General features: G+C 43.2%; 2 protein-coding genes across 2 annotated transcripts; both read right to left on the reverse strand.

Annotated features, from left to right (window-relative positions):
- Window positions 1–22,691: 22,691 nt before the first annotated feature.
- Window positions 22,692–27,977, reverse strand: tpbga (trophoblast glycoprotein a). Its single transcript, XM_061741582.1, has 2 exons — window positions 27,700–27,977; window positions 22,692–23,478 (listed from the first exon to the last, which is right to left on the reverse strand). Exons 1-2 carry the CDS (start codon window positions 27,975–27,977, stop codon window positions 22,692–22,694), a joined length of 1,065 nt encoding a protein of 354 aa, XP_061597566.1.
- A 9,331-nt stretch (window positions 27,978–37,308) lies between these two features.
- Window positions 37,309–48,452, reverse strand: tmem222b (transmembrane protein 222b). The gene is made up of 6 exons (XM_061741220.1): window positions 48,322–48,452; window positions 44,419–44,503; window positions 43,082–43,113; window positions 42,886–42,982; window positions 42,664–42,794; window positions 37,309–37,414 (listed from the first exon to the last, which is right to left on the reverse strand). Exons 1-6 carry the CDS (start codon window positions 48,438–48,440, stop codon window positions 37,327–37,329), a joined length of 552 nt encoding a protein of 183 aa, XP_061597204.1. The 5' UTR covers window positions 48,441–48,452; the 3' UTR covers window positions 37,309–37,326.
- Between the last annotated feature and the right edge of the window lie 23,637 nt (window positions 48,453–72,089).

The following is a 72,089-nucleotide window of genomic DNA, read 5'->3' on the forward strand; positions in this document are numbered from 1 at the left end:
GGTTTAAATCATATCTGACAGGTTCCAGTTTGTTCATGTACATGAGGTTTCTTCAGAACAGTCAAGGGTCTGTTATGGTGTTCCGCAGGGTTCAGTGCTAGGGCCAATCTTGTTCAGTTTATACATGCAGCCGTTGGGAAGTATAATCCAGAATCACGGCATACACTTTCATTGTTATGCTGATGATACGCAGCTCTACTTGTCTATGAAGCCGGATGAAACAGAACCGTTAGTTAAACTTCAGGCATGTCTTAGGGACATCAAGGACTGGATGTCCAGAAATTTCTTTCTTCTAAATTCAGATAAAACGGAGATTATCATTCTTGGTCCAGAGCATCTTAGGAAGGGATTAGATGGTGTTGCGATGGCTTCCAGTGCAACTGTGAGAAACCTTGGTGTTTTCGATCAGGATTTGTCATTTAAACCAGTGATTCTTAACCATAGGGCCGCGGCCCACACTTGGGCCGCGAGCGCCATCTAGTGGGCCGCCAAAAAAAATTCAGTTTTGTACGTGTGGGCCGCGAGGGCCGCGGGACTGCATAGCAACTCCCAACCAAATGAGGAGAAGAAGACACTCAGCTAGCTGTACGTGTAATAGTAAGAGAAATGGTGTGTATTTACAGAGAAAATCCTTCATTTTGCACAGAGTAGGTTTAGATCCGCCAGGATCAGGGATCGATTACTTGGGTCTGCGCCCAGAGCGAGCGAGCACGAAGTGCTCATTTATCCCGGCGCGTCCCCGCGGCCGGGGAGGTCGGCTGAGGCTGCCGCTCGGGCGGTGGGCTCCGTCGTTACTGCTGAAGGATGGTAGATGTAGATGCGTGGGCTGTCGTGTCTGCTGGACTGGACTGTTCGGGCTTTCGAAAAAGCATCGGAAAGTTACTGCTGCAGCGCGACCAGAGAGCTGCGGTGCGGGCTGTGCCCGTCGCAGCTGATCAGGCTCGGATGAACCCGACACACTGAGTCCTGACAACTTATTAATGTAAATAACTTAAAGTAAAATCAAACTAAGTTTTGTCCTCGCTGTATTTTTAAATATGCAACCCGGAATGGACAAATTCATCCTGTTCAGTCTTCCCACTGGGACAAAACCAGTGTCTCATACGTTCAGAGACCGTGGCGTTCAAAGTGCGAAAGTGAAACGCCACTGAAACAAAACAAAGTTTTTCATCAAACATATCCACTCAAGTCTGAATTGAAGTCACAGAAAAATAAACTGACCATCTTAAAACATCCTGCCATGCATGTTTGGGTCCAGATACAGCTGTGAAGCAGCTTTCTCCACAATGAACATAATTAAAACTAAATATCGTTTCAGGCTCATCAATGAGCACCTCCACATGCATATGAGAACCTGACACCATCCAGCCCAGATTTAAAGTCCTGGCAGGAGAAATTAGAGCTCAGTTCTCTCACTGAACAACAGAAAGTGGAGGCATAAGATTATAAGAGGAAGAAAAACTGCAAAACTGTTAAATTGTTAAGATGTGTTTATATTAATTTAGTATAAAAATGTGTTGAGACAATTAACAAAGAAAAGGGGAAATTCAAACTGCTGGTAGAGAAATAAAATAAGATAGCATTTGAAAAATAAAATAAAATCTACTTTATTTTTAAGAGAAAAAAATATGTTTAATTCAAGCATGTTAATTGGCAAATATGTACTTTTTTTAATATAACAGTCAGATGCAGATGTTGATACAACTATTGCTATACAGTGTTAATATTTAATGGGCCCCGGGCCACTCTGTACTGAAAAAATTGGGCCCCAAGGTCAGAAAGGTTAAGAACCCCTGATTTAAACCATACGTTAATCAGGTTTGTAAAATAGCATTTTTCCATCTCTGTAATATTGCAAAGATTAGGAAAATCCTCTCGCAGAGTGATGCAGAAAAACTAGTTCATGCGTTTGTATCTTCTAGACTAGATTACTGTAATGTTATTAGCAGGATGTCCAAGTACCGGTAATTTGCTAAATAGGCTCCTGCTGATCCAAAATGCAGTAGCCCGAGTGCTGACAGGAATTAGCAGGAGAGACCACGTTTTTCCAGTGTTAGCGTCGCTCCATTGGCTACCCGTAAAATTCAGAATCCAATTTAAAATTGTATTACTTGCGTATAAAGCCCCAAACCGCTTAGTTCTGCATTATTTGCAAGACCTGGTAGTGCCTTATGTTCCTGGCAGAGCTCTCCGTTCTCGGAGTGCAGGTTTACTCATAGTTCCTAGAGTATCTAAATGTAGATTTGGAGGGCGGGCGTTCTGCTATCAGGCACCACTACTATGGAACCAACTTCCAATCTGGGTTAAGAAGGCTGACACCACCTCCACCTTTAAAACTAAACTTTAAACCTTTCTGTTTAGTAAAGCCTAAAGTTAGTGTTAGTAAACCTCTAGCTGGTGTAAACTCTAGTGTGTTAGAGTCAGTAGTCATAGTTGCAGCTATAGAACAAGACTATAATAGTTAGTCTCAAATATAGCTTCGTGGTAGATATGCTGCTATAGGCCTATGCTGCAGGGGGGCACCAACATGATCCACTGGGCGGTGCCTCTCACCCTTCTTCTCTCTTCTCCATTTCCATTTATTAATTATTAAGTATCTCATAGCTATCATTTTTGTCCATCTTTCCTGTAGTTTCTTGTGCTGGCCCCCCTTTTCTTTTTTCTCTTTTGTACATGGTGCAGCATCCTCTGCTGGTGGCGAATAGCATCTCTGAATGCACAACACCGGAACCTGCAGCGTGGGATTGAGAGGGGCAGGGTAACAGCCCGGTCAGGCGGGGGAGAGGTTTGTCCATCAAGGCCTCCCTGGCCCTGCCCCTTCTCAACCTTTCCCCGACCCTTCACCCCAACCTGGGACTTGATTGGGCCGGAGCTGCGTGCTGGCCTGCGGTCCCCACCCCTGGTCATCCCGTTGCTGCTTCCACCTGCCTGCTGTGTTGTTGTTGAAGTTGTTTATTTCTAGTAGGATAAGCCCCTTGAGTTGTAACAACTCGTTTACGAGGGGGTCCTACACAAAAAACATCAAGACATAACACAACTCACCACAATACAGTGAAAGGAGACAAGACAATACAATACAATACAGACAGGGAAACAAAACAAAAACAAACAATCAAACAAAACAAAAAAAAAACAAAAAAAAAACAAGACAGACATATACAAAAATCACTTCGACAAGATTGCAACCAGAGTTTGAACAAATATTAGATAAGAAAAAATAAAAAATATTAAAAAATATTTTAAAAAAAAATATGAAAAAAAAATATGGTGACAGAGTTAATGAAAGCAGGAGCAGGGTGTTTCAAAGTAGGTGGATAGGACTTGATTAAAACAGATTAATGATTGCGATGATCTGATAACTACAGGTAGATGGTTCCAGTCGTTTGGGCCTTTGAACATGAATGCTTTTGTACCCACTGATTTCCTATTGTGAGGCACTGCAAAGTAAGGATAAATAGATTGCCTGGTTTGATAATTAGATGTAAGTTGTAAAAAATACTGTTTTAAATAAGGCGGGTAATCATAATAAATACATTTAAATATAAATTGAAACCAGTGTGTCTGTCGTCGAGTATGAAGAGAGGGGAAGTGAAGAGACTGGTACATTGAACAATGGTGAGTATGATAAGGACAGTCCAGTATAAATCTGCAGATTCTATTGTACACTTTGTTAAGAGGAGCTAAAACACATTTAGAAGAGGAAAAGTAAACATCACAATAATCAAATATCGGAAGGATCAGTTGCACAACCAGTCTCTTTCTAACACGATTTGTGAAACATTTTCTGGATCTATGTAACATGTTCATCCGACAATTCACTTTCCGTACAATACTTTCAATATGTGATTTAAATGACAAGGTGGGATCCATCCATACACCAAGATATTTAAATTTATCCACCTTCTGCAGAAATGTGCCATCTTTACAGAATATAGACAGTGAATTGATATAGATTTCAATTTCAAGTTGGAACCAAAGATCATAGTGACAGATTTATTTTTGTTAAGAAGTAATTTGTTGCACGAGAGCCAGTCTTCAAGTCTATTAAAGTCAGATTGAAGAATGGCCTGCACTTCCAGTGGGTCAGATTTTGATGTATAGATGACCGTGTCATCAGCATACAGTTGTACGGAAGAATTATTGAAGATGGATGGTAAATCATTAACATATATAGAAAACAGAAAGGGTCCCAAGGTGGAACCTTGTGGCACTCCTCTTTCCTGGATCAGACAATCAGAAAATTTGCCATCTAAAACAACACATTGTTTTCTATTGTGAAGAAACGCACTAAACCACAGAATTGCATTTTTAGATAGACCTATATTGTACAGTTTATCTAATAACAAATACCGGTCAACAAAATCAAACGCTTTGGTTAGGTCAATAAATATTGCACCAGTGACTTCACCATTGCCTGCAGCAGTGAAGATGTCATTTGTTATTTTCAGCAATGCAGTGGTTGTTGAATGATTGGATCTGAAGCCAGATTGAGCAGGTGATAGAATATTATTAATCTTGAGATAATCTGTGAGTTGAGAATGGACCAGTTTTTCAAAGATTTTTGCAATTGAACAAATAATAGATATGGGTCTATAATTATTACAGTCAAGAATATCACCAGCTTTGTGGAGCGGTGTGATTCGTGCCAGTTTCCAGATGATAGGTAATTCATTTGATGAAAATGAAAGATTGAACAGATCCGCGAGCGGATACATAAGAACATTGGCAGCTAATTTAATATATCTATTTTCTAGTCCATCAAGTCCAGCGCTACTATTACCATTGGATTCTTTAATAGCATTCAGTACTTCGGTCGGCATGATTTTTCTGAATGAAAAAGATGAACTGACAGGAGGTGAAGTGCTGCCAAACCATTCATTGGTTTTAGAGACAGGAAGAAGAGTAGAACAGACAGAAGAAAAATGCTGATTAAATGCTTGGGCAACGGATAAAGCATCATGCAAAATATTACCATCAATTCTTAGTTTGTTACTTATATGCTTTTCTTTATCATTTGTAATTGATTTCATCTTCCGCCAGAATTGTTTTGGATTTTTGAATTCAGAGTTCAAACATTCATTATAATAATTAGACTTGGCATTACGAGTTTTAATTTTACTCTGATTTCTAAGTTGTCTGTACAGTTCCCAGTCAGCATTATTTCTCGATTTCCGATAAACCGACCATGCTTTGTCTCTCTGCCTGAAGAGACTAATAAGTTCTGGGGTAATCCAGGGAAGATGTTGACCTCTGACCTTGATCATCTTCCACGGAGCATGTTTATCCAGCACTTCGTTATATTCAGTGAAAAAATAGTCCCAGGCATCCTGAACGTTGGGTATCAACTGAAAACGGTCCCAATTTATATTAATTAAATCGTTACAAAATAATTCTGGATCCATTTTCCTGTGTTGCCTGATCTTGATCAGCTTTGGTGGTGATTTGGGGAGCTTAATTTTCCATATACAGTAAATGATCGAGTGATCGCTAAAGCAGTCTGACATAACTCCAGATTTAATAATCCTGTCAGGATGTGAGACCAATATCCAGTCCAGTAGAGAATTTGTTTTTTTGGTGACCCGTGTTGGTTCATTTATTAGCTGGGTAAGATTTATGCCAATGAATTTCCTTTTAATTGCTGTGCTGTTGAAGTCCCCGACCCCCCAGTCTGGCCCTCGGCAGGAGGGTCCCCCCTTATGAGCCTGGTCCTGCTCAAGGTTTCTTCCCTCCTAAAGGGGTTTTTTTCCTTGCCACTGTTTGGCTTTAGGCTTTTCTCCCACTATGGGAGTTTTTACCTGCCATTGTTTATGTAATAACTGCTCGGGGGTTTATGTTTATGTTCTGGATCTCTGGAAAGCGTCTGGAGACAACTTTTGTTGTATTAGACACTATATAAATAAAATTGAATTGAATAATAGTCTTAATTTTGGCCCGATCCTGCTCCTTTTGCCCAATAGAGCACGAAGGGCAGTGCTCATTTTAATCAGCATAATTAAGCTGAAAAAGGTCAAGTAAAGGGAAGAGAATGTAAACAAGGAATGCATGAAGGCAAAATAGGACAAAAATGCAGACAAGGAAAACACATTACTCAGAAGTACCAGTGCAGCTGAAACCTGAAGACTTTGAGCAACCTGGAGGTTGACAGGAACGCATCACTGGGAACCGAGGTCCATGGCAACTCTGGGATGTTTCAGGTCATCCGAGCCTCCAACTGTAGACCAAATCTTTCCATCTTGGTAGAGTAACTGAAGGTTTTACCTCCCAGGCTTCAGAGAAACTAGGAACCACCAGTAAACTCAGTTGTTGGGCCACAGCTGTGTTGAACATGGGAAGACTTAATTTCAACTTTAAGGCCCAACTCTGAGCCCAGCCTTCATTTCTTAATGTTGACCGCCTGGTTTGAAACAAAAGGAACCTCCAAAATAACTCAAGGCCCCAGCAGGCTTTGCATTTATGGCCCTTGATGAATAGACCCCAAATCGTATCAGAGCTATGAAGGCCACGGCTCTTATTTTAGCATGAAGAGCTACTAGCTATGGGCCAGCCTTCTCCATTATCGTGCCTGAAGAAACGTCTGGTTGCCTTGGCAACCACAGTCTCTGCAACTAGTGACCCGCCAACATTCAGAGCCCCAGATGAGCCGAACGAGGGACCCTTGCATTCCCGACGTGAACGCCGGCGGACCTGGAGCTGAAGGAGGCCCAGCTGCAGTACCCACAATGCACCACTCATCCACACGGAGAGCAGATGAGACCCGCGCTATTTACCAGCAGCTCATCTGCGGAGTGTAACCATCCAGCTGTTCACCAAGGAGAACCAGGAGGTGTTTTTTTGCATGAGGTTTTTATGTAGAAAACAGACTAGTCTTTGAACTACTTAATTTTTAGTATGTAAAAGAAATTCATTTGCAAGTAAAGTGAACTTAATTTTGGTAAATAAACTTATGTTGACTGTACTTGCAAAATGTATTACAAAAAATTAAGTAGTTTATACAAAGTCTAGTCTTTCTTGATTTACATAATCTCATGCAAAAAGTAGATCAAGCACAATATTTGTATCAGTGCAGAAGTATTTAAAAACACAACAACCAAGGTGGAATTCCATTGATAAAGTTTAATTCTTTCCTTTGAAAAACACCAATAAGGAGATCTGCTGCACCTGTTGATGGACAGGTCAGGAACCAGATCCAGCCCGCTACACCCGGCTCCACCTGGACCCAGCAGAACCAGCACGCTGGGTCTTGAGGGTCTGGTACTGCACCCTCCTCTCCGGTGGGGGGGTGGGGTTCTGCTGGGGCCTCCGGTTCTGAACCGCCGGATCCTGGACCGGTCCCTTCAGCCTCCTGATGGACGAGCCGCCGAACCAGGCCGGGATCTCGTGGACGGTGGCCGGAGCGAAGCCCCGGGCAGAACCTCCTCCTCTGGAGACAGGGCGGTGGCGGGCTCCCTGGACCGGGTTCCCCTGGACCGGGCTCCTGCTGCGGGGGGTCAGGCCCGTGGAGCCCGGCTTGTAGCCTCCTGGGAGCCACTGGTTTCCAGCCGGTCTCCCGGGTCCAGTCTGGGACGACTGACCCGAGGCTTTAGGCGGTCCGGACCGACCCCGCGACACCTTCCTGGCCGGCCCGCGGGCGTACGTTTGCATCCAGGTGTAGCTGGCAGGCGGTGCCGGACCAACCGGGCTGAACAGGGTGGAGGAAGCAGCACGGGTCGGCGGTGCCGCCGCTGCAGGAACAGGACCGGAGGACCAGGCCTTTCTGCTGGGTGGGTTCCTGCTGGTACTGGGTCGACCCTGCTGAGCCGGCCAGGTTCTGCTGAGGTTCTGGTTCCTCCCTGAAGCTCCGGCCACAGCAGCAGAGACACCAAGAGACTTTGGGCCCGGCGGAGCAGGAACCTTCCCTGGACGACCCGGGGGCCAGTCCGGTCTGGACCCGAAGCTGCTCTGCACTAGTCTCACCGAGGTCCGGGCCGGCTGTGGACCCGCCGGTCCTGGACCAGAACCATGGGGGCCAGAACCACGGGGACCGGCAGGGTTGAAGCTGCTACTCTGGACTGAACGGGGAGACGTGAAGACCCGTCTGGCTCGGTTCTGGGTGTGGAGACCCAGTTCTCCTGCTGGGCCCTGGTGCTGCAGGAAGCCAGCATGCTGGTGGTTCTGGAGACCCGGTTCTGCAGGAACATGAACACAGGTCAATGCAGAAGGTGACTGGACCTCATAGAGGATCTGACCCCCACTTACCTTGTGGACCCCGGGAACTCCAGACATGCTCTGCTTGGAGGAAACAGCCCAGCAGGATCCTGCAGGACAGAGCAATCAACACTGATTAAAATTAAAAAAAAAAGTTATTTTTGCATGAGATTATTATGTAGATCAAGAAAGACTAGTCTTTGTATAAACTACTTAATTTTTTGTATGTAAATATTACATTTTGAAAGTACAGTCAACTTAAGGTGACCTATTATGGCATCTAATACCTATTTTAAACAGGCCTTGAATGTCTTAAAAACAAGCTTTTGATTGTTTTTGCTAAATAAATTAGAAATTCAGCCTCTAAACCATGTCTTTATCTTCCCATTCTCTAACCTCATTATCTATGCGGGATTCTGAGTGGGCGGGGCTATGATAATGAGGCTCTGTGCTGATTGGCTGCCTGAATGACGCGATACACCGCTATGGAAAAATGGTGGAAGCTCCGGCCGGCGGAGTTAGTTGTGGGCGTGGTTTCACACATCGCTCCCATTGAGACGTAACGACAGGAGCAGAATCTGAACGGCTCGTAGAAGTCACATCAGACTGGACGGCTCATCCGGGCGGCTGTACAGACACTGCAGAATTTGGTTTCTTTCCTCCTTCTCTGAGTTGGCAGGCTGAGGGGAGACCACTTTATATATGTTAAAGCAAGAGAAAACTTGTTTTTCATAATAGGTCCCCTTTAAGTGTTAAGTTTACTTTATCAAAATTAAGTTGACTTTACTTGCAAGTGAATTTTGGACATACTAAAAATTTAGTTTATACAAAGACTAGTCTTTCTTGATCTACATAAAAATCTCATGTGAAAAGGTCGCCTTAATTTTTTTTAAGTAGATCAAGCAAGATATTTTTTACTGTGGTATTCTACTTAAATAAAGCATGTTTCATCTAAACGTTGGTTAATCTGCCCAATAGATTAAAATTGCTAAAAAGTAAATACAACAAGATCATTGCTTGTTTGTGTGTAAATGAAAAGATTGTCTGGGTTTACATAAATACTGCTTGTTAAGGAAGAAAATGCACAATTTCTTGTTTTTTGAACAAATGCAGATTAAGTTAAAAACTAGATGTATTCATGTAAAGCAACAAACTTCATTTTTAATTGTTAAAGTTAATGCAGAACCGGTTTAAACCACGTACCCGAGTCCGAGTCCACAAGTCATCTCAAAGCAGCAGTAGCCCAACAACCCCAGAACCTCCTGCTCTGCATGTCGGGTCACCGGACTGGGCTTTTATTCCAACCTGCAGCCAATCACTGATCAGTGAACTGATGAGCTGCAGGTGCGGAGGCTGAGTCCAGCTGACGGATGTGTTGAGGCCAAAATTAATCTTGGTTAGTCTAAATATACTTTATTTACTTAATCCTTTATTTGAAAGAAGGTGTATATGAATTGGCTTGTGGGGGGATGGTGTTGTTTGTGTTGTATGGACAGATAAGTTTGTTTGTTGCCTTGTCTTCGTGCCCCCTCCTTTCTGATGTCAGAGCTTCTGCAGTGATTTGATTAGTGATTAATGACACCTGCTGCAGCTGAAGGGAGGAGAGTGGCAAGCAGGACAGTTTTTTGACCGCAAAGGGCAGGTCGCAGAAGATATAATAAGATGCTTTTTGTCTTTTTATGGATGCTTCTTGTAACAGTATAATCTGCTGAAGTGGTACACTATTATTAAATTGCATCAACTTGGAGATGAAGCTGGATCCGCGTCTGTCTTTTGTTTTTGACTGTGTTGACCTGCTCAATAGCGGCTCACAAAAGTTGGAAAGAGAAGCCGCAACAGGATGATAGAATCTTCCCTCTAAAGAGCCGGGTGGAAATGTAACAGAGTAGTTCTGTGAGGAGGATCGTATTAATCTAACCCAGGGGTCTGCAACCGGCGGCTCATCGTAGCGGCTCCCTTTGGCTTTGAAAAACAACCCGAACATAAATAAATCATTTATGTTTAGTTGTGGAAAGGGGGTGGGATTAAATAAGTTTATACTTCCTCACACTCCTTTTCGAACATTTAACTTGAAATATGTGTTTTGATGTTGTTTTTTTTCTTCTGTATTAGTTTTCTTGGCTTTTTTCTTGTTTTTTTCTTTACTTGTTCGAAATAAATGGAAAAAAAGAAGATATTTCTGAATTCATTTTTCATTCATATTATTAGTTTATTTTGTTGGGCAGTTATCTTGAAGTTTGAGTTGATGTCAACGAAAACATACGTCAGTCACATAACGTCGTCAGCCATATTCATCTGCCTTCATCGCCAGCTCACCTTCGTGCTTACCTACAGTATGTGGTGAGAAGATATCAAACAACAAGAAATGTATTTGATTAGATTTTTTGATTTGAAGATTTTATTTCGAACATGCATGATAAAAAAGCGTACTAAAAGTGAAAAAACAGATGACAAATGTATATATATGTATATATGTGTATATATATATATATATATATATATATATATATATATATATATATATATATATATATATATATATATATATATATATATATATATATATACATATATATATGTACAGCACTTCATATAGTTCACTGATCCACCAACATGCTCGAAACGGAGTAGGAATGAATATATGTATATATGTATATATGTAACGTTGAAAGACACTTCCAAAACAAGACCTCTGCATTTGCTGAAAAATACACAACCGAACCGGAACTGCTACGAAAAGCTGAAGAGAGAAAATAATCTTTCAAGACGTGGATTACATCCCAACAGTCGACTAGCGCTGCTGGTTCTGTGGGGCTCTGGAGGTCGGAACGAAGGGGAATATATGAAAGATTTGTTCATAAAAATATCAGAGGCAGAGCATCTATTCTTTTATTCATCTATTATTTCATATTTATTTTTAAAGCTGCAGCAAAATTCTTTATTTATATTAAAGTTGGGGTAGTTTTTATTTTACTTTTACACAAATATAGATTTAAATAGGCCTACAGTTCATTTTATCTACGTTTAATTTATTTCAAAGTACGCCTACAAATGCACTTCTGTTATATTTAGTGGTTGTAAAAGCTAAAATAAATAAAAGATGAAAACTTTTAAAAACTTATTTTTTGTGGCTCCCTACAATTTAGTTTTTTGTAGAAGTGGGGGCAAAATGGCTCTTTTGATAGTAAAGGTTGCAGAACCCTGATCTAACTGGGCCGTAATGATGCTCCTTCAGATGCTGATGCGGTCCAGCCTGTACGCTGCCGTGACGACGCCGTGGGTCTGATTCTGATTCTGGCAGCAGACCCGTCAGCGCCAGCGCTGACCCTGCAGGGGATGATCCCAAACAGGAAGTGTGGTGTTTGTTTGTGAGCCTGGTGTCAGCTGGGGTTGTTGTGCAACACTCCACATGAAAATGACCCAATGCTGTCAGTGGAGGAGACGCCGCCAAGGACAAGCACCTGGAGGTCTGACAGGTGTGACTCCCACTGCTGCTGGTCACCGGTGCTGGATGAGGACAGTTCCCTGATGGTTCCTTGACGGTTCCCTGATGGTTTCCTGACAGTTCCCTGATGGTTTCCAGCTGCCGGAGGCGACACGAGGCTCCATGTTGATGTTTGGTCGCTGCAGCACACCTGACTTGAATGTGGTGAACAGAGAAGTTTGACTTTGAGCTTAGTGAGTTTTGGACAATAAGTCATTATACGAAAACGTGCCATTTTGTGTCCCTTGAACAAAATTGCTCTGTAAATCTGAATAAACAATTTAAAATAAATAAATAAATCATAATTTAGTTTACATGATATGTCCTGTAACATAAAAACAAATTAATATTTGTTTTGTTTTGTTTTTAAAGATTTTTAAACACTTTTTGTGCAAAGCATCTTGCAAAAACTGTAAAAATGACCTGTCCCTGAGTATGATTTTTACACTTTCACCAGCTATTGAGGCCAAAAAAGTCAAACTTTTATATAAAAACTTAAACTTATATAAAGCCTGAAGTGTCATTTCATTACTCATGAATGAGTTTTATTCTTAATATGTTGATGGTGAAAAGACAAGAAAGTGTCCTCTTCTTTTAATGAATTTTCTTTGAGTTTTGCAATGTCTGACAGAGAGGGACGAGCTCGTTGTGTCAGTCCTGTTACCACAAAAACATATGTTAAAAAGTAATTTGTTTGAACTTTTAAATGTGCATATATAACAACATTTAAGCCTCTCAGAAATGCACACCATGTGGTGTCATGACCTTTACCACATGGCTAGTAATGGCTGCCAACAACATTTTTCGTCAACCCTGTTACCATCAACCCTGTTACCATTCTAGGGTAACAGGGTTGACAAAAGTATATGCTGTTGTGTGTACATGAAAATATACTTCTCTTACAAATAGTATTTACATAATAAGCACATTTTAATATGCACATCCAAGCAAAAAGGTCCCCCGGCAATCTGGCAACATCTTGAGCCAGTACTGGACTATGTACAAGCCCATCATCCATCTGTGTCTGTGGTCCACTTCCTCAGTGATGGCCCGTGTACTCAGTACAGACAGAAGGGTAATTTCTTCCTGTTCAGTACTGAATTGAGCAAGAGAGGCTTTCAGAGTGGCACCTGGAATTTCTTCGAAGCGAGCCATGGCAAGGGAGCCCCTGATGGTGTTGGGGGAGTGTTAAAAAGACTGGCAGATCAGCTTGTGAGTCAAGGACGTGACATCCCTGATGCCGCCACACTATACCGAGCGCTACTGACAACTAGCACGACAGTGAAGCTCTTTTATGTGGAAACCCAGAACATAGTGGATGCATACTGTAACATGCCAGCAAACATCGCATCGGTCCCAGGGACAATTCAATTCAATTCAATTCAATTTTATTTATATAGCGTCTAATACAACAGAGTTGTCTCTAGACGCTTTCCAGAGACCCATACCCAGAACATGACCCCCGAGCAATTATTACATAAACAATGGCAGGTAAAAACTCCCCTAGTGGGAGAAAAACCTTAAGCCAAACAGTGGCAAGGAAAAACTCCCCTTTAGGAGGGAAGAAACCTTGAGCAGGACCAGGCTCATAAGGGGGGACCCTCCTGCCGAGGGCCAGACAGGGGGGTCAGGGACGGCAGCAGCACAGCAGGCAGGTGGAAGCAGCAACGGGATGACCAGGGGTGGGGACCGCAGGCCAGCATGCAGCTCCCGAAGCTCCGGCCCAATCATCAAGTCCCAGGTTGGGGTGCAGGGTACAATGCGAATACACCAGGTGGTCACCAACAGAAAAGGCCACTTGATCTCCAGGGACGTCAGCTGTCTGTGTGCCACATTGAAGAACCTGTCCTGCAAATGTTTCAACACTCACCACTTCATCTTCCCTCCACTGCCAGAGGGCCCTCAAATTATCCAGGCTGAGGAACCTCAGGCAACCTCAAGCAACCTAGTCAGACCTACACCAACCCAGTCAGACCTACACCAACCCAGTCAGACCTACACCAACCCAGTCAGACCTACACCAACCCAGTCAGACCTACACCAACCCAGTCAGACCTACACCAACCCAGTCAGACCTACACCAACCCAGTCAGACCTACACCAACCCAGTCAGAGGAGCACCTGACAGAGGAAATTCAGGAACCCCAGGAGATCAACTGGAATGATGATGAGATTATCGGAGAATGGTGTGTCCTGACATATGACAAGCAGCTCTACCCAGGAATTATCATGGCAATAGATGAAGGCTATGCCCAAGTGAAGTGCATGCACCATGTTCGCCAGAATAGATATTTCTGGCCAGCCCGTGAGGACAGTATCTGGTACATGTTCCATGACATTCTAAGAACTGATTCCTGCTCCTGTTACAGTGACAGCACGGCACGTAGAAATACGGAAAGACATCTGGTCAAAACGTGTTGGGTAGGCAGACAGGAATGTTACGTGAAGTGATAATTAGCATTATGGTTTGCACTCTATACACTGGAGCAAAATAGAAATATTAAGTTACACAGGTGAGAAAGTTCTGAAAATGTCATATCCATCTGGGAGTTTTTTTGCAGTTCTAGATTGCTCAGAGTTTTTGTGTGGGCAAACTATTGTCAGATTGATGTAATTGTCATTCTGCCAAAATTGTTGACCAGGATGGTTGTTCAGCTGTCGCTCGTCACAGAGGTTTACTGCTGTTATTAACTAGGGCAGTGTTTTTCAACCCAGTCCTACAAGGCACACCTACCAGGAAGTATTTGTTCCAGCTCTACTCCTGTACACCTGATCCAGCTAATGGCTTGATGCTGATTGGTTGAGCAGGAGAAATAGAGCTACCTGGACACAGGTGTGTGGAGTTCAGGTGTGCAGGAGTAGAGCTGGAACAAATACTTCCTGGCAGGTGTGCCTTGTAGGACTGGGTTGAAAAACACTGAACTATGGTACCACTGATTGCGTTTGAGGGGGCACAGCAGATAAAGAGACTGTTGTTTATTCTGTTAAGGCCAAACTTGTTCAATAGATCACTTAATTGTGATGTCATTTCAATATCCTTCATGTTTTGAATAAAACACATTTACATTCGCAGTATCATCATCATCATCATTTTTTCCATCATCTTCTATGCTAAAACCTCTCAATAAATCTCTCCAAAATATTCTGATTAATCATGTTGAACTAAAGGTTTATGAATGTCCTATTATAACTCCATTACACCTAAAACTGTAACTTAAACAAGCAGTATAACCAATATGGTAAATGTTGTCAACCCTGTTACTGAAGTGTCAGTCCTGTTACTTGTATAATATTCTAATATAATTTAAAAAAGGAAAAGACAAATATAAAATTAACTCATTTTATATGTTAAGTAAAAGAGACTAATGATCCACTCACAGAAATTGAGGCGTTGTTATTTCTTTCCATAACTTTTTCTTAAACCAGAAGATGTTGTGAAAGTGTCAATTGTAAATGAGGATATTCATCAGTGGAAAAAAGTAAACTCCTCAATATTCTCAACTTTGCAAACACACTTAGTGTAACAAGGGGGGGTTTATCTTTCATAGTATATCAGATTTGTTCTAAATATGGATTTAAAACCTTTTCAAACAGTAATTTATATGTCAGTAACAGGGTTGACGAAACATACATGCATGTTGATTATAAGTGAAAAAAATAAAAAAAGTAAGATAGCCTGAGATGGCACGGCACATTTTTCTGAGAGGTAAGGATCTACTTTATCAAACAAGGGGCTTAAAGACTTTTAAAACAGTATTTTGAAAATCAAACATTAAAAATGAGAAATGGCACGTTTTCGTATAATGATATGGCATCCCCCCTGAAATGAAAACGGTCCAAATCATCCCCCCTGTAAAACTGCCATCCCCCCTTTCCATCCCTTATGTCATTTCATCAATGAATCTGGTTTTACTGCTATTTCAACATTTAGAGTCATCACCAGAAAAATAACACCAGAAAAATGTGACAATTTTCACCTGTTTCAGGTAGATTTTCACTTAAAATAAGGAGGAAAATCTGCCAGTGGGACAAGATTTATCTTATCATTACAAGCAAAAAAATCTTGTTCCACTGGCAGATTTTTCTACTTATTTCAAGTGAAAATCTACTTGAAACAGGCGAAAATTGTTGTTTTTTCCAGTGATGAGTCTTGTTTTAAGTGTAATGAGATTTTTTTTACTAAAATGAGACATTTTAACTAGAAATAAGACAAATATTCTTGTTAAGATTTTGAGTTTTTGCAGTGATCCATTTTACTTATCCTGTGAAGGACAGAGTCATATTGATAAGTTCAGAGAACTGTTTTTTATTGTTGTTTTGATGTATTTGATGTAAGCCCAGTGGATATTTAAATCTTACAGAAGGCTGCATTTAACTGCTGCTATGTCATTCCTGCAGTATTTCTGCAGGTGTTTTGGTCACTGCTATTATTTGTAATATATTATATTATTTGTAATCAGCACAAATTATCTGTCCCCATATGATCAAATCCACCATCCCCCCTGATTTTTTTTTACAACTCGAGTACTGTATATATATATATATATATATGTCCACCGAGCGTCGCAGCGCGAGGCGGCCAGGTCCATCATGACGTCACATGACCACAGAACCATCAAATGTATTCTATTCTATTCTATTTTTATTATGAATAAACCCGGAGCGGCGGGGACCAGCAGGACAACGTCTGTCCCTGATTATCAGACGAGGAGCTCGGAGCCGGACCTTCCTCAAGTCCAGCAGAGACACCAACCGTCTGATACCTGGCTGGAGTCTGGTCAGTCCTGCTCCGTCCTCCAGGTCCAGGTCCAGGTCCAGGTCCAGGTCCAGGTCCCAGTTCCTCCTCACGGCCCGGGCCTCAGAGCCCCCCCCCCGCTCACATGTCACCACCAGATGAGCGGCATGGTTTCGATCACAGACACCATTTCCTGTCAGAGGAAACGGCGGCGAGGATTCTTCCCTCTGAATTCTTTCCATCACACATCAACCTTCACTTGACCTCCTCTGGGAGGATTCCTGACGACTGCAGCGCTGAAACATCCCTGACAAACACGGCGTAGAGGTTACATTATCATTTAATTTAATTAAATTTGTTATTTAAGCGTACTCTTAAATGAAATACTTTTTGAAAACGCGAAGTTATGGATAAGCCCTGAATGCAGGCATTGTGATGTAGCATTGTCAAATTGGTTTAATTCACTGTACAAATTGTTACAGATTACTTTTGTAATACTGTATTTGAGCCGGTGTTCTGCCAATTTCTGCTACCTGCCGAGAACTGCTACTTTGTGGTTCTGCGCATGCGCACAGTCGATTTTCAAAGTTTGATTGCCACGCTAAATTGATAATATGGGATGTTGAGAATTTGATCCTTCAAAAATACACGACCCATGACATGAATTGCATTACACTTTGTGAACATTATACGATAAAGAGAAAAAAACAAACAATTCTATCGCTTTATTTGATATTCATTCAGTCATTTAACTTTATTTAACCAGGCAGGTCATTAATAACACATTCTTATTTACAATGACGGCCTGGAAAGCGACAAGGACCACTTGGGGGGAAAGGAAGTGGACTAGGGAGTAAAACACAGTAAAATTGTAGCTCTACAAAGGTAGAAAACCATTAGGGAAGCATTTTTTGGCAAGGCAGCAGAAATTGGCAGAACACCGGTCTTTGTACGTTTTGACCGTATATAGAAACGTAATTCTTGCCGTTGTAAGAATGAGATGTACCTGCTGTACTCTACTGCCCTTACTTTTTAACAACTTGTGCTTTTTATTATTTTACCTCTTTTCTTATTATTTTATTTCATTTTATTTGTTATTTACCGTTTAATTGTGTCTTGCCGTTTTTAATGTTGATGTAAAGCGCTTTCAATTACCTTGTGTTGAATTGTGCTATACAAATAAACTTGCCTTGCCTTGCCTAAATACCCGGCAGCCGTCCTCCGGGGGGGGGGTTCCTCTTCCAGAAGAACCTCAGGGGAGGCACCGCTCCTCCTGCTCAGACCCAGACCTGCATGTTGGAGGAGTCAGATCCAGGTGTTAGACCTGCCCGGTGTGATGCAGGAGAGGGCAAACACGGATCCACCAATGATTTATGTGCAGACTTCCCCCGGACGGAGAGCAGAGCACCCCCCTACGGCCCCTCAGCCTGTTATTCTTCTAGCTCGGTCTCTCGTCTGTTAAGTTTCCAGCAAAAGCTGCTTCAACAAACTTCAACTGAGACGTTCAGGACTGTTTCCAGCCAGAAATGATCGTTGAAGTGTTTCTGTTTCAGTTCCAGTTTACTTTAATGGCATTCAGCCATTATGGCCCTTCATTATGGAACAGCCTGCCAGAGAACCTCAGGGCCGCATAGAATGTTGATATTTTTAAAAGGAGGCTCAAGACACACCTTTTTAGTTAGGCTTTTATCTGATCTCATTTACCTAGTCTTTTTAGCTATTTATTGTGTCTACTTCTTTAGCTTTTTTATTATCTTTAAAACTTTAATCCATTTGAGTGACTTTGTATTTTATGTTATTTATTATTCATCTTAAGTTTTGTATAGATTTCTCTAAAATTTTACACTTTTAGGCATTTTTTACTTTCTTTTAATCTTTTAGTTTTTAGCTCCAGTGTTTCCTCAGGGGGGTCGTCCACACTGGGAGGTGTGCCTGCTCCGCCCATGGGGGTGTCGTCATGGGGATCCCTCAGGCCTGGGTAGCTGGGGGGGGGGGGCTCCACCTTCTATGTGGGGTCTGCCCCGGTCTGTCCGGGTTGGGGGGGTCTCTGTGGCGATGCTTCTGGTGGTCGTGGTCGGTGGAGCCTCTCAGTGTGGACGGCCACCCATAGGTAGTGTTTTCCTCACCTGGATCGTTAGTGCTAAGCCATGTCACCAGTCCACTTACTGTGTGTGTGTGTGTGTGTGGGTGTGTGTGTGCACATGTGTATGAGTGTGAGTGAGTGTGTGTGTATGCGTGGGGGGCGGGGTCGTATGGGATGTTTTAAATTGTGTTTTTTTATTGTTATTTTATTCTGCATGTAAAGCACCATGTGTTGCATTTATATTGTATGATTTGGTGCTATATAAATAAATAAAGTTTAAGTTTAAGTTTAATTGAAAATCCCAGAAAATTAAAAAAAAAACTAAACAATTTTACTCCTGAAGTGGTTAATAAATACCTCACAGGAGGTAGTTGTTGTCTGTCCATATTTATTAAAATCAGCAGGTGAAGAGAGAACAGCAGAGGACCCAGACCTGATCTCTGGGGGACTCCACAGGTCCAGGAACATCATCCATCCATCCATCCATCCATCCATCCATCCATCCATCCATCCATCCATCCATCCATCCATCCATCCATCCATCCATCCATCCATCCATCCATCCATCCATCCATCCATCATCCATCCATCCCTCCATCCCTTTTTAAGGGTAAATGTGCCCTTAAAAACAGACATTTACAAGAATCAAGGTGTAAAAGATCCTTATCCTAAAACCCATCTGAGACAGAATATAACTGATATAAAATCAGTTCACAGTTTGATTAATACAAATTAAAAACCTATTTTCGAGGCGTCTGAGGTTGGATGGTTCCCAGTTCCCAGTACTAGTGGAGCTGAAGTCTCTTGGACCCGGAGTCTCCAGCAGTTGGTGGATCCTCCGGAGGAATCCACCCTGGCCTCCGAGCCGCTGCTCTCCCCCCGACCAATCAGAGGGCTCCGCTCCCTGCGGGGGGCGGGGCCTCCTCCTGCTCAGGCATCTGGTCCAGGATGGAGGTGATGGAGGTAATAACTCCCAGAGGGGGGACCTACCTGCCGAGAGTTAACACCCCCACATTCCTCCGGCAACTCTCTGTTCTGTTTTCTACGTGTTTGTTGTTGTCGTTTTGTCCTGAGGACAGTTCCCCTCCATCTACACGTCTTTCTTTAGGCGGTTACCGTGACAACCACATGTTCAAGTTGACCGGAGTTGCCCTGAAACACCAAACAATCACACGTAAATGAAGAGGAGACATATCTGAGGTGATTCCTGAAGTTTGGATGAAACATTTATTTTAGTCAAACATCCACAAACAACAACAACAACAACAAGAGCTTATTTTTCAGCCACAAACAGCTGCGTTTACAGCAGCTGGTTTTAGTGTCATTGGTTCTGCTGAAGCAGATCAATGAACGGCTTTATTACGGCTTTATTAGTCTCATCTAAACACCTTCACGCTGCCTGGTTCTCCCTCCAGGGTCTTTCATAACCCTTTTCCACCAAACCGGTTCCAGGTTCTGGTTCTGGTTCTGGTTCTGGGCCAGTGCTGAGTTTGGAACCGGGCTTTCTGTTTCCACTGACAAAGAACTGGCTCTGGGCCAGAAGAACTGGTTCCAAGGTAGCACCAACTCTTTGCTGGTCTAGAGCAGGGGTTGGCAACCCGCGGCTCTAGAGCCACATGCGGCTCTTTAGCGCCGCCCTAACATTTCAACTTTTTTCTCGACATTTCAACTTTTTTCTCAACATTTCGACTTTTTTTTCCCTTTTTTTCTTATTTTTTCCTTTTTTTTATTTTTTTCTCTTTTATTCTTCCTTTTTTCTTTTTTTCTTCCTTTTTCCTTTTTTAATCTCGACATTTTGACTTTTTTCTCAGAAATTTTGAATTTTTTCTCAACATTTCAACTTTTTTCTCAACATTTCGACTATTTTCTCGAGATTGTACTTCAACATTAATCTCGAGTGCATAATGAAAAAAAAATCTTCCCCCAGTTATAACTAGATACATGCAGCATGTGTTGCCTTCATTCTAAGGCTTATACAAGACTTTTCATTTTTTACGGCTCCAGACATATTTGTTTTTTGCATTTTTGTCCAATATGGCTCTTTCAACATTTTGGGTTGCCGACCCCTGGTCTAGAAGAAAGAACCGCTTACGTAAGCACAGGGGGAGTTATTAATACCAACGGCAACAGCAAGACTGGGAGACGGAGACATTTTCAAACAAGAATTAATCTGGATGCAGCAAAGCATCATGGGTCTGAGGAGGAGACGACCTGTCTTTTAGAGATGAGTCCACGGAGGAGCTACGTGGACCAAGTCCTATTAGAGCAAATACCTGGTTGTTGCTGCAACTTTCATGCAAACGCAGCAACGTAATGACGTGGCTCCCCTTAGCACCGAGCTGTGGAAAAACAAACCGGTTCTCAGATGGTGAACCAGAACTAGAACCAGCCCTGGAACCGGTTTGGTGGAAAAATTATGTTATTTCTGACATAGCGACATTGCAGCACCGCGGGACGTAGCGGTACGTAGTGGGCGTAACAGGACATAGCGGGACGTAACGGTACCGCTGGATTCGTAAACGGAAACTTTAGATTTCCTTTATTTGGTTGTAAACGTGTGTAAACAACTGGATGTTGTTTTTATTCATCTGTAGGACTGCCACCTCCCACCCCAGAGGGAGAGACAGATTTTTACCTCTTTTTTTCATTTATTCTTTTACTTATTAATAGTATTCTCTTTTATTTATTACTGTAATAGCTCCTCCGAACAGAAACAGCTGACGAGTAGTGAACTAAATGGAATGGAATGGTGTTTATGAACCTCATCTTTAAACTTTATACAACTGAACTTTTCCTGGATTTCAGTAAATTATTTCAGGAACGACTGAAGTTTTTCTTTCTTCAGTGGAAGAAAAGAAAGTTAGATTAGTGTGTATGTGAGTGTAAGTGTGCATGCGTGTGTTGGTATGTGTGTGTGTGTGTGTGTGTGTGTGTGTGTGTGTGTATGCATGTGTGTGTGTGTGTGGTCCACCTCCTGGTCCAAGTCCTAGTCCGGGTCTCGGTGCGGAGCCCCCCAGAACCGAGCTGCTCAGAACCAGAACCAGAACCGAGCTGGACCCGTGACCCCTGAACCTCACATGCAATAATAATAATGACTTGGATTTATATAGCGCCCTTCAAGGCACCCAGAGCGCTTTACAGAGATCATTATTCATTCATACACATTCTCACTGGTGGTGGTAGCTACATTTTGTAGCCACAGCTGCCCTGGGGCAGACTGACGGAAGCGTGGCTGTCATATCGCGCCAAACGGCCCCTCCGACCACCACCAACATTCATACACACTCAAACACATTCACACGGGGCAAGGTGGGTAAGGTGTCTTGCCCAAGGACACTACGACAGCAAACTGGGACAGAGCGGGATTCGAACCGCCGACCTTTCGATCATTGAACGACCCGCTCTACCACCCGAGCTACTGCCGCCCCAATGCAGTAACTTTTTGTGGTTTTAACGGGCGCCTGGTTTCCCAGCATGCTACGGGGCGTCTGCAGAAACATTCCTCAGTCATGGAGAGAACAGAAACACTTTAATGAACAGAAGAACAGAACATCACATGCAGCGATCGTTGATCTGAGCCACGAGCCGCTCCGGGAATCGAACCACCACACTTAGCTGCTCTAGGGACTCGAACCGTCTGGATCCTCGTCCTGGAGTCCTGCTACTCGCCGGCGTGACGTCCCTCCGTGGGACGAGGGTCACATGACCTCCTCAGTCCAGGTCCCAGTCTGGGACAACACCAGTCCACATCAGTCCACATTAAACTAGTCCTGCTTGTAGAACGGCTTCCACCAGGACGGGTCTATGGGGGGGGTCTCTGCGGCTGGTTCTCATCAGTTTGACAATAAAACTCGAGGAGTTGAAACAAAGTGAAGGAAAAAGAGGACACCCCCCACCCACTCAGAATCCCGCATAGATAATGAGGTTAGAGAATGGGAAGATAAAGACATGGCTCAGAGGCTGAATTTCTAATTTATTTAGCAAAAACAATCAAAAGCTTGTTTTTAAGACATTCAAGGCCTGTTTAAAATAGGTATTAGATGCCATAATAGGTCAGCTTTAAGCGGGGGCTGAAGGGGACCGGGGTTTGTTTTTTTCAGCATCAGAACTTTATTGCTTTAGTTTCCCTGCCAGAGGACGATGGGACCGGACCGGCGCCGCTGATCCTGACCCCCCAGCAGAACCCCCGGTCCCCTCACATCCCCTCAGGCCTCGGTGCCGGCGGACCCCCGCGCCCCCCGGGGGTCCGAGTCCGTCTGGAAGTGGTACCCCTCCCAGACCTCCCGGCAGGCGTCCCGCAGGCCGAAGACCCGCTTCTTGATGCCGCGGCGGTTCAGGTACAGGACGAACAGGAAGACCAGGCCCACCAGACCCAGGACCAGGCCCAGGAACACGTAGGAGGTCTGCAGGGCCCGCGGGGCCCCCCCGGGCCCCCTGGGGCACCCCAGCGGCAGCGCTGCTGCCGCCTCCAGCACCGTCAGGTTCCTCAGCGCCGGCGGGGAGGCACAGCGCAGGTCCGCGGCGTCCTGGACCAGGGACCAGGACCGGTTCAGCCAGGCGGCCAGGGGCTGGATGGAGCAGGAGCAGGTGAAGGGGTTGCCCCCCAGCAGGACCGCCGCCCCCGGGACCCGGTCCAGGACCTGGTCCAGCTCCGCCAGGCCCTCCTCAGGGACGGCCCTTAGCGCGTTGTGGGACAGGTCCAGGACCTGCAAGGCCTCCAGCCCCCCGAAGACCCCCGCCGGCAGCAGGACCAGCCCGTTGTGGGACAGGTCCAGGACCTGCAGGGCCTCCAGGGACCCCCGGCGGAGCGAGGCGGCCAGGTCCACCACGGAAGAGGGGTTGTGCAGGGCCCGGCTCAGGTTCAGGTCCCGCAGGGACCCGGTCTGGACCACGAAGGCCTCCGGGTGGATGACGGACAGCTGGTTCCTGCTCAGGTCCAGAGACCGGAGACTCGGGAGACCAGAGAAGGTCCTGGAGTCCAGATCCTGGATCCTGGACACAGAGAAACCATGAGACACAAGAGGAGGCAGGGATGATGGATGGAGGGATGGATAGATAGATAGATAGATAGATAGATAGATAGATAGATAGATAGATAGATAGATAGATAGATAGATAGATAGATAGATAGATAGATAGATAGATAGATAGATAGATAGATAGATAGATACTCACCAAGAAAAGCCTCATTCTCAACGAATTTATAACAGAACATAACTTTGAGTTCCTCTGCCTTACTGAAACCTGTCACAAACCCCTGGACTATTTTTCACTAAACCACACCAAACCCCCCTGCTTCACATATATTGAGAAAGCTCGCCCCGAGGGGCGGGGAGGAGGCGTTGCAGCTGTACACAGAACGGACATTAAAACAATCTCCATCTCCACCCCTGATTCCCCCTCATTCGAACACATTGCTTTCAAACTGTTTGGCCCCACCCCTCTAGTCACTGCCGTCATTTATCGCCCTCCCAAGCCATACCCCTCCTTTCTTTCTGATTTCTCCAATCTCCTGACCCAGCTATGTGCCATCTCACCATCTGTTCTCCTCCTGAGCGATTTTAATTTCCACATTGACAACCCAGACTGCAAACCTGCCACTGAGTTCCTGGACCTGCTACACTGCCTCAACTTCACACAACACATCAACTTCCCCACCCACAACCACGGTCACATCCTGGATCGTGTCTGCTCCTCCGGCCTCACAATACATCAGCTCTCCAGCCTCAACCTCAACATCTCCGACCACCTGGCAATCATCATGGACATCGACATCCCCATCCCCATCCCCAAAAATAAACGCAAAATAACCTTCAGAAACATCAAATCCATCTCCCCCTCTGCTTTCTCACCAGACACATGTCCGCCTCCCCTCCCTTGCCTCCTGACAACCCCTCGGACCTCGTGAACCACTATAACCAAATACCCTCCTCCTGACTTCCATTAAAACCAAAATAGTCACCTTCACACACTCAGCCCCCTGGTACAACCCTGAACTCCACCAGATGAAATCCTGCAATCGTCAGCTCGAAAGACTCTTCAAAAAAACTGGCTTAACTGTCCATCCCCAAGCCTATACGGACTATATACAAAGACGCCCTCAACTCAACTCGCAACTGATGATCAGAAACAGCGGAGATATTTATGTATTTGCTCCGTTTGGTTGGACGACGTGTTACATGGGATTGTCCAGCTGATTCAGCTCAGAACCAGACGGACCGCAGCAGAGAGCTGGCCGTCATCCTTCTACCTGACGGGGCGAGCTGCAGCAGCCAGGTGGAGCAGCATGCGCATGTCGTCAGGAGATTAATTTACCAAAATATCTGGAGTAAAGTCGGTATCAGTCGACTGATAACCAAAGAACCTCTGTATCCAGCTCAGATGTTTGATGATCGGTGGACTAAACCCCACCACCAGCACCATCACCGCTGCATCTTCCGACGAGCACGACTCTGTCTGCACCGTGACTGTGTTGATCTGCCACCGCTGTTTTGACACATGTTTGTCTCTGTGTGGTGGCAATGTCCCATCATAAATGTGAGGATAACAGCTGCTTGTTTCCGACCTCCACATCTGGTCACTGTGGTCAGCTGGTGTCTGACCGGGACCAGCGCCACTCGCGGCCAGAGCCAGAACGCGACCTGCAGCAATATTCACCCCCGTCATTTGACGCGTCAACAGGCTCGTTCTCCTGAAAGACACCCCTACTTCAAATACATGAATATATCTGCTGTTTCTCATCATCAGTTGCTGCATCGGCAGGACTAAGAGCTCTGCAGTCTCCTGACGGCTCTGGTTGAAAAGCCCGACAAACCATCTCTGATCGCGCTGTTTTCTTTACCGGGATCACAAGAAAAGCAGAGCAGTGATCTCCTCTCCATCCCGTGTTGCTGTCTTGTTTATTTATCTTTACTCCACCAACTCCAAATATTGAATCACTTTTCTAAGCGGACGACGCGAACGCAGTTCAAACAGGGCCTTTAATCCGCCCCTTTAATCTGTTTGGGTTATGCCCACACGTGGGGTGCGCTCTTATGATTGGCTGAAACAAAGTAAGACATCTGATTGGTTGCAGATCTTTCCGTGTTAAAAAAAAAGTATTTGTGGATCGAGTCACGTCAGGGGAGTCTCAAAAGTTACACGTAAATCCAGCGCAGCTCACAGACAAAAAAACGTTTGTAAATAAGGTTATATTTGTGTGTGCATCAAAAATACATTTGTATATCTTGTCCTAGGCACGTGTGAATTGTTCTGTGCATTTGTGAAACTTGTCCTGTGCATTTGTGAAACGGTGTGTGCATTTGTGAATTTTGTCCTGTGCATTTGTGAAACGGTGTGTGCATTTGTGGATTTTTTCCTGTGCATTTGTGAAACGGTGTGTGCATTTGCGAATTATGAGACTGTTCTAGCTCCATAAAATAGACACCATTCACAGTAACCTGATTCCTCCGCCCCCCTCTCCACTTCCCCTCCTACCCATCCCCCCCCCCCCCCCCCCCCCCCCCCCCCTGCACTACTAAGCCTCTCTCTCAGTTCTCTCCCGTGTCCCCAGTGGAGTTGTCCAAACTCATGGCAGGCATGAGAAGCTCCACCTGTGCTCTGGACCCCATCCCATCCAAACTCGTAAAGGACTGTCTTCCAGCCATTCCCCCCCTCATCTGCGACATCATCAACTCCTCCTTCAGTTATGGCTCAGTCCCCACACCCTCAAACTGGCTGCTGTCACCCCCATCCTCAAAAAACCTGGACTCAACCCTGACACCATGAGCAACTTCCGGCCCATCTCCAGCCTCCCCTTTCTGTCTAAAATACTGGAACGTGCTGTCGCCACCCAACTCAAAACCTCACCTCCAATGAATCTGGCTTCTGCTTGCGTCACAGCACAGAAACAGCCCTCCTCAGAGTCACCAACGACCTCCTTCTATCCTCAGACTCCGGCCACCTCAGCATTTTCCTTCTCCTGGACCTCACAGCAGCCTTTGACACCATCAACCAAACCATCCTTCTTTCCTATCTGGAATTGTCCCTCAACATCACCGGAACCCGCCCTCTCCTGGTTAAGGTCCCCACCGCTGAAACTCTCATCCATCCATCCGTCCATCCGTCCGTCCGTCCGTCCGTCCGTCCGTCCGTCCGTCCGTCCGTCCGTCCGTCCGTCCATCCATCCATCCATCCATCCATCACTCTCCTTCCCCGCCGCTGAAACTCTCATCCATGCCTTCATCACATCCAGACTACTGCAACAGCATTCTCTACGGCTCATCCTCCAAGGTCCTCAATAAACTTCAACACATACAAAACGCTCGCCTGATCACTCACACCCCTCCCGTGACCACATAACCCCAGTCCTCCAGAGACTGGACCACATAACCCCAGTCCTCCAGAGACTGGACCACATAACCCCAGTCCTCTAGAGACTGGACCACATAACCCCAGTCCTCCAGAGACTGGACCACATAACCCCAGTCCTCCAGAGACTGGACCACATAACCCCAGTCCTCTAGAGACTGGACCACATAACCCCAGTCCTCCAGAGACTGGACCACATAACCCCAGTCCTCCAGAGACTGGACCACATAACCCCAGTCCTCTAGAGACTGGACCACATAACCCCAGGCCTCCAGAGACTCCACTGGCTCCCTGTCCCTCAACGCATTCCATTTCAAAGTCCTCCTCCTCACCCACAAAGCCTTCTACAACCAGGCCCCCTGCTACCTCACTGACCTGCTCCACCACCACACTCCCTCCCGCAGTCTCCCATCCTCCGATGCCAACCTCCACCACTCAGAACCAAGCACCACACCTGGGTCACCGGACCTGGGGCACTGGACCTGGGCAACAGAGACTTCTCCATAGCATGCAAGTTATATAATTTAAGTGCATGTAGTTCGTTGATGAGCTTTTGTATACCAATAAATACCCCTTTTTTTGAGCATCATAAAGGATGTTTATAGACATTCATTCAAACAACTGACATGCATGCGCAAGGAGACGCGTCATCTGTTAAGGTTAATCAGCGTAGGTTTGGTTTGTGTCAAATTCATTCAAGTCACTACATAGTGACATGGATAGATAGATAGTTACATAGATGGAGAGAGAGATGGATGGATGGATGGATGGATGGATGGATGGATGGATGGATGGATGATGATGGATGGATAGATGGATGGAGAGATAGATAGATAGTTACATAGATGGATGGATGGTTCTCACCGGTTGTCTCGGAGCACCAGGCTGCTCAGGTTCCTCAGGTTCCTCAGCTCCTGCAGACTCTCGGGTCCCAGTCTGATCCGGTTCCCGGTGAGGACCAGGGTGCGCGTGTCCGCGGGGATCCCGCGCGGGACCGCGCGCAGGTCCCGGGACGTGCACTCCACGGTGCGTGCGGCCTGCGAGCACGCGCAGCGCGGCGGGCACGGTGCGCTCACGGCGGCCAGGAGCGCGCACAGGAGCGGGAGCGCGCAGCGGAGCTGGCGGCGCGGCGGGTCCGGCATGGCGGGGGTCCGGGACCGGGACCCAGTCAGACCCGGGGCCGGTGTCGGGGCAAAAAGTGATTGCCTGCCAGAATCTGATTTCTCCCCTGAAAATGGGTCTTTTTACCTGCCAAAAATTGATTGAAGGCCAAAAACAATTAATTAAAGGTTGTTTCTACATAAATATGATTTGATCTCATTCAGCTTCATAATATAAACACTAGAGCTCACATGATTGCTTTTAACTCTTTTAAAGGACCATTACAACACAAAATGGGCGTTTTCTCCTGCCAAAAATTGATTGAAGGCCAAATACAATTAATGAAAAGTTGTTTCTGCCTAAATATGACTTGATCTCATTCTTGAGCTTCATAATCTGAAAATCTGACGTTGTAGCGCTATCGGTCAACGGGCTGCTGTGCGCGCTCCCGCGGCCAGAAATCAGAAGAAATCAGATTCTGGCAGGCAATCACTTTTTGACACAACACCGGGTCCGGGTCCACCTGGTCCTCCTGAGAGACTAGAGTCCGGGTCCAGCAGGTCCTCCCAATAAAATAGAGTCCGGGTCCAGCAGGTCCTCCCGAGGAAGTGGACCGGCACCGTCCCCCCTCCGGTACTTAAGGAGCTCCTGGAGACGTCAGCATCACCCGCCTCTCTGAACCTGTTCAAACACTTACGCCTGATTTATGCTTCCGCGTTACACCGACGCAGAGCCTACGCCGTACCCTACGGCGTCGATTTAACGCAGAACCATAATTCAGGCTTTATTCTGTTTGATAATCGGATACTTTGTTTGATACTTCTCCACCTTGCCGTTATTTATTTATTAAAGGTTAAACTGATTTGATTTTATTTTAATTTGAAGATTTTATTTCGAACATGCATGTTAAAAAAAGTACAAAAAAGTAACAATACTTGAATTTACATTGTTGCTATTATTATATCTACACAATATCCATATAAATATAGTCTATATAAATACTATGTAAACATGCCTGTTACTACATAATTTTCCATATAAATATATAGAAAATATAAATATATCAATATATAGAAAATACAAATATTATATAAATCTATACACTATACACTATATAAACTACATAAATATCCCTATAAATATATATATGCTACATACATAATAAATATATAACATATTACATAATTATAACTATCCCTCTCAACATATAATATATACTACATAAATATCCACATAAATATCTAAACATACTGTATCTTAAGCAAGGATAATATACCATTTTTACCTATTTTATTTGTTTATTTGTTTCATTTCCTGCTCCAAACTGTTCCACAGAGTCACTCCACAGTTCGATATGCACATGCTTTTCATTGTTGTTCATACTTTGTTTTCTAAAATGTAGTTCTCCCCTTAGATTATGGCCCCTTTCTCTCTCTGTTCCTCTGATATTTTTTGGTAGCAAATTATTCCTTGCTTTGAACATTATTTGAACATTATTATATATGTGTATATACACATATTTATATGTATATACACACACATATATATATATATGTGTGTGTGTGTGTGTGTGTGTGTGTGTGTGTGTGTGTGTGTGTGTGTGTGTGTGTGTGTGTGTGTGTGTGTACAGCAATTGGGCAGACCTCACGGATCCACCAAGATGCTCGAAACGGAGTAGGATTGAAGTAAACACTTATCGACCCCTGAATCTTACATACATTCTTCTTCATAAATATAACAAGAGTTTCAACTTACTTATAAAACACCCATACCTACTTTAATAACTGTTCAATACAGTGATATATAATACTATATAATCAATCAATGTATATATAAATATAGTCAAAACCAAAATAAATCAAAGCAAACAAAAACAAAACAAACGCCCAGCATTTAGTTGTGCTACTATGTATATATGTAATAATAGAAGTAATTATAATGTATAGTATTACATTATCATTACGTTACAATAATGAATAATAATGATAATTGAATAACTATATAAGAGTAGATATGCTACATATACTGGTTCATATATTTACCCCCAATTATATACATGAAAATTACTATAAATCTATATATCGACATATCTACATATAACTATAAATCAATATATATTAATAGACATATACAGTAGATACACAAATACTGTACGTATAATACAACTCAATATATCCATATACATACCTACATGCAACATATCTATATCCATAATATACATCTATATATCTACATATATTAATAAATGTACATATCTACATGTTTATTCGCATCTGTATTTTGATCTTTTTTTAAATTGTGATATGTTTTTACTTTGTTTTAACTCCATGCTCAGGCTGTTCCACAGTTTCACTCCGCAGGTCGACATACAGAAGCTCTTCAGTGAAAGAAGAAAGAAGAACCAGATCAGTGGGTGATATCACCAACCTGTAGATCCACAACAGCAATAACAGATGTTTCCTGTCTGACGTCATCACCCAGTCCGGTTACCTGCACATCCTAATCGACCTTCTGCAATTAATTTATCTAAGGATTAAACTGGAGTTTTCCAGAAATCCAATTAAAAATGCGCGAGAAGAAAATTGATTATTTTTATTTATTTTTCCCTTGTCTGCAGTTATATTAATGGTTAATACCAAGCCTGGTAAAACTTAAAGCATGTATATGCATTTTATTTTTATTTATTTATTTATTTTTTTATATTTTTATTAGGGGGTAAGGCACAGTGGAACAGGAATCAAAAAAAGATATACAGTCTACCTCCTAGGATGTTTTTCTTGATTTAAGAACAGAACATTACACAATTCTACGAAAATAAAGATAAATAAATAACTGAAAATTATTTTAAGTAATATTTAAGTATTAAAGTTACACAGTATAAATTAAAAAATAGATGAAAAAAAGGGAAAACAAAGGAAAAGTATGTATATGCATTTTAATCTTTTTTTTTTTTTTTCCTGTTACAATTTGAGGTCTGGAGGTCTTTAAAGGTCTCTAAAGGTCTGTGAAGGTCTCTAAAGGTCTCTGGAGGTCTTTAATATATTATATTATTAGGTATTTATAGTGGTATTTAAGAAACAGCGAAACAGCGCCCCCTACCAAGCACGACGGGTAACTGATTCAGAAGTGAAGCTCATTAATACGGGTTTCTGCAATAATTGGCATTTAAGTGAAATCTGGTTTTTATGATTAACTCTGATATTAAACCTGATAAAAACAGTGTTGTTAGAGATCGTGATGAAATAAAACTGGCATTTCAGGATTGAAATATGTACAATTAAAGGTCTCTGGAGGTATTTAAATGTCTCTGGAGTTTAAAGATCCACCACAGCAGCTTAATCAGGTTCAGGTCTGGACCTTGGACCGGGTCCTTCCAGAACCAGAATTCTTTTATGTTCCATCCATGGATCTATTAATAACTGGATAGTAGACAGGAAAATGGCCGCCCATTCCTTTCAATGTAAATTGCTCAGCCAGCGCATACGCCGAAAAAGTTCCTGACTTCCGGGTTTACTTCCGCATACAGCGGCCCATAGAGCATGCGCAGTTGAGTCACCTCCCATGATGCTCTGGGGCCTCCCATCATGCCCCGGGGCAATGACGCGAATATTAATATAATATGTATTAATATAATATATTAATTAATGTTTATTATTACATGTATAGTATTACATATATTATTAATGTATTAATATAATATAATTATATAATATATATTAATATAAACATCCGTGGAATGCACAGACACGGCTGTGACGTCAGCCGTGACGTCACGCCCAGAAAAATACTTTTCTTTGACTTTTCTGGCCGTTATAAAACATTTTTGACGGACATAAAGTTAAAAAATATTTAAATTATTAATTAAAAATATAAAATACAAAGATTAGTAATTGCCGGTGATTACAGCTGGAGGTGTCCTGTGAACAGTTTTAGAGGCTTCTCTTTTACTATTGCGTCTATGGGAAAAAAGCTTTCTGGGCCCCATGGGATTTTTTGTTGCAGTACCGCGGCTGGCCACTGGAAAAAATCGGCGTGCCTGCTGAGTGCGAGACTGGGGGGCTGGTTCCATCACCCTGATGTGGATCTGCTGCTGTTTGGAATCATTTCCTGTCACATGACCCAAGTTTCAGCCAATCAGACGGACGTCCTCACATGTCCGGACCACCATCCCTCCACCACCGTGCCTGACAGTGGCTGAGCTGGTTCTGGTCCTGCAGACCAAACGTCTCCAGGTTGGGCTCATCCGTCCATTTGTATTTAATTATTTTAATACTGTATTTTTCACTCCCATGATGGCAGCACGCAGTAAACGGTTGTCAAGAGCAGAGACAATGTATTTAATAAATAGCTTGGAGGACCTGGAAATAATTAATAAAAATTGTGAGCGTGATGGAAAAGAAGGTGGAGCCACAAACTGGTACAATAATAGAATCTTTATTGTTGTTACGGCGGCGAGTCGAGGTTCCGAAAAGTCCCATCAAAGATTAGAGAAACAGCCGAGTCGGCAGGGTGTTGGCTACACAGGGAGGGTACCCCCTCCCCCCATCAGAGGGCCCCCTGGACCATCAGAGGGCCCCATATTCCTGGACCTGGACCCTGGAAACAAGGCACGGCTGCAGGACCACCAACTCCTCGGTGACCCCGGGGTTCTGCATGCCCCCCCCCCAAATATGACCCAATAATAATATTAATAATGTCAGTTAATGACTATTAAGCTCCAAACCTCCTAGTTAAATGCAGTTAAACATCCAAAGTCGAAGCACTTCAGGATCGATGGCTACGGAAGAGTATTAGGGCCATGCAGGAGAAAAAATACCAGAGGCGAAGATTCTTTTTCATTATGCACTTCGAGAAAAAAGTCGAAATGTCGAGAAAAAAGTTGAAATTAATGTTGAAATACAATTTTGAGAAAAAAGTCTAAATGTCGAGAATAAAGTCGAAATTTCAAGAATAAAGTTGAAATACAATTTTGTGAATAAAGTGGAAATGTCTCCTCTGGTCCATCAATTCCAGTAAGGAGAGCGACTGACAGCTATGCAGCAGCAGCCGTAACTAACTAACTAACTAACTAACTTACATCCTTGGAGTGTAACGTTAAGGGTAGGTTTCTGAAGTTATGCAACTGCATATGTGTGATATGTGTCAAATCGACTTTTTTACTTCAACATTATTCTCAATATTTCAACTTTTTTCTCAACATTTCAAATTTTTTCCTGACAGTTGACTTTTTTGTGCATAATGAAAAAAAAAATCTTCCTCCACTAAAATATTATTTTTATTTTTCTCCTGCCTGGCCCTAATACTCTTCCATAGATGGCACATCTTCAGTTCTACACACATTATTCTGTATAAACAGTCAAACACGAGCAGTTTTAGTGCCCTCCCTCCCTCACAGAGGCTCCTCTGATCACTCTTAACCATTCAGACATCTTTAGAAAGTGTGAAAGTGTTAAACGCTGCAGGTTCACGGCTGCCAGACATCTACACCCGGATCCTAATTTGAAAGGCTGCAGTTTGTTTGTTTGTGCAGCTTTAAAAGAGGAAAAACTGTTCAGAGAATAAAACTTGCTTATTTCAGGGCGTCTTACAGGTTTGACCAAGTTAAAAAAAGAATTTAATACCATTTTCAAAGAAAATTTAAGACCAAAAAGACAAGTCACTAAGAAATCCAGCGCTGAGGTCGAGGTTGCCAGATCTGGCAGGTTCCAGCCCAAACGTGATGTAAAACCCATCGAAATAATGAAAAACCAGCCCGAATCAGACATAAAACGCTTAATTATTAAATGTGTAATAAATGTCAAGCTTCACAACACCACTAAATAGCCCAAAAAAGTTCAGGCTTGAAACAGCCTTTCAAAGACTACAATTAAATTGAGTAGATTAAATTGAATCAAATATCAGTGAGTTTATTGTGTACGCTTCTACTTTTCTCTGCCGTAATGGAAACTTTTTTGTTAATAATTTCTCCTAAATATTTAGTAAAAACCAGGAAAAGCCGCTCAGATTTGATCAACCCGCCAAATTGGCAACACAGATTTCAAAACGATGAAATTAACTTTTAAATGATGAATAAAACGATATAATACTAATACATTCCCTCTAAAAATTAAGATAAAAAAATTAAGGAAAATGGGATTTAAGACTTTTTAAGGCTTTTTAAAACTTTTTAAGGACCCGCCAATCCGGTTAAAGTGTTTTTACGTGAATTGTTGTAGGAATATTCGCTCAATCATCCTAGTTTACCCGGGTTAATAATTCTGTGGATTATAAGCAACTTTGGACTTGCTTCTCTGGACGCCAGCAGGTGAACCGAGAGAGGATGGAGGCGTTTACGCGTCTTCGTTCACTCCGCCTGCCTCCACGCGGTCAACGCCTACGCCGACGATGACCAACTACACTACGTGACAGAATCCTAATCAGACGACTGCTTTTGACTGGATTCTGATCGTGGACCCAGAGTCCGTATTCTGCCCCCAACAAGAGACGTCTGGTACCACAAGTACCAGCTACATGGAACCGGAGCCAGAAACCATCCCGACACCCTGTGTTTCCGGGTTCTGTTGCCGTGAGAATGGGCCGACAGAGCAATGATATGATGAGGGAGTAGAACCTCCCGCGGCTCGGAGGATGATCCGGTTCACGTCGTAGAAAAAGCACCTGATGAAACTACGATGAGGTCTGATATTTACAGGCAACGGGGTGAAACACGAGGCCACAGATCCAGCAGGGGTCCGGGAGGGGGAACCGGGGGGCCCTCTGAAGTAGGGCTGAGCGATATATAGAGATTTTAATATACATCGATATATTTTCAAACGCGATATGGTACGAGACAATATCGTTTATATCGATATAGCTTTTTTTTTTAATGATTTTGATATAGCTTATTTTGTGACAAATTGACTTGAATGTTTTATTTGAGATTTGCACAAATGTTTTGTTATTTGCACAACTGTCAACCTCAGTGGAAAAGTCTGCCTGTTACTGTCTACATTGTATTAATTGCACAGTGTATTTTAATTTAATTGTTATGCAGGAAAGGGATATTTGTTTTATTTTATTAAAGAAGCATTTTTATTCTATATATGCAGGCAGTTTATTTTTATTTCATTTGTTTTATACATTTTGATATTGTGCCTCTGTTAATAAAGGTACCTGTGTGACATTTGGCACGAGGCTTTGTATTAAAACTGTTTTTTTAAGGGTTTGCCTCAGAAAAAAATGAAGCTAACAGAGATGCTATGCTATAATGCTTTGGGGGAAACCCCAATTATGGCACAGAAAAAATATCAATATATATCGAGTATCGTCATTCAGCTAGAAAATATTGAGATATGACTTTTGGTCCATATCGCCCAGCCCTAATCTGAAGGCACACCTCCTCCCGGTTGCCGGGGAAACTCTCAAGGCGGCGCCGGGAGATGACGATGACCTCTGGAGCAGGACCGGCTCCGCTCAGCTGTGCGGGGGGGAAACGTAAGGAACCTGAGGATCCTGGCGGCGCCGGGGACAGAGACGGAGCTCAGCACAGAGAAAAAGGGGGTCTGGGTCCCGCGGTCGTCACGGCAACAGCGCCAACCATCACGTAGACCGACAACCGTGAAACTGAAAAGGGATTAAAGGACCCGAGAAGCTCGACGGAGGTTTGGTTACGAGGCTAGCGGCTACCTGCAGGCAGCGCTGCTATGAGGTGACTTGTGTAATCAGATTACAATCCTGGGAAAAACATTTCTTCAACACGTGTACAGATTCATTCAGGACAAGTAAGAAAATACAATCTGCTTGTATTGATCGGTATTGATCGGTGTGGATCAGAAGAGCTGATCAGGCGCCGGATGCGGAGCATCCTCAAGAAGGCAGAGTAAAGGTTTGACACGTTCCTGCTTCCTGGTACAAAACAACAAAACTGGAAGCACTGCATCATGGGAGTTCGCTCCCGCAGCAAGGCATGCGCGTTTTCCTCCTGGAAGAGCCGCCGTAAGCCCCGCCCCTCAGGCACAGGTGAGCCAATCGCTGTTGAGCATCAGTCCTGCAGACGAGGACGTCCACTTTGGTTCGGAGACAAAACTCTGACTGGCTGGTTAAGAACTAGTTAACTGGTTAACAGCTGGTTAACTGGTGCAACAACTAGTTATCTGGTGCAACAGCTAGTTGTTAACTAGTTAACTGGTGCAACAACATGTTAACAACTAGTTAACAACTAGTTAACAACTAGTTAACTAGTGCAACAACATGTTACCAACTAGTTAACAACATGTTACCAACTAGTTAACTGATATAACAACTAGTTAACTGGTGTAACAACATGTTACCAACTAGTTAACAACATGTTACCAACTAGTTAACTGATATAACAACTAGTTAACTGGTGTAACAACCAGTTAACAGGTTAACAACTAGTTAACTGTTGCAACAACATGTTAACAACTAGTTAACAGCTGGTTAACAACTGGTTAACAACTAGTTAACTAGTGCAACAACATGTTACCAACTAGTTAACAACATGTTACCAACTAGTTAACTGATATAACAACTAGTTAACTGGTGTAACAACCAGTTAACAGGTTAACAACTAGTTAACTGTTGCAACAACATGTTAACAACTAGTTAACAGCTGGTTAACAACTAGTTAACTGGTGCAACAACATGTAACCAACTAGTTAACAACTGGTTAACAACTAGTTAACTGATATAACAACTAGTTAACTGGTGCAACAACCAGTTAACTGGTGTAACGACCAGTTAACAGGTTAACAACTAGTTAACTGTTGCAACAACATGTTAACAACTAGTTAACTGGTGTAACAACTGGTTAACAACTAGTTAACTGGTGTAACAACCAGTTAACTGGATAACAACTAGTTAACTGTTGCAACATGTTAACTAGTTAACAACAGGTTAACAACTAGTTAACTGGTGTAACAACTAGTTAACGTTGATCTCAAATGAAAGACTAACCCCCAGATTTGAATCCAGCTAGCGATTCAGGGCGTTGATCTGGGCGTCGCCCACCAAACCCTCGCCAGGCGGATCTGGATCTAGGTTTTCTACGTATTTAAGTCCACTTGAATGAAAGTCGGTCCTTTTGGGTCCAAACTCTCGGAGGAGGTTTTTTCAACCTGTAAACATTGGCGGATTGTCCCAGTTGCCGGCGGTAACCGAGAGGGTGGGGCTTAGCGGCAGGTCAGTGGTTAGTACAGCTACACCGTCGACCTCCACGGGTTTATTAGATCGCAGGAGGAGGTGGGGCGTCTTCGGGACCAGCGGTTACCGCGGTAACGCCCTCGGCAGTCCAGCGGGCGGTTATCTCCTCCAGGACGTGGGAGACCCCTCCTGTTTCTGCTGTAGAGGTTGGCGCCGCCCCCCCTCGGGGGTCCGCCCCCCCACCCCCCGTCACCGGAGGTTGAAGGCCAGGGCCACGGTCAGGATGACGCCCAGCAGCATGAAGAACGGCAGCCACGTCTTCAGGAAGCCAGCAAAGCTGCAGAGGAACCAAATAATTATAATATATAAATTATAATTATTATTATTTACAATCACAAACTATAGTAAAAAACTATGACAATGTCTTTAAAATCAGGAAAAAACACTAATTCTTTCTTCCTTTGTTTTTTTTTTTAATTTTATTTATTAACATACAGTGCAACGACAAAAGACGACATTAGTTTGTGTGTTTGTGTGTGTGTAGACGATGAAAGTAGATACATAAATTGAGAATATTAATTCGAGAGTACATAAGTTAAACAAATAAATAATTATCATAAAGTGGTGTAGCACGATATAATATAAATATAGCATAATAATATAGTAATATCCTAATATAACCTAATTTTTATAAAATATTATAACATATAACCAAATTATATCACCATACTATAATATATAACAATATAATAATACTATAGTTTAACATCCCATGAGATTTCATAACTTAATATAATAATACACTATGAAACGATATATCATGATGATGCCAGGAGTAATTATTAGAGTTAGAATTTATGTATAGCAATGAGGGGTGAGGTCAGGGGCGTCCAGGAAAACACCAGACACCAGACTCCAGTTGCCCTTTGACTTCTTTGAAAACACGATGAGCCCATTCATGTTTTCATGAACCATTGAAATATTAATTTAAAGTGTGTTTACTAGTAAACAAACCCACAAACACCTTTTTCTTAAAACCTTGTTATTTATAGGCCTCGATTCTCCGATTCTAAATCGATTTTCATTAATTCCTAAAAATCGATTCTTATGTCTAAAGATCGTTTTTTTACACTATTACATTTTCACCCGGTGAACTTTGATCCCAGTAGTCATCTAATTCCTGCATCCTCGTGGTGTGAAACTGTCAAACAATGAACATGGCGTCTCAAAGTAGCGGCAGTGTTAACAAAGAGCCGGTTCTGAAAATTCCTGAAAGGCTTAAATCTCGTAATAGGGCTGGAGATCAATTTAAATGACAAGAATCGATTCAATTCCGATTCTTAATGTTGAGAATCAATTCGATATCGATTTGGGTTATTTGGTGTTATTAAAAGTGTCTTGTGAGCTGCTACCTGAATTAAATGACAGTAGTTCTGCAACATATTAATACTAGTATTATGTTGAGATTCAACAGCAAGTATTGTCAGCTAATGATGCTGTAAAGGCCAATCAGCTCCCAGAATGCTGATAGAACTGCTTTTAGAAACATCGTGGGGCAGAATTACCAAACAGATCCAGGGAGGAAACAGAGACGTATGAAATAGCTTTTATTTTTTCCCACATTCAATTTAAATTTTTTCCATTTTCGGTCTATTTTGGTTCTTAATTTTTGAGAATTTGGTTTTTATCATTTTATGCAAATGTTACGCCCAAGACAGTATATAAAGTAATGAAATATAGACAATTTGTGCAATTATAACTAAAAACTTTAATGTTTTTCATACCTTTAAACATATTTAAAGGCAAAAACATGGCACTAGTTATTCTCGTGTCCAACAAAACATTCCTTTTTTGGGAATAAACAAAAAAATACCAAAAGTTGTAATGTAATGATGAAAAAAAAATAATCGATTTTTTTTTTTTTGGGGGGGGGGGGGGGGGGGGGGGTGACGACATCCACTGCCAATCCAGGAAGCAGGAACACACGGAGACACACGTCAAGCACTGGAAATCTGCAACAACAAAAAACCACAAACAAAGCACGAAACCGGCACGGAGCCAACCAAAACAGTAACAGCAATCGACCTAAATCTTGAGATCTGATCGCAGTCTGAGCTAAGCTATCGCTACCGCTACCTAAACCCAAAAACTAGAGAGCCAGCATGCAGGTCAACAAGCCAGTGTGTATGTCTATGTGTGTGTGTGTGTATGTATATGATCATGCGTGTGTGTGTGTGTGTGTGTATATGCATGTGACTAAGTGACTATGTGTGTGTGTGTGTGTGTGTGTGTGTGTGTGTGTGTGTGTGTGTGTGTGTGTGTGTGTGTGTGTGTGTGTGTAATAAACCAAACAAAGCTCCACCTGAAGTGTATCTCTCTTTCTTCCGGCTCTCAGCGAAGGCGGTCGCATTTTCTGCTCCCTCCTGCCCTTATCTGCCCTGCTGCTTTTTGTCCTGTCTTGTCTTCAGAGTCTCTCCTTTTCACTCCTCTGAAACTCTACAATCATGGAATTGATTAACTGGACCCTCAGTACCATTGACCAAATTTTTGCAACAAGAAGCCAGGGGGTAAGGGAGCCCTCCTGCCCCGACGGAACATTTTTTGCCGGCTATACGATGGACTCCTATAAGAACTGGTGCCCTTTGTGCCTCAAAATTTTATCTGTTGAGGATGTTGAGGACGCCTTCATAATTGGATTTATGATAGCAGGATTTCTCCTAATTGGAGTGGGGATCTTCCTGGCCTATCGACAATCGCGGAAGGCCGCGGGGGCCGTTCTGGCCCTCTCTGAGCTGCCCGAAGCTGCTGAAGGATTGAGCATGGGGCTCAGCACTCAGACTGTAACGCTGGGAGAGCAGGGCCGCAAGCTGGATGCGATTCTTGAACAGAATCGTAGGCTAGCAGGGGTCTTTGAGCTCTATAACAAGATGGAGAAAACCTTGGAGAAGCTGGGCACCCGGCTTGGCGGGGACTGATCACAAATTCGTCTGAGCGGAGTTATTGATTGATCGATTGAGGATCCAGAAGAAAAAAGCAGACGGAAAATTACCGAGCTGCCTGCAAATTGTTGATTAGTTTTTGGCCTTGAAGGAGCGGCTGGCAAGCCTCTCCGCTATAATCTCCCGGGAGGAATGTAAACATGACGCTCTGCACCCAACCTAACCCTCCCCCGTCAAAACATCTGAGGATGCTGACTCCCAGAACTGTACCGCTGTTCGATAACATCAAGGACGCTTGGCTACTCTCGGGGAGAAAGGTCGTCGGTCTTACCGCGTTACAGACTCTCACATACACACTGACACACACACACCTCCCTCTCCCCATCCAACCGCCTTCCTGGCTCCCCTCTTATCAGCCCCTCCCGACAAGGACGTCCGGGTTTGAGCGCCAGCGACCCGGCCCTCACTTGGATGAACTGTGCCGGGACCACCCCCCCCCCCCCCCCCCGACTTGCCCACCCCCAATCACCACATGCAAGTCCTGTGACGTCTGTGCTTCGTGTCTGCGAGGTGTTTTTTTGCAACTTGATATTGTGTATTGTATGATATTCAATGTGAAGATGTATTTTTTTTTCTCCTCCCCCCCTATCCCAGTGTTACCCTTTGGAAAACAGGCGCATAATTCCATCAGTGCCGCCGCCGGTGTATCCGAAGTCAATAACAGTTTTTCTAAACTGACTCAATAAAGCTGATTCTGATTCTGATCTATAGTGGGGGAGGGGGGGGAGCAACCCCGCCACCCGCGAGACCAGAGGCCGACACGGAAGAGCCCGGAACCCAGGCCACCGGCAACCCCACAGAGGGGAGAAGTAGGAGGGAGGCAACCCACCGCCTGCGAGGCCCCCCCCCCCCCCCCGGCGGCGGCCGAGGGGGCCCGCGGGCGGGGCCCCCACGGCGCGGGAAGAAGCAGCCAGGGATCCCGCGGCGGCAGACCGCGACCCAGGCGAACCCCGGCCACCCGGTCCGGGCCGGACACGCGGCCAGGAGGCCCTCACCCTTCAGGCCAACGACCCCCACCCGGCAGGGGGCCAGCCTGCCCGGAGAGACAGAGCCGCCCCGGCCGACGCGGGCAGGCGCACCCGTCCCCCACGAAAGTGGCCCTCCAAGACCAGAGGGGCGCCCCACCGCAGAGGCAGCGGAGGGGACCGGAGACGGGCCCGGAGAGAGGGAACCCCCCAACAAGGCGACACCCGTGTAGGCCCGACAATGGAGGGCCCCAGACCCAGGCATCCCATTCATTCATCCATTCACCTATCCGATACCTATACTAATAATAATATAATATACTATACATAATAATAATACTACTAATAATAATAATAATACTAATAATAATAATAATAATAACCATCTTTGTATAATATAATATTCATAAATTATTAAGTTTTGATGTCCTGCCAATGGAGGCTCAGATCCTCCATGGCAGGACCCTTCCACACCGCATTCTCACCGACACAGACATACAATCACGCACCGTTTCCCCCTCCCCGGGGGGGTCCAGCACCGCCAGAAGGCACCCCAGGCTGCACGGCGGGCCCCGCCAGGCCCGGGTAACCCGACCCACCCGTCCCAGGCCGGTGAGGGAACGCGGGTGATGTGGGACCCCCTCCCGCCCCTGGTGTTGAGTGCGTGTGATTAATGCCATAAAAACAGGGAGGGGGGAGGGCCAAGTATCGATTGACACCGACCCCCCCCCCTCCCGAACTACGTGTCCTTGTCAAATGTATTTATTAAGTGTTGAATGTGCAGTGTCTATTTTACTGTTAAAACCGTGAAGGCGGGGAGTGCCGGGCCACGCGGGACGGTGCCCCCCACGACCCGGACCCCCCGCCCTTCGCCTATGTACGTATGAATCGTGTAGGAAAGAGGGGGAGCGGAGGCCGAAGCCAGGAAGCAGGACCAGCAAAGCCGGCCCTGATAAGACACCCGCGTCCCCCCACCGGCCATCCAGTAGACGGGGGGCGGCCCTCCGGGCCGGGCCAGGGCCCCACCGTACCTCCACGGGCGCCCCCGGCGCCGCCGCAGCCCCCAGACGGAGGGGGAAACGGTCCAACATCCTCCCATTCATACTGACAACATAAGACATAGATACCTGGGAATGGTGCCACCCCGCCGTCGCGCCCGCCCGTGCACCCCCCGGTCAGGGGAGGCCCGCTCCCCGGACCCGGCCCCACCCCCCCCCCCCCGAGGCCACCCCGGCGGACACCCCAAGGGTCACGGAGTCCCCACATCCGCAGGGGCACTTGGCCCCCGCCCAGCGACGGAGGACCAAGGCAGCAATGCCCCCCCAGCGCAGACAGCCACCCCCCACCCAGGCAGGGTCGGGCCCTCCGGGTGGGACCCCCACGTCCACGGCCCAGCCCCCCCCGGGAGGCCCGGAGACGCCCAAGCCACAGCCCCCCGCCCGAGCCCTCCCCAGCCACCCCCCCCCAAAATAATCGATTTTAAACATACAAATCGATTTTTAAGGACTTAATACGAGAATCGATTTAGAATCGGAAAATCTATTTTCTCAACACAGACCTAGGTTTTAACTCCTCGAACCTCGCCATGCCGTCAGACCTGGGGAAGAGAGTGGGCGTCGTACCTGACGTGTTTCCCGCGGACGAGAGCCAGCAGGCAGAGCTTGACCATGTTCCACGACGTGCTGTTCTCGTACCGCATCAGGTTCAGCGCCATGGCAACGTGGGAGTGGCAGTTGTCACAGCAGAGGTTGTGCTTGGAGGAGAAGAGGGAGAAGGAGATCAGGTGTTACAGGTACGGCCTTCCTGCTCTGCAACAACATCAGATCCACGAGGCGTTCAGGTACCATCCTGTGTTTGTACTCCTCCGAAGCGTCGTGCACAGCCGTGTCCCAGGCGTTGGAGCCGCTGGCGTACACTTTACTGACATCCAGCATCCAGTACCTGCACATAAATATACGTGTGAACGCTTCAGTTATCAAGATCCTTCAAATAACTAACTTAATTAATTAATTAATAATAATATCAGTGAGATTTTCTTACTTTGTGGGTCTTCCAAAAGCCATGTTGTCTTCCTGTGAAATGAAATAAATGTTAGTATTTCTGGACTGAAAGTACTTTGTACGGAAGAGTATTAGGGCCAGGTAGGAGAAAAATAAAAACAATATTTTACAGGAGGAAGATTTTTTTTTCATTATGCACTTTGAGAAAAAAGTCGAAATGTCGAGATTAATGTTGAAGTACAATTTCGAGAAAAAAGTCGAAATGTCGAGAAAAAAGTCAGAATTTTGTGAATAAAGTTGAAATGTTGAGAAAAAAGGCAAAATTTCGACTTTATTCATGAAATAGTATTTCAACATTAATATCGACATTTCGACTTTTTTCTCGAAGTGCACAATAAAAGAAAATCTTCCCCTCTCAAATATTTTTTCTCCTGCCTGGCCCTGATACTCTTCCGTAACATTGAGGACCAAACCCATGAAGTAAATTCAGCAGCACAGAAGCAAACTTAAATTTTCTCTTTTCTCCTGATGGAACAACTTTTTATATGATTTTGAAGCTGTGTTAAAATTAATTCACAGAAATAATAATCTGATGTTTTTCAAACCACAACAACTGGATTAATGTTAAGAAGTTTGAATCAGCTGAAATACATGAAACAGTTTGACGCAAGCGTTTAAACTTGATCTGAGGTCTCTGTGGTTCTTTTAGTAACAAGTTATTATTATTATATATAAATATAATATATAAATTATTAACTTATTCAGTAATAAATAATTTCAGTAACGAGTTATAAGTTATAATTATTAACTTATTCAGTAATAAATAATTTCAGTAACGAGTTATATGTTATAATTTAGTAACTTATTCAGTTATAAGTTATTTCAGTAACAGGCCAAAAAAAAAACCAGACGCCTTTTCTTTTCTTTCTCTCTTTTTAAAGCTAACGTACGTCGCTGCAGCTTTGACTGACCTGAAATGGTTGAGTTTCTTGAAAAGTGGTAAAAATAGTAATAACGAATGTGCATTAAGATGACTTTGATGATCCAGATAAAATGAAATGAAGTGTTAAAAACTGGATTAAAGTGACTGAAATGCTCCATTTCTCTGAACGATGGCTCTGCTGAGGAGCTCCACTTCTGAGGCCTTCAGCCTCTTATAAACATATATCTATCTGCTTATTTAATGTTTATAACTACATTTGGTCATAATGTTTGCTATCTACAGTCTACCTGGATGGGTGTTTGGGATGTTTTAATAATGTTTCACACTAAAGTGTGCAGTGTAAGCTGCTGCTTGTCGTCCTCAGCCCTCCGTGTCAGCGGTGAGCCACTAAACTGTATTTATTCCTGACAGTTTGGACCTTAGGCATCACTCACGGAGACAAAGTAGGGTCCAGCAAAGTCCCGGATGACTCCGGTGGAAGTGCAGATCCCCATGTGACCGATGAATGGAAGCAGCCATCTGAACAAGGAACAGAGGACAAACAATTCCTCCTTTATTTTTACCGCACATTTCAATATTAGCAGAAGGAACTTCCAGAAATGGACGAATGACGACATTATCGGGTAAAAACATAAGAATGTCCCGGATTCCTGGGAAAAAACATTAATGCTTAGGTTCTTTTATTGTTAAAATCCCCTTTAATTGTATTATTACAATTCATTTAAATGGGAAAGAGTGTCTAGTAAAGTGTGTGTGTGTGTGTGTGTGTGTAATATATGTATATATATATATATATATATAACTAGTGCGACAGAAATTAAATTATAACTAGTGCGACAGAAATTAATTTCTTAAATGTTTATTAATATTCATCAGATGAAGAGATTCAGATTTGACTGTTTGCTTTAGGACTTTAATATTTATACTTTAAACACAAGACAAAGACGATAGGAAAATGTAATTTTATAATTTGTCTGATAATAGGTTAAACCATGACTACAAAAGTGTAAATTACACTTCATGTTCGTCCTTGTGGCAGAAGATAAGGGCCGGGTTTCCCAGATCAGTTAAGTAGTTCTTAACAGCGAAAGACTTCTTTCAAACCTTCTTAAGGAGCCTGTGAAAGAAAATCGCGTTTCCCAGAGTCGCTCTTAGCTTAAGTATCTCTTTCATTAAGAAGGAAATGAAAGATGCTGCTGACCCAGTCTTTACAACCATCTTAGTGAACAAAGACTCACAGATCCAGCCGCGTCAGCAAATCAATATCACACCAAGCAATGAGATATTAAAACAATGCACCCCGCACAAATTTTGATTTATTTTATACTTTAGATTTATATTGTTTAGCATTTATTGGTGACAACAAAGGGGGGAAAAAAAGAAAAATAAGGAATAACAAGTGTGTTCCTGTATATGCTTTATGCATTACGCAAAAATAAAACGATCATCATGAATATCATTTATTTGATAATTTGGCTGCTATACAGCATGTTCTCGCTGCAAATCAACCGCATCACCGTGCGCGAAGCAGAACTGTTTATGAACGCATTCGTGCGTCAGCACTTCAATCCCCTGGACGTGCTGTCGGACCGGGCTGTCCAGGCAGTCGTGACACCAATCCTCCTGCGCCGTACCCGAGCACCTACATGTGTGATGACAGGGAAGCAGCAGCTGAAGAACGGCAGCCTTTGATGAATCGTTCATACAGTCTCAAATATAATCAATGGTGTCGGTTTATATTAAAGAATCTTTTTGCCCAGAAGAAAAAAGAGCGAAGACAACGACCCATAACTATTTTCTTCTCTTGAAAAAACCCACCTGCACCGCGGGGTTTAGGATAAAAAGACGCTGCAGCGCGAGTCGGGATGCAGCAGCAGAAGAGCAGTGGAATAAGTGCGAGGCGGTTCTGATCTCCGCAATTAGAAGCCCTCTATAACTGTAAAAAGAATTTCACTTATCACGGGTTCTTTTTGGAACATAACCCCTGCGAAAAACCAGGGATTGCTGTAATTCCACGTTGCGATTTGCAAAACTCGCCTTCTCTTGGCTCATGTTTTTGAACGCACACACACGCCCACCACGTTTCCTCCCGGTCTCTGCGTGTGGGGAAAAAAAGCCTCACTGTAGCCAGAAATAACGGAGTAACGCACCATTTGGATGAAAAAGGGTCATTGAATTATATTTATCATCTTAATTTTTCATTATAACGCACAGGCAGCAGGGAATTAGTGCGTTAGGCAGCAGTGCTGCGTGTGAAAATGCGCTGATAGTGATCGGTGATCGATTTGCCTGGCATCGATTGATTTGGTTTCAGAACCAGACAGCTGCTCCAAAGAGCGTCTGAAAGAGCGAAACTAAAGGACGGTGTTAAGAAGTCATCTGGGAAACACCCGTATCTTAGGGTTCTCTCTTAAGTGAAACCTTCTTTGAACCTCTCTTAAGTCCTTAAGAGAGGTCGGATCTGGGAAACCCGGCCAAGATCAGTTCAGAGACCCTATAGAGAGTTTTTAGCAAAGAAAGGACAAAGTGGCCGATTGATCGAGTCGGTGGATCAAGTCCAACTACAGGTAAGAAAACAGTTCCCATGATATTGCAACATCGTCACCCTTTTCCACCAAACCGGTTCCAGAGCTGGTTCTGGTTCACAACTCGTTCAACTTGGAACCAGCTGAGAACCGGTTTGTTTTTCCACAGCTCGGGTGCTAAGAAGAGCCACGTCAGTTATGTCGCTGCGTTTGCGTGAAAGTTGCAGCAACAACAAGGTATCTGCTCTAACAGGACTTGGTCCACGTAGCTTCTCCGTGGACACATCTCTAAAAGACAGGTTGTCTCCTCCTCAGACCCATGATGCTTTGCTGCATCCAGATTCATTCTTATTTGAAAATGTCTCCGTCTCACAGTCTTGCTATTTCCGTTGGTCTGAATAACTCCTCCCCCTCCGCTTACGTAAGCGGTTCTTTCCTCTAGACCAGCAAAGAGTTGGTGCTACCTTGGAACCGGTTCTTCTGGCCCGGAGCCAGTTCTTTGTCAGTGGGAACAGAAAGCCTGGTTCCAAACTCAGCACTGACCCAGAACCAGAACCAGCCCCGGAACCGGTTTGGTGGAAAAGAGGGATGAGGAGGATGAGGAGGTCTGAAAGTTCATGGGTGACGTCACCCACGGCTCAGAGAGAAACATGTCAGGTTGGTGTGTAAACACGTAGAAAATGTGCTTAAAGAAAGAATATACATAAATATTTGAGGTCTACTCGCTAGATAACACTTGCTACTCACTCATACTTATATATTTACCAAGCTGAAAACATTGTACAAGTTAACTAGTGTGTGTGTGTATGTATATATATATATATATATATATATATATATATATATATATATATATACACACATATATATATATACACACATATATACATATATGTGTGTGTGTGTATGTGTTATATATGTATATATAGATATCTTCTGTTTTTTGTATAGAAATTAAATTAATTTTGATCATAATGAAATATAGTATAGGGGGTAGGATTTAATACGTTTTTACTTCTTCCTACTCCTTTTCGAGCATGTTAATTATGGTGGATGCCATAATTAACTAATTTTGTTTTCTTATTTATAAGAAAAACAAAACAAAAATATAAATAAAAACATGCATTGATTACACACTGATTACAGGGATTGATTACATACTATAATTATACTATAACAATAACAATAATAATAATAATAATAATATATAATAAAATATATATATATATTAATGTATATATATAATATATAATAATAAAATATATAATATTATATAAACTATAATAATAATACTATAATAAATACTATAATACTTGATTACACACATTATTACATTTCTTTCTTTCTTTCTTTCTTTCTTTCTTTCTTTCTTTCTTTCTTATTATTGTTTTGTTTTGTATTCACTACTGTTTCATGTTCTAAATAAAATTTCAGTTTCACTTTATATTTAATAATCTAAGTGCTACAGAGCAGGAAAAATAAAACATGAACATTCTTTTTAAATATATTTAAAAACAGAGCATATAAAAGATATGTGACTTTGTTTACTTCCTGTTAATCACATTTGTTGCTTCACTATTCGAGCAGCCAAATACATTTCCACCTTAAATCCACGAACATGTGACTCTTGACACGGGAAAACACACTTTGAACTGACAGTTTATGTCAATAAATAAATAAATAAATAAATTAACAAACAGGGGTGCTAAGTGGCTAAGCTAGTGACACCGTCACTTTCCTCCACCAGACTGGGACTCTCGCTGGCTGACAGCCCGGGGAATAAACTCACGACAGCACGGGGAATAAACTCACGACAGCACGGGGATGGGCGTCCACACCACGCAGTAGGGGAACCGGCTGGTCTCCGGGCTGATCCTCTGCGAGGCGATGTGGTAATTCTTCATGGTCTCTTCTGCAACATCCTCCGCCATCACCGCCTCAACTTCTCTGGGTCAAGTTATCGCGATAACCGGCGAGACCGCGGCGGAGGGCTCTGCCTTTCCAAAGTAAAAGCGTTTCGTTTAGTTTAGTTTAGTTTAGTTTAGTTTAGTTTAGTTTAGTTTAGTTTAGTTTAGTTTAGTTTAGTTTAGTTTAGTTTAGTTTAGTTTAGTTTAGTGGTCCTTAAAATTTCCACCACACAAATAACCCAAAGTACAGGTGTAAATCATGTAATACAAAGATAATTTTTGGTATATATATATATATATATATATATATATATATATATATATATATATATATATATATATATATATATATATATATATATATATATATATATATATATATATATATATATATATATATATATATATATATATACACACATTCACAGGACTGTCTCAGAAAATTTGAATATTGTGATAAAGTCCTTTATTTTCTGTGATTATCATTACCATGTCTACCTCATACTGCTGTGCCTTTTAGTTTTTTAATTGTATATATGTTAATAAGTGCCACATTTGTTTATTTACTGTTTGCTATTTTTAAATCTAGGTACGGTGAGCGAAATAACCGGAGTCAAATTCCTTGTCGGGCAATGTTCAAACTTGGCCAATAAAGCTGATTTTGAATTTATGAGCACATTTGAATTTATGAACGATCAGGAAACCTTTAATGTATGATCTATACATCTGCGATTAAACAGTAGTAGAATAACAAAGCATAAAGTCGTTAAACCAATTGAAAATATAGCTGTTTTAAAAAAAAGGATGAACAACATATGGTTTAAAATAGATTTTACTTTGAAATCTGCAGCCGGAAATGCCCTTGCTACGGAGGTGTAACTTTATTGTGACGCTCAACAAAAGCTTCCGCATATCCACAGAATCAATACACCCAATTAACGTTTAAGATAACAGGATTTTAGCATTTTCTTCCCTTCACTTCTTTACATGTCAACCCGCGGGGCAAAAATAAAGCATTTACCTGAAATTTACCTCCTGAGAATCGTCTATTAATATTATTATTATTATTATTATTATTATTATAATAATAATAATAATAATAATAATAATAATAATAATAATAATAATAATAATAATAATAATAATAATAATTATTATTATTATTATTATTATTATTATTATTTCACACATTTAAATTTATACTGTTTTTTTTTTTTTTTTTATATAATTACCACAGACTGTATACGAAGAACTGGACAAACCCACTGTTATGTGATGTCATCGATAGGAAAGCTGCCTCGAACCGAGTCGCCTTAGTTAAAGACATTTTAACACCTGCAACGGGTTTTGTGAGGTTCTCTGGTTGCTGTTCCACAGGTGAGGACTGTAGTAGTGGAACAAGGTCTCGCCAAAATCTATGTTCTAACTTTAGGACCAATTAAAGGCCGGTACCAGAGGACCTCAGGACCTCGCGAGGGCTCATAGTTTAACATTTTAAAATTGTATTACATTTTTATTTAAAGGGGACCTGCTATGGCATCTAATACCTATTTTAAACAGGCCTTGAATGTCTTAAAAACAAGCTTTTGATTGTTTTTGCTAAATAAATTAGAAATTCAGCCTCTAAACCATTTTTTTCTGAGGATTCTGAGTGGGTGGGGCTATGATAATGAAAAACTGTGCTGATTGGCTTCCTGAATGACGCGATACACCGCTACGAAAAAATGAAAGTTTGAGCAGGACCATGTTCTTGCGAAGGGCCCGGTGCGCGGTTCCGGCTGACGGAGGCGTATCTGTGACAGCGGTGGCGAGGGAACCGGAGATGGACCCAGAGATGGACCCAGAGATGGACCCAGGAGATCCGGTCTCCTCCATCCCCCATTAGACCTGACAGCAGATGAATTGTTGGAAGGGCAGAAACAAACAACTCAGCAGAAGCGAAGGCTTCCCGGCTCGTCCTCCGGGAGCCGAGGGAATTCTCCGGCAAAATGCCACCTCGTCTCCGGCTGAGCCTCCGACCCAATTAGGCCGGAGACGCTGCTGCAGGAGACGCAGCTCGGTGACGGTGTTCCGGTCGGAGGTCGGGGGACTGAAATGCCAAGCGTCTCCCGTTCGGCTCCCTGGGTAAAGACCATCAGCCGAGCCACGAAACGAGGCTCGTTCAACACTTCTGACACTTATCGAAGATAAGATGTTGTTGAAAAGTTTTGTTTTATTGGTTAACGAAGCCATTGTTGTGAATTCTAGGAGTCACTTCACAACTCTCTAAAGGCTAAAAAACGGTTGTATAAAATGTCGTTTCTATTTAGAGACGAGTAAACCCTGATTTTCCAGTTTCCCTGAGATGGACCCGAGACCCCACAGAAGACCACAAACTAAAGTTACACGACTGCAGAAGGTTTTAACGACTCCTGATCATAAGTACAAACAGTACCGCCCCTCCCTAAATGCCTCAGGGGCCTCATCTTCCAACGGGGGCCACATTTTGCGCGAGGGGACGCATTAGCTCAGCAACGCATATGCTAATGGAGGCGCATATATGCTACTGTGGTGGATATACACACACAGGACAATTGTTAATTCTCAGAGTTATAATTCACGGCGACCTCGCCCATGTTACAATGTCTTGTTGTTCCTTTTACAAGGGATATTCTTCCCTTTAATTATACGTGCTACTTTAAGAGTACAGACACATCTCGGAGGTGCTGACGTTTTTACCTGCGCGAGAGTTTGCTGTTTTGTGGTTTTTGTTTTCTCACTGTGTTAATTGAATTAAATGGAGTGCTCTCCAAAGAGGAATTAATCTCCGTCGTTTCTCTGCCTACATCAACCGCACTCCTGGGAAAAAGTGTTTTGCGGCCACGCCCCTTTCTACCTCGGGTGCCGCCAGTGATGCCAATATGCAGCATCCTTTCTCCATCTCTGCAACTACAGCTGTGCCCCGACGTGCAAAGCAGTCAGGTGGATTGTGTTTTTACCATGCCAAGTTTGGCAATAAAGCCAGAAAGTGCCTGGCCCCCTGTACTTTCAATGCATCGGGAAACGCCCCGGCAGCCACCTTTTAGCAGCCATGGGTGTCGGCCATACCAGCGGCTTGCTGTTTGTCACTGACTCTCTCTCTGGTCGTCGTTTTCTCTGTGACACGGGCGCCCACATTAGTGCACTGCCAGCATCTGCCACGGACATTAGCGCAGGGCCACACGGTACCCCCCTGGTGGCCGCCAAGGGCAGCACGATTCATACCTTTGGCACACGCACTGTGACGGTGTGTTTGGCAGGTCAGCGTTTCACCTGGGATTTTGTGTCAGCAAAGGTGTCCACCCCCCTCTTGGGTGCTGATTTCTTTTTGGCCAATAAACTTTTGGTAGATGTGAGCAACCGCCGCCTCGTCCACGCTGAGACTTTCAGCTCCCTGCCCCGCGAACACAGTGACACCGCCCCTACAAGGCTGTCTAGTGCCCTCTCACCGGCTGATGTCTTCTCGCACCTCCTCGAGGAGTTCCCGGAGATCACCGCACCTACTTTCTCGTCCGCCTCCACGAAACACGGCGTGCTACATTACATCTCCACTGATGGCCCGCCTGTGCACGCCAAGTCCCGCCGTCTGGACGCACACAAGCTTGCTATAGCTAAGGCGGAGTTTGACTCCATGGAGCGGCTTGGCATCATCCAGCGGTCCAACAGCCCCTGGGCCTCTCCTCTGCACTTGGTGGCTAAGTCCAATGGTGGTTGGCGCCCGTGTGGCGACTACCGGCGCCTTAACGCAGTCACCAGGCCGGACCGCTACCCTATTCCTCACATCCACGACTTCTCAGCCCACCTGGCAGGTGCGTCCATTTTTTCTAAGGTGGACCTTGTCCGGGGTTATCACCAGGTCCCCGTCCAGCCTCAGGACATTCCTAAGACGGCCGTGATCACCCCATTCGGGCTTTTTGAGTTTCTGAGGATGCCGTTTGGCCTGAAAAATGCCGCTCAGACCTTTCAGCGTTTGATGGACACTGTGTTGCGTGACTTGTCATTCATTTTTGTCTACCTGGACGACATCCTCGTAGCCAGCAGGTCCAAGGCTGAACATTTGTCACACCTGCGTCTGCTCTTCAATCGCCTTCAGCAGCACGGCTTGATCATCAACCCAGCGAAATGCCATTTTGGACTGCCATCACTGGATTTCCTGGGCCACCACATCACCATCGCTGGGGCGGTTCCACTGGCGTCGAAGGTGGAAGCAGTCCTGAGGCTCCCGCGGCCTCCCACTGTCCAGGCTCTGCAAGAGTTCTGTGGCATGGTCAATTTTTACCACCGTTTCGTGCCTCGGGCTGCCAACCTCATGCGCCCCCTGTACAGCGCTCTCAAGGGGAAAAAATCGCCAAAGCACGACATTTCTTGGTCGACGGAAATGTTGGAGGCTTTCTCGGCCACAAAGGATGCCCTCGCTGGTGCGACCATGCTGGCTCACCCCGTGCCTGGCGCTCCAGTTTCCCTGACCACGGACGCCTCGGATTATGCTGTCGGTGCGGTTCTCCAGCAGTTTGTTCATAGTGTTTGGCAACCACTTGCTTTTTTCAGCCGCCAACTGCGTTCCAGCGAGCAGAATTACCGCACTTTTGACAGAGAACTCCTCGCGCTTTATCTGGCCATCAGGCATTTCCGTTTCCTGCTGGAAGCTCGCCCGTTCACTGCCTTTGTGGACCACAAGCCTTTGATTTTTGCCATGGCCAAGGTGTCGGAACCCTGGTCTGCCAGGCAGCAGCGCCACCTGGCTTTCATCTCAGAATTCACCACGGACGTCCAACACGTGTCAGGCAAGGACAATGTTGTGGCCGACTGCCTCTCCCGGGTGCTCATTGGCGCTGTCCACCTGGGAATAGACTATGCCCGCATGGCTGTGGACCAGGCTTCCGACCCCGACGTTCAGTCATATAGGACAGCAGTCACTGGCCTCCGGCTGGCGGACGTCCCGTTCGGTGAGGATGCAACGCTGCTCTGTGACATCTCTCTGGCCCTCCCCCGTCCTGTGGTGCCACAGATTTGGAGACGACAGGTTTTCGACGCCATACATGGCCTCTCGCACCCAGGCAGTAAGCCGTCTCAACGTCTTGTAGCTGCGAAGTTTGTCTGGCACGGCCTGAAAAAGGACATTCGCGACTGGGTCAGGACCTGTGTGGCATGCCAGCGCGCTAAGATCCATCGCCATGTTAAGGCCCCAGTGGAGCATTTTGCGGTTCCTGAAAGACGGTTTGATCATGTCAATGTTGACTTGGTGGGGCCCCTTCCTCCCTCCAGGGGATTTACTCACCTGTTAACAATGGTGGACAGGACCACCCGTTGGCCAGAAGTTGTCCCGCTGTCTGCGACGACTTCAGCTGATGTAGCCAGGGCCTTTATTGGTTCCTGGGTCGCCCGGTTCGGGGTCCCCTCTGACCTCTCTTCAGATCGTGGCCCTCAGTTCACCTCCGACCTCTGGACTTCTGTTGCTCGTCAGTTGGGTGTCATTCTCCACCGCACTACGGCATACCACCCGCAGGCCAACGGCATGTGTGAACGCTTTCACAGGGACATGAAGGCCGCCCTCAAGGCTTCTCTCACGGACGACGGCTGGGTGGATAGACTGCCTTGGGTGATGCTGGGGATTAGAACTGCGCCTAAAGAGGACCTCCTCTCTTCCTCGGCGGAGTTGGTTTATGGCCAGACCCTTAGGGTCCCAGGTGATTTTGTTCCCCACACCACGGTCCCCTGGTCTGCATCTGACCAACGCCGTACTTTGCTGGACTCTGCTCAGGCGTTCCGGCCCGTTCCAACCTCACACCACTGCCTGCCTCGGGTGCACATTCCCCCCGACCTGCGAGCTGCGGAGTATGTTTTCGTCCGCCACGATGCCCATCGGGGACCCCTGCAACTGCCTTACGATGGACCATATCGGGTTGTGGAGGCTGGTGATAAGACTTTTGTCATCGACGTCGGGGGCAGGATGGATCGCATCTCAGTGGACCGTCTAAAACCGGCCCACCTGGATTTGGGCCGCCCGGTGGAAGTGGCTCAGGCACCACGGCGCGGCCGTCCCCCGGGTAGGCCTCCCTTGGAGCTGGTCCCGCCCCCTTTGGCCTCCCCACACTGCCACCCAGCACCTGCTTGCCGTCAGCAGCCTGCTGCCACCCCCCCGCCTCGACCCCCTCCGCCTGCTCAGGAGCTTCGGAATAGCTTTGGGAGGGTCATACGGGTCCCTGGTCGTTTCACTGGGCCTGTTCTTGTGAATTCTGGGGGGACGTGTGTGGTGGATATACAGACACAGGACAATTGTTAATTCTCAGAGTTATAATTCACGGCGACCTCGCCCATGTTACAATGTCTTGTTGTTCCTTTTACAAGGGATATTCTTCCCTTTAATTATACGTGCTACTTTAAGAGTACAGACACATCTCGGAGGTGCTGACGTTTTTACCTGCGTGAGAGTTTGCTGTTTTGTGGTTTTTGTTTTCTCACTGTGTTAATTGAATTAAATGGAGTGCTCTCCAAAGAGGAATTAATCTCCGTCGTTTCTCTGCCTACATCAACCGCACTCCTACACTACCGTGAGGAGCAGAGATGTCAAAAGTATTCACATTCATTACTCAGGTAGAAGTATAGATACTATAGTTTAAAAATACTCCTGTAGAAGTTGAAGTATCAACTCAAGTTTTTTACTCAAGTAAAAGTATAAAAGTACTGGTTTCAAAACTACTTAAAGTATAAAAGTAAAAGTAATGTAAGGGGGAAAAAAGCCATTAAGGACAAAAGCCATTGAATATGAATGCATCTTAGTATAATGCAAATATATTAAAGAACCATATATGTGTACTATTGAGCATTAACATGTGTTTCAGAGAGCAGGAGATATGATGACTAGTTGCCTATAAGTATTGTAATGGTGCAAAAAGTCAAACTTCAGAGGCATGTTATCTTTTATCCTAACCTTTATTGGAATGTACATCCAAGTTTAGTTGCAGGAATCTGAGGGAACGGATGTAAGAACAAAACTGGACAAGAACATCTGTGCCACAACCACAACCAAATTCACTCTATCCGGATGGAGCAATTTAACGGGATAGTTTTTTGTAAAGGCTGAAATGAAATAGAGTAACGAGGCTGTTTTTAAAATGTAAGGAGTAAAAAGTACAGATAATTGCGTGAAAATGTAAGGAGTAAAAGTAAAAAGTCATCTGAAAAATAATTACTCCAGTGAAGTATAGATAACCAAAATTTCTACTTAAGTAAAGTAACAAAGTATTTGTACTTCGTTACTTAAAGAACTTAAAGAACACTTTATTTATTTTTTATTCCTGCCATCCTGTAAATATTCCTGGTTAATGTACATACGGTAATACATACATATTATATATTTTTTACTTACTTGTTATATTTTTTCTGTTTTTATTCCTAATTGTTATTTTATTGCTTGGTGCTCTGTTTTCACCAGGTCCAAGGTTCACATTTGGAGGATTTGCTGTAGTCGGAACAATCTTCAGGCTGGTTTTTCTGAACAGCGTAAACCGGAAAAAACATCCCCAGCATCTCCGCAGCGGGCGGAGCCTGTACTCGCTCATGATTGGTCAATTTCTGGATTTTGCCGGCAGAGCAGTGGATAAAACATTTGTTTTATCATTTGTTTTAACATTTATAATTTGTTTTAACATTTATCATTTGTTTTAACATTTGTTTTATCCACTGCTCTGGTCGCCGGGACATCCAGAAATTTACCGAGCCCTGATTGGTCGGAGCTGTTAATTCTTGCATGAGGCTCCTTTTAAAAAATGAGACTCTCTAGCGCCACCCTTCACCACGACGGCCATCGGGGGTACTGCAGCCAACAGCGAAGCCGGCACGGGAGAACGGGGAGAACGTGCATGCAGCGTCATGTGACGTCACATCCGCAGGACAGCGTGGGAAATTCGGGGCCACAATTGCAGCACATTTTGCAGCACACAGCCTGTTCAAGGCAACGGAGAGATACACTATAGGGCTCATTCTTTTTGGTTTGGAACGCTTCATCTGACATTATTACTAGAAAACTTAAAACGTATACGAATTTTTTTTTCATAAATCCTGCCTCAATCCTGCCTCATGCTCCTTTAGTTCTTGGATAGATGCAGGAACGTGATTGGCTGTCAAAACCAGGAATAACCAAGAATAATCTAGATTTACAAGTGGCCAGAAGCGCCACCGTGCCCCCTAGTTGTTACAAATTCTTGACTGTAAGTTACTTTGATACTATAAAGTCACTGTGTATAAAACTGCAGCTTGCAACAGCCTGCCCTCTTGTGGTCATAAAATGCAACACACCTGAGCTACAAACGATAAACTGATGAGTACAATTTTGTAATCTTGACCAGAATCACAAGAACTAACATGGAAATTAATTAAAAACCAAATTAAAGACTAAACTTAACTAGAAACACAACAGAATTCCAAAAAGCACAATTACAAACTAAAAACATACAAGAGAGTGACCGGGAGTACCAACATAAAAGCTTGAGGAGTTCAGGCTATAGAATATATTTTATATAAATTATATGGTTTTATAGAATCTAAAAAATGAATTGAAACCAACACATTGGGAGAAATTAACACATGGACATCCATCAGTGTGATAATAACCTACACAAAAACTGAGGATTTGACATGTGAAGAGGTCTCAAAATCAAAGACAATCTCCACTCAGATAGAGGATTTCCAACCAGAGGAGGTCTCAGAATTGAAAGAGGTCCTGTATTTAATCTGATGCTTTCGTATCTGAGGAGGTTTCTGAATCAGAAGAAGTTTCCACCAAAACTGATGTAATTGTTATTCCAACTACATCCTCATTTATCCCAGATGATTTTTCTCCACAAACCCACATTCAGAGGATGTCATGAGATTAACATTAAACCCCAAAAGACCACAGAAACCTTCTTTGTGGAGGCGTTTTAAAGACATTTATGACACCAAAAAATCACCACAAGTGCAAAATGGAGAGGTACATTCAAAGGCCTCAGGTCGATGAAGAGATCCCTGAAGAAACAAAACATCTTCCACGAGAGAAAACATCTGTTCAGAAAAAGTTTCTGCACCAACAAATGTCTCCAAACCAGAGCAGAACAGAGCAGAGGAATCTTCAACATGCAGGAGATTCAAAAGGCCCATCACTCCAGCATATCTGCACAAACACAAAAATCAAAAGAAAGACGATGAGGCACAAGAAAAAATAATTGTATTATATGTAATTTGTTTGTTTGGGTTTTCTCCAGTTGCTCTCGTTTCATGACACTTGAAACAGATATTTATTAATATATAAACTGTATAAACTTTGTGTTTTGTTGTACTTTTGCATTTTCATGCTCGAATTTTAATCAAATTATTTCTCTTTCAAATTATTATTTCAAATTATTTTAAGTTTTTTTCTCCGGTACAACTTAAGTGACTGTTTGGGGGGAAATATTAAGCAGGGAAAACATCAGTACTTTATTACTAAATGCCTACGGGTATATATTTATGGAGGTAGATTTGTGTCTTAATAATTCAATCAAAAAAAAGATTGCTTCAATCAAAAAATATATTTTATATATATTCAATTCAATTCAATTTTATTTATATAGCGTCTAATACAACAGAGTTGTCTCTAGACGCTTTCCAGAGACCCATACCCAGAACATGACCCCCGAGCAGTTATTACATAAACAATGGCAGGTAAAAACTCCCCTAGTGGGAGAAAAACCTTAAGCCAAACAGTGGCAAGGAAAAACTCCCCTTTAGGAGGGAAGAAACCTTGAGCAGGACCAGGCTCATAAGGGGGGACCCTCCTGCCGAGGGGCAGACTGGTGGGTCAGGGACGGCAACAGCACAGCAGGCAGGTTTCATATTGTCACTCAAACATGTCTGACTCTGGTCTAACCAATGGGGAAGCATCCGCCCACTGCAGGATGTTTGTGTCAAAAGGATTCAATTAAAAAAAAGACTTCAAAACTTTTTTCACTTCAATCAATAAAAAATCACTGAAAATCGAAAAAAATATTTTAAATCCAAAAAAAAGTGTTCAAATGCAATTTTTTGGGTCTCAAATATTTTTTTTGCATTTAAACACTTTTTTCTTTGATTGAAATTTTTTTTATTGAAGGAATTTTTTTTCTTTGAAAATATTTTTCTTTTTGAAGCAACTTCTTTTTTGATTAAATGATAAAAACACAAATCTACCTCCATAGATATTTCTGTTTATCTACTGTTATAAATCCATAACTGCAGTTACTTTAATATTATTACTCTGTGTAGAAAACTACCCACAGATTGCGACAGATTGCCCTCTTGTGGTCATAAAATGCAACATGTCTGAGCCAGTATTTCTTGATGTCCTACCCATAATATGGCCCAAACACAAAAAACACTACTTCAATAAAAGTCGCTTCAAACTAAAAGAACTTCACTTCTATCAAAGAAAACATTTCCAATCAAAGAAAAACAGTGTTCAAATGCTTTTTTTTTTTGCATTCAAACACTGTTTTTCTTTGATTGAAATAATTTTGTCTGATTGAAGTGAATTTTTTTTAATTGAAAATATATTTTTTGATTGAAGCAATCTTTTTTTTGATTGAATAATTAAGACACAAATCTACCTCCATAGATATTCCTGTTTATCTACTGTTATAAATCCATAACTGTAGTTACTTTAATATTATTACTCTGTGTAGAAAACTACCCACAGATTGCGACAGATTGCCCTCGTGTGGTCTTAAAATGCCAGAGGGGTCAAGTAACAAAGGACAAATACTTCGTTACCTTACTTAAGTAGAAATTTTGGTTATCTATACTTCACTGGAGTAATTATTTTTCAGATGACTTTTTACTTTTACTCCTTACATTTTCACGAAATTATCTGTACTTTTTACTCCTTACATTTTAAAAACAGCCTCGTTACTCTATTTCATTTCGGCCTTTAAAAAAAAACTATCCAGTTAAATTGCTCCATCCGGATAGAGTGAATTTGGTTGTGGTTGTTTCAGATGTTCTTGTCCAGTTTTGTTCTTACATCCGTTCCCTCAGATTCCTGCAACTAAACTTGGATGTACATTCCAATAAAGGTTAGGATAAATGATAACATGCCTCTGAAGTTTGACTTTTTGCACCATTACAATACTTATAGGCAACTAGTCATCATATCTTCTGCTCTCTGAAACATATGTTAATGCTCAATAGTACACATATATGGTTCTTTAATAAATTTGCATTACACTAAGATACATTCATTTTCAATGGCTTTTTCCCCCTTACATTACTTTTACTTTTATACTTTAAGTAGTTTTGAAACCAGTACTTTTATACTTTTACTTGAGTAAAAAACTTGAGTTGATACTTCAACTTCTACAGGAGTATTTTTAAACTCTAGTATCTATACTTCTACCTGAGTAATGAATGTGAATACTTTTGACACCTCTGTAAAATGCAACATGTCTGAGCCAGTATTTCTTACTTCAAGGACTAGTGGTTTTCACTGGCTGCTCCTTGGCCCTGGCTCCCCTGCTGGGTCCTCCTCATCCCCCCCGCAGAGAGAGAGGTCTCGGAGGGGGGATGACACCTGCTCCCCCTCCGCATCCACCACCGAGATCTGCCTCAGAGCTGCCTGGTAATTCCCTTCCATCCGCTTCAGCTCGGGTTTGTAGCGGTCGCATTCCCGTTTCACCTTTTTGATCTCCTGTATGCAAGGGCGTAGGTTTGCATAGGGACGGTAGGGACATAACACTACCAACTTTTCAGGAGGCTCAAATTGTCCCTACCAACTTTTAAGCAACCTTATATGCATTATATAATGAGTTCAGATATAAAGGTAATTTAGATTGTCTTCCCAAATGTTGTAAGGATAGAATTGACCCTACCATTATTAAGTGAATTATTTTCATTATGTTCAGACTTACATTTACCCCTTTTCACTTGCTGAATTTGCCAGTCCATTTTTTTTTTTCCTCAAACGCATGTTTGATTGGCTGATGACTTGACTTGAATTTTCATTTGTATTTTATTTATGTGGTCTTAAAGCAGCCCAAAGGAGCTTTCATTTTTTGTTGAGTTTGGCTGTGCTCGTGGACAAAAGCAGTCGTGTTTAACCTGAAAGAAGGTTCCATTTTTATTTATTTTTGTTTTTTCAGTTATATTTAATTTATTTATTTAGACAGACAATGTTGAGTGGTCTTAAGACAAATGTTTATTTTTTGTATTCTGGATAGTTAAGAGATTATAAGTACACTTAATACATTTATTGTGTATGTTAATATAATTTAAGTTATGTTCAAATATTGCAATTTAAATTGCTTATAAAATCCTGGAATATTCTGGAAGTTTTCAAAATGTTTCTTTAGTAGTTTTTGAAAACAAAGGTTTGAATCGAACCGTGTATCAGGTGAACCAATACACATGAAAGTTAGTATAAGTCAATACAGATTTATTTTGCATTGATCATTTAGCCCAGGGGTCAGCAACCCGCGGCTCTAGAGCCGCATGCGGCTCTTTAGCGCTGCCCTAGTGGCTCCTGGAGCTTTTTCAAAAATGTTTGACCTTTTTTTCCTTTTTTTTCTTCCTTTTTTTCTTCTTTTTCTTTCTCTTTTTTCCTTTTCTTTCTTCTTTTTTCTATTTTTTTCTTTCCTTTTTAATCTCGATATTTCAACTTTTTTCTCAAAATTTCGACTTTTCTCAATATTTTGACTTTTTTCTCGACATTTTGACTTTTTTCTCGAAATTTCGACTTTTGTTTCAAGATTGTACTTCAACATTAATCTTGACATTTCTACTTTTTCTCGAAATTTCGAATTTTTTCTCGACATTTTGACTTTTTTCTCGACATTTTGACTTTTTTCTCAACATTTCGACTTTTCTCTCGACATTTCGACTTTTGTCTCAAGATTGTACTTCAACATTAGTCTTGACATTTCTACTTTTTTTCTCGAAATTTTGGCTTTTTCTCGAAGTGCATAATGAAAAAAAATCTTCCCCCAGTTCTAACTAATATAAGCCCCTTTCACACAGCCAGTTCGAGGCGGGAACGTTGCGCCTTTAAGCCGCCTCGCTGTTCTGTGTGAAAGTCACGGAGGCGGAATGGGGGGGCCAAGTGGCCCCACCAATAAGCCGGCAGCGGAGGTAGTCACAGAGCCGAAACGGGGTCTGTGTGAATGACACAGCCGGCATGCCGGCATGCCACTAGACGCTGACGCTGTCGTCACGCCTCTGATTGCGGAACGCCGGCATGCTGTGTGAATTTACAGACGGGAGCGGCGTTATGCCGGCGTTGTATGGTTCTGTGTGAACCAACAAAGGCGGCGTATTGGCAGGACTTCTTTACACCAATATTGCGGAATCTCTGTGTGAAAGGGGCTACCGAAACATGCAGCATGTGTTGCCTTCATTCTAAGGCTGATATAAGACTTTTAATTTTTTGCGGCTCCAGACATATTTGTTTTTTGTGTTTTTGGTCCAATATGGCTCTTTCAACATTTTGGGTTGCCGACCCCTGATTTAGCCTATCAATTAATTAGGTTCATGTTCGTGACAAATGTAGCCCTGACCCCCGTTCACCCAATCTGTTTGGTCTTATTAATGTCCCGTCCCCAGCAAAAAGTGTACATGCAGGATATGCTGTTATATCGTCCCTACCAATGTTGAGACCAAACCTACGCCCTTGCCTGTATGAGTGTGTTTTTCTCCTGCACCAGTCTGCGGTGGTGCAGCCGGTGAGCATCCCTGTCCCTCTGGAGGCTGGCGAGTGGCTGCGCATGCGCGGCGAGGGCCTCCCTGGACCGCTCTGTCTCCCGCTGCAGCCGCTGCTCTGCACGGTACACGGCCGGGACCACAGCGCTCCGGGTTTCTTCACCCACCAGTCCTTTCTGCAACATCTCACTCCACTCATTTTGAAAAATCTCAAGCGTTTCTGTCATGCCCTCTTGCGTGAGAAAGTCACACAAAAAGTCAACGACTAAGAGCTCCTGGTCTGCAGCGGTGGATGGTTGAACTGCTGCAGCCTCTGCCCGGACCTCATCTTCCTCTGTCACGCTCCGCTCACTGCCAGAACAAACTTCCTCACATTGAAAATCGTCGTCGCAGTCAAACTGAACATCATTTTCTCCGTTTTCTACGTGTTTCTTTGCAGCGTCCATTATTCTGTTTTGAATTGTGTCTCAGAAAGTTTGGTTTGCCATGGTAACGAGGCAGCTGAGCCACTCATCGCGAGATCTTACGTGTTTAAATCATAACCACCATAGCAATAAACATATATATAGACATATAGGACTGTCTCAGAAAATTAGAATATTGTGATTTTCTGTAATGCAATTACAAAATCATCTTCTCCCGCTTTATCCGTTACCGGGTCGCGGGGGCAGCAGCCTCAGCAGGGATGCCCAGACTTCCCTCATTACATTCATTTTTCATTTCATTCATATTATTCATCATTATTCATTTTTCAGTATTCATTACAAATCAACTGAAATATTGCAAGCCTTTTATTATTTTAATATTGCTGATCATGGCTTACAGCTTAAAGAAAAAAAAGAAAACTCAAATATCCTATCTCAAAAAATTTGAATATTCTGGGAACCTTAATCTTAAACTGTAAAATAATAAGAGGAAGAAAGTCATAAAATGACTTATAAACATACCATTTTATTGAAATAATAACAATAACAACGATAGAAACAGCACAAATCACAATAAATGCTGACTCATATTTATAAACTTTTATTAACTTATATAAATATATATTTACATGGTAAAATAAAACAGCAATAACAACAATAACAATCATAGCTTAAGTTAAGATGTAGAAAGGCACGTAATGACTTATTTATATTTACAATACTAATATTTTACAATAGGATGTAAAAAGGCATGTAATGACTAATATTTAGAAATTTAAAAAAAAGAAAAAAGAAAAACACCCATAACAATAACAATATTCCGAAAAGGATGAAGGTTTTGAGAAAAAGCTGCTAAACCCAAACACAAAAACTTAAAACAGCTGATTCTGGTTCTGATTAAACCTCACAGCTTAAGGTTTAACAACATTTAGATAATCGATTTAAGAGATAAACGGGATAAAAAGTCAAGATATGGGTAAAAAGAGAATAAAATAATTAAAACCAGCAACTAGGGAAAAAAAAAACATCAGCATTGTTTAGTGATAAAATGCTTTGCTAAAATTGTCCGTAGTTTGTGGTGCCCTTAGGTTGTCAGGGAGGGTGAAGCTGATGCTCCGCTCATCTGATTGTGTATAACATGTCTATAATCATCTTTTTAACTTAGATTTCTGCCTTTTCCTCCAGCCAGAACAGAATCAGACCTCCAGCAGCAGCAGCGTGTCCTGTTCTGCCCCCCAGTGGCTGCAGCCTGATACTGCAGCTACACGCTCTCACCCGGGTCCAGGAACCGAGCCAGACCTGGGAAGTTCTGGATTTAAAAACAAAGGACATTTTCCGCCACCAGCCCAACTGAGGTCCAGTATCTGACATTTTAACCCTCTGATGCACAAAATAAGTACACCCCTTTTAATGCACAACATGGGTCAAAAATGACCTGCATTCATATCCCATGTTATCTCATGCAGGCTGAGTTTTTCTTTCCTGTATCTTTTTAAATCAATGTATTTTGGTATCCAATAATCCACATATTCTTTAGATATCTTGTTTTTGAATACTATCCATCATTATTTATATGTTTCCAGCCTTATACTTAATTTTTGTATTACTATATCAAGTTTACACACATTGGTCAAAAATGACCCATTTATCCAAGTATGATTTAAAGATAAATGAAGGCATATAATAATAATACTTTTCTTCAAATAACTATTTTAGTTGTGATCTGGACCAAACATTCATAAAAGTAAATTTTGAAACATGTTTATTTCTCATTTTGGAACACACAAAATGGTGGCCTTGTACATTGGATTTTGCTGCGGATCTAGAAACAACCCTTTATCATCTACTGATGATGAGGGCAGCGCAGTGGCTTAGTGGTTAGCACTGTTGCCTCATAGCAAGAAGGTCCCCGGTTCTACTCCCTGGCCCAGCAGGGTCTTTCTGTGTGGAGTTTGCATGTTCTCCCCGTGCTTGCGTCGGGCAAACTCTTTCTGTGTGGAGTTTGCATGTTCTCCCCGTGCTTGCGTCGGTTTTCTCCGGGTACTCCGGTTTCCTCCCACAGTCCAACAACATGCATGCTAGGTTAATTCATGATTCTAAGTTGCCCGTAGGTGTGAGTGTGTCTGGTTGTTTGTATATATGTGGCCCTGCGATGGACTGGCGACCTGTCCAGGGTGTAACCCCTGCCTCACGCCTGAAAATAGCTGGGATTGGCTCCAGCAGACCCCCATGACTCTGCAAAAGATAAAGCGGGTATAGATAATGGATGGATGGATCTAGAAACAGCTCCCGCAAGGCCACATCCCAGCTCTTGTCCCAAACCAATAAAGGCCATGAACTCCACTTTGTCAACGCTTCTCCACTCTTTCCCTTTAGCTGCAGCTGCTCTTCTTCCCTCTAAGTTGATGCACTTTATAACTTCCTCAATGATGTTGTCACTGATAAACATATTCCAGGTATCTTTCAGTTAGCTCTTGATCCAGGGGTAGGTCCTGGGCAGCTTCTCAGCCTTCTCAGCCAGAATATTATGGCTTCTTGTTCTGCTGGGAGTGGGGGGTTCTCATTCCCATAAGTCCCCTTTTTACTCAGTCTATTGGACTGGGTCTGGGTTTCCTCCTCCGAGGCCTCATCAGATGAGTCCTCTATGTCTTCTTCATCTAGGAGAGCTGGATTTGAAGAAGCCCTCACATTTGCAGCCTGATCTTTTGCCACATAGTCTGGATCATCATCATCATCATCATCATCATCATCATCATCATCATCATCATCATCATCATCATCATCATCATCATCATCATCATCATCATCATCATCATCATCAGATAATTCAGACTCAGAATCACTTCCAATAGCATCCTCATCTGGTTCTTCATCCAGCATTCTCAGAACCATTTCAGCTGTAAATCTGCAAGCAGCCATAGTCTGGATAAAGTAAATCAAACGCACAATACTTTCAGTAATGTATATAAACTCAATTCAGTTATCTTTCTGTGTCATCAAGTCATCAAATATTTTCTTAGGTAAAGCAACTTACATGTATCAGATGTGTAGGCAGAGTTTTCAACATCAGGAGCCGGTACAACATCGAGACAGTTGCTTGTCCCTCTTCCCCCATCTGTTGCAAGAACTCCCAACTTTTTCGGACTGGCATTGCACTGAAGAATACATGACTATGACTTTAAAAGGAGGATCAACACCTTTTTGAAAAGAAAGAGAGAGGTGGTATCTGTTGTGTTGCCACCTGACGGTTCATCTAATTCAGATGAGGGAACCAGTGAAGAAGATGAGGAAGATGAATTATATACAGAGGGCCAGTGTCAGGACAGTAGCAGCAGCAGTGACCAGTTCAGTGATAGCTCAAGTGATGAAGCAGAAGAGGGAGCAAACCACAGTAAAAGAGGGAAGATGTTCAGGTAATTATTAGAGTAGTATAGTGAATTGTTATGTAAAAGATCCAGTGATTTTGGTATGTAGTGAGTATGTACAGCATCTGTCTGCAACAAAACATGATGTGTTGTATGGTCATGTGTGTCAGTCTCTCTCACTCGCACACACAGACATGCATGTACGCATGCATGCACGAACACACACACACACACACACACACACACACACACACACACACACACACACACACACACACACACACACACACACACACACACACACACACACACACACACACACACACACACACACACACACACACACCAGTTTGTGTAAAATTATAAATAGTTTGGTGGTTTTTATTGGGGGAAGGGGGTGCCTGTTTTTTCACAGATATTTTTTTCCCTTTTCAATAGGAGGAGAAAAAAGAAATTTGAGCACCAGTCTACTGCTACACCAAGTTGCTTCACTGCACCAGAAGAGCTATCCACTCCATTAACATACTTCTCCAAATTCTTTGACGAGGACATGTTTGAGACCATTGATCAGCAGACAAACTTGTATTCATGTCAGCTCATTGGAGGCAGCATCAACACTAATGCCTCTGAAATCAAAGCATTCATTGGAATGAAATTGATCATGGGTGTAGTGAAAATGCCTGCAGTGGAAAACTACTGGGCAACATATACTAGATATGACAAAGTAGCAGATGTCATGCCACTCAAGAGGTATAAATGTTTGTCCAGGATGCTCTACTTTCAAGATAACATGAGCTCTGACTCCAGTGAAGATCGCCTGCTGAAAATAAGGCCTGTAGGCCTACTTGACCACATGAGGGGGAAGTGTATGGAAATTGAGAGTGAAAACCAATTCTCAATTGATGAAATGATGGTTCCATACAAAGGCAAAAAAGCTGGAAGTCTACGGCATGGGGTTTCATAATCTTTGCGCAAGCTGGTGTGTCTGATTTTGTGTATGACTTCATGGTTTACACAGGGAAGTCTACATTTGATGGTGCTACTCCAGACAAGGAGTTTGGGTTAGGTGGAAATTTTGTTCTGCAGCTGTACAGAACCATCAGAAACCCCTCCAACTTTATTGTTTACTTTCACAACTTTTTCACATCCCTGAGATTGATATAACTCATCTAAAGGAATCTATGGGCCTCAGAAGTTTGGGTACCATTCGAAAGAACCGCTTGATGAGTTGTACATTGGAAGAAGATCAAGACCTCCTACGAAGAGGAAGAGGCAGCTTTGACTTTCGTGTAGACAACGATGCAAAGCTTGCTGTGGTCAAATGGGCAGACAACAAAACTGTCACCTTGGTGAGCTCCTGTGCTTCTGTCCACCCTATTGGCCAAGTGAGACGCTACTCCAAAGAGGAAAAGAAGAAGATAAGTGTGCCATGCCCAAAGATCATATCTGAGTATAACACTCACATGGGAGGAGTAGATTTGGCTGATATGATAATTGCCCTTTATCGCACTCCAGCCAAGTCTCATCGATGGTACCTGGGCATATTTTGGCAGATGGTTGACATTGCTGTCAATAATGCCTGGCTTCTCCATCATCGTGATGCAGCCCCACTGGGTCAGAAACATCAGAGTCTGAAGGAATTTAGGTTAGATGTTACCAGAGGACTCATATACCCTGAAAAGCAGAAAAGGGGTCGCCCCTCCAAAGGAAATGAAGACAACACACCACCAAGAGTAATCAAACAGCCAAAAGTCCCCAGTACTGTGAATGATATGAGATATGATGGGATTGACCATTTCCCTATCCTGTCAGTTAAAGGCCGATGCAGGATGTGCCAGGATGTGCCAGGATGGACAGACCTCCATCGTGTGTCAGAAGTGCAAAGTGAGGCTTTGCATTGTCACTGGCCCCAAAACCCTTGCAACTGTTTCCACAGCTTCCACTGCCAATAGGCTATTTCTAGTGTAGGAGCTCCACAGGTGGGATGTTTGAATAAGTACAGGAATAAGATGTTTTGTGTAATGTTAGTAGCTTGTTGTTTATTCAAAGCTAGATTTGTTTCCAGCATTCAAAACATATGTAAAAAACATGTTTTCAGTTTTCCCCCCACTTTTTAAAAACTTTGTATACAAGACATGAAAGAGAGTAGCTAATGCATTGTTTATAATATGTTTTAAAAGTTTACGAATGAAATATTTGAAACATTTGAAAATGGTACATTTATACCCTAAACGGGCAACGTGTCCTGGGAGATACAAACTGTAAAATGAAAAATAAAGGTCATATTTAGAAAAAAATCATGAAATTGTGTTATTTTAGCCTAGATAAATTCGAAAATAGCAATGAATTATTTTCCCAAATTCTTTATATGTGTTTGCCCATTTAAGGGTTAACTAGAACGCCACAGACAATCTCATTTCCTATTTCCAGATGAATATACCTCAGAAAACCCAACTCGAGGTCTTATCAAATCAAATCTACTGATAGATTTGGCAGGAAGTGTGTTGAGCCAAAATTTAACGTAGAAAAGAAAAACATTTAAGTGTTTTTTTTTTCATCTTTAATCCTAGCATATAAGATTATTTTGTGAAAGACGAGCACAGGCCAAGCCGTTCAGTGTTCAGAGTTTTCCTGACCAGAGTAAGGCAACTGTGTTATGATGTATTTAGTTTTTAAAAGTTTGTAGGAGGTACAATATTGAAGTGAGTGCTGACTGCTGAGGTTTAGCGTGTGCTGCTGATTAACAGGACAATGTCTTGTATACAAAATCTCCTGACTTTATCAAGTTACAGCTATAAGGATCTTGTGTTATGTTAAGGATCTTAATAATAAGTCGATTTGACATCCCATCTGAGCTTGGCGAGCCTGAACGTGTAAGTTGTGTGGAGGAAGGATAGAAGGATGTCATCACCTGGTTTCATTACTTTTTTTAATGCTGTCTGATCTACTTGAGTGATTTTACAAGAACGTCACGATAAGAAGTCATTGAATTCGTTGTCATTGCTACTGAATGTGTTAAAGGGGATATTGAAGCTGGAGTTAAACCACTGAAGTTAACTAGAGGCGTTTCGAGGGGTTTGGGGTTCTGAAAGGTGTCGAGAGTCACTACGATTTATGGCATGTAAAGTGTGTCTTGTGTTGTGATCTCTTTATTTTCATTTTACCCTTTAATCCTCCACTGTGTTCAGAAGTGGTGAGCTGGACAACCTGGACAACCTGGACAACCTCAACAACCCCAACAACCTGGACAACCTCAACAACCTGGATAACCTCAACAACCTGGATAACCTCAACAACCTCAACAACCTGGATAACCTCAACAACCTCAACAACCTCAACAACCTCAACAACCTGGATAACCTCAACAACCTCAACAACCTGGATAACCTCAACAACCTGGACAACCTCAACAACCCCAACAACCTGGACAACCTCAACAACCTGGATAACCCCAACAACCTGGACAACCTCAACAACCTGGATAACCTCAACAACCTCAACAACCTGGACAACCTCAACAACCTCAATAACCTCAACAACCCCAACAACCTCAACAACCTGGATAACATCAACAACCCCAACAACCTCAACAACCCCAACAACCTGGACAACCTCAACAACCTCAATAACCTCAACAACCCCAACAACCTCAACAACCTGGATAACCTCAACAACCTCAACAACCTGGATAACCTCAACAACCTCAACAACCTGGATAACCTCAACAACCTAAACAACCTGGATAACCTCAACAACCTGGACAACCTCAACAACCTCAACAACCTCAACACGGCTCCAGCAGCCCGGCGGGGCGGTGAGGGGGACGGACCGATCTATAAATCTCAGATCTGGACTGAGGTGGAGCATACACACCTGCAGGCAGGTGCAGCTGACCTCTCTGAACGCTGCTCTAAACACCTGTCTGCTTTTATAGACACCTTTAATTTAACAAATGTGTTCAGTAAACATTTATCACACATTTATTCAAATATACAACGCTTGAAATTCACGCCGAACCGCCACGGCCCGACCTCCCAGAATGCAGCAGGAGGGTACGAGACATCCCAGAATGCAGCAGGAAGGTAAAAGGAGACGTCCCAGAATGCATCAGGAGGGTACAAGGAGACGTCCCAGAATGCAGCAGGAGGGTACGAGACGTCCCAGAATGCAGCAGGAAGGTAAAAGGAGACGTCCCAGAATGCAGCAGGAGGGTACAAGGAGACGTCCCAGAATGCAGCAGGAGGGTACGAGACGTCCCAGAATGCAGCATGAGGGTACGAGACGTCCCAGAATGCAGCAGGAAGGTAAAAGGAGACGTCCCAGAATGCAGCAGGAGGGTACAAGGAGACGTCCCAGAATGCAGCAGGAGGGTACGAGACGTCCCAGAATGCAGCAGGAAGGTAAAAGGAGACGTCCCAGAATGCAGCAGGAGCGTACGAGGAGCAGGCCTTCACAGGGAAACCGATCCAGCAGGATAAAGACACTAAGGGCCCGATTTACTAAAGGTTTGCGTGTGTTAAAACGTGTGCAAACTTGACAGCACCCGCAAACCAAAGTGCCAGCTGATCTACTAACAGCGTGCAAAGACGACTGCGTCTCTGAAATGCGCAAAATTGCACACGCAATTCAGTTAGTACTTTTGCCCTGATGAATAATCAATATGGGGCGTACCTGCCAGAACGCGCTAAATACTGGGAGGGGAAGATGCAAATTGCTCCATTTACCACGCGCAATGAGATTTACCAAGCCTGAAGGTAATTGCGCGTATTGGGATTGCGTCTGTATTTAATACGTTCGAAAGGAAGGTGTAAATCTGCTGCTGCCGTTATTGTGGCAAGGAGGCGACATCCAAAATCAAAGAATATGCAGAGAGAGAGAGAGTCTTTATTCTGCTGCATGCTATTTTAAAAATGGTTGCACAAGTTTTATTAAAGGCCACTTTTTCTTTAGTTCTTCGCCTTATATATTTGCCACCTTCTCTTATTGTGCCCCCCTCCACTCGCCCACAAGCAGGCCAAGCCTTTGTGCCAAAACTTTGTATTTTATTGATTACTTATCTTATTGAACGTGAAATCATCCTTCGTAAATGACATTTAATTAAAACCCGTGCTTATTAATCACAAAACACAGGTTAAACATCATGACCAAATCCGCTCCGTCCCGCTGTGTCAGGATCAGCGCAGACAGACTGCAGCTTCGCCTGAATTATGGTTCTGCGTTAAATCGACGGCGTAGCCGACGCGTAGGCGCGGTGCGGTGTGCGTCGCCGCGTCGCCGCGTACCCTACGCTGTCGGTGTGACGCGGAACCATAAATCATCCTTTAGTGTGCGCTCTCCTCTGTGCGCTGTTCTGAACACTTCTCTTCTCTTCTTTCGGATGATGGTCCCGTCTGTCACACATTTACTGTCAGTGTTTGCTATATAATATATAATATTTGCAATATACTGTGGACATCTGAATAAAAACTTAACTCATAAATAGATGAATCAAAGCGCTCTCCAGCTCTGTGTCTGATGTCTTTTTCTCCTCAGATCATGCCGAGCACCGCGGGGTCACGCAAACCCGACCAATTCAATATTAAAATCAAATTCGGTTCTGTGGCCCGTTTTTCTATTTCGTATTTTTGATCTGTGCCTAAAATTGAAATATGAAAAACCAGACGTTTTTCTGTTTTTTGTGTTACCAACTGCATTTATTCTATCGCAGGTTTTCTCCGATATTGCGTTTCTTTTGGTAATGTTTAAATTTCTTTGCTGTAGTTCATGAATGTGTTTATTGCCTCTTCCACTAATATCTCTAACTCCAACTCGTTCAATTTCATTTTGCGCTTGTGACTTGTGACTGTGCTTTCCATCCAGACTCTCCATGGCGCAAACGTAAGACACGCAACACCTCATTTAAATACTGCAGTTTGCACCTGTTATCAATTGCGCAGGCAATCTTAGTTGATCACCCGCAAACCACGCAACAACAGCACGCGCAAACTTTTTCAGTGCACACGCAATTTAGTACTCTTTATTTAGGATCTTAGTAAATCGGGCCCTAAGACGGTTGTCAGGAATCCAAACTCGTCCATCAGGTCTGTGAAAACACCCTCTGGGGAATAATAAGTACAACTATTAAAACATTCAGTTTCCAATTGTTGTGCCACAAAGGGACTGCTGGTTCAGTTATTAAAGAGTTA

The sequence above is a fragment of the Cololabis saira genome, chromosome 15, assembly GCF_033807715.1.
Source record: "Cololabis saira isolate AMF1-May2022 chromosome 15, fColSai1.1, whole genome shotgun sequence".
Classification (NCBI taxonomy): domain Eukaryota; kingdom Metazoa; phylum Chordata; class Actinopteri; order Beloniformes; family Belonidae; genus Cololabis; species Cololabis saira.

Coding starts and splice junctions, on each gene's coding strand:
- tpbga (XM_061741582.1), bottom strand. CDS start 27,977: ATGCCGGACCCGCCGCGCCGCCAGCTCCGCTGCGCGCTCCCGCTCCTG. Junction 23,479..27,699: donor CTGGTGCTCCGAGACAACCG/GTGAGAACCATC, acceptor CTCTGTGTCCAG/GATCCAGGATCTGGACTCCA.
- tmem222b (XM_061741220.1), bottom strand. CDS start 48,440: ATGGCGGAGGATGTTGCAGAAGAGACCATGAAGAATTACCACATCGCC. Junction 42,795..42,885: donor AGGAGTACAAACACAGGATG/GTACCTGAACGC, acceptor TTCTCCTCCAAG/CACAACCTCTGCTGTGACAA. Junction 37,415..42,663: donor GTCCGCGGGAAACACGTCAG/GTACGACGCCCA, acceptor GTTCCTCTGCAG/CTTTGCTGGCTTCCTGAAGA.